Source organism: Stegostoma tigrinum, chromosome 14 (genome assembly GCF_030684315.1).
Source record: "Stegostoma tigrinum isolate sSteTig4 chromosome 14, sSteTig4.hap1, whole genome shotgun sequence".
NCBI lineage: Eukaryota > Metazoa > Chordata > Chondrichthyes > Orectolobiformes > Stegostomatidae > Stegostoma > Stegostoma tigrinum.
Genome location: NC_081367.1, coordinates 69,229,149 through 69,301,237, shown reverse-complemented (window position 1 = coordinate 69,301,237; position 72,089 = coordinate 69,229,149).

The window sequence follows — 72,089 nt, the reverse complement described above, 5'->3', positions numbered from 1 at the left end:
TTTAATAATATTGAAAGTCTGTCATGAATGGAGACTGATGGATGTAATAATTGAAACTTTGTCCTTTCATTCTTGTATGGGACCTGGAGCTGTGAGCAACCTAGTCGACTGCGTTGAAACTTCCTGTTGGCCTCTGGGTTATTGAGGTAGGCTGACCTAGCTTGAGTGTGGAAGAGTATAAGAGGACCCCTATTCCATGGTTTCTCCTCCCTGTTGGCTGTGTTAACTGCCAGTGAAGTGAAGAGTGATGCTCATGAAATTCCTCTCTGCTGCCTTGGTGAAATTTACAGAATGACTGAATTTGTACAGCGAGAACATGGAGCAGTGGTCGGAAGTGTAGCCTCAAGGTGTTCTCACTGTGGCCTCTCCTCAAGGAGGAGGCCCTTCAGTCCTTTATGCCTGTACCAGTCCTATCACCCAGTGCTGATGTCCTGCCTTTCCCCAGCTCCCTGCATACCATTTCCATCGAAATAATAATTTATTGCCCTCTTGAATACTTTAATTGAATTGCCGCATTTCCAGGCAGTGCGTTCCATATCCTAACTACTCTTTTCCTAACTTTCACTTTACCTTTGCTTTTATGGATATCATGTTAAAGCTATGCTCTAACATTCTTGCATTAGAAGGTGTAGAGCTGGATGAACACAGCAGGCCAAGCAGCATCATAGGAGCAGGAAGGCTGATGTTCTGGGCCTAGACGCTGGTTCAGAAAATTCTGAAGAAGTGTCTAGGTCCGAAACATTAGCCTTCCTGCTCTTTTGATGCTGCTTGGCCTGCTGTGTTCATCCAACTCTATATCTTGTTATCTCAGATTCTCCAGCATCTGCAGTTCCTTCTATCTCTCTAACGTTCTTGTTCCCTTTATGAACAGGAACAGCTTCTTCTTTTCTACTCGGTCCAGCCCGTTTTTGATTCTGAAATTGGAGGTATGAACATTTCTCTGATGACACTCACGCAACTTCTTTACTCAGGGCCTTGGACATATTCCCTTCCAACTCCTACCCTGGCTCCATGCTTGCTATTTTAAAATTTCAGTCATAGGGCCAGCATTCATTGGCTGTCCCGAGTTGCCCTTGAGAAGGTATTAGTGAGCTGCCTTCTTGAGCTATTGCGGCCTATTTGTGTACGTAGATGTATAATGCCACTTCCTTTATGGCAACAGTGTCTTTCCTGAGATAAGGAGACCAAAACCGCACAGGTACATCTGGGGGAATCTAACCAAGGTTCTATACTTGGGCATGATGTCTTCTCTACCCCTGTATTAAAATCCTCTTGCAATAAAGGCTGGTATTCCATTAGCCTTCCCAATAGCTTGCAGTATTGCATATTATCCTTCAGTGACTTACCAACAAGGATACCTGGGTCTCTTACTGTTTAAGAAATGCATTGCTCATGTGTTCCTCCTACCAATGTGGATAAGTTCAAAATGTCTACATGATATTCCATCTGCTATATTCATGCTTTTTCACTAAACCTGTCCGAATCCCCTTGAAGTCACCTTACACGTTCCTCACGACACAATTTCCCATTTAGCTTTGTATCATCCACAAATTTGGAAATATGATGTTTATCCTCCACTTTTGCCTAACTACTATCTAGTTCTGAAGAAGGGTCACTGGATGCAAAACATTAGATCATCAGGATTTCACTGAGGCTTACTGCTGCCTCACACTGCCAGGATCTTAGGTTCGATTACACACTGGGGTGGCTGTCTATATTGAGTTTGCGCATTCTCCCTGTGTCTGCGTGATTTTCCTTCGGGTGCTCTGGTTCCCTTCCACAGTCCAAAAATGTGCAGGTTAGGTGGATTTGCTACACTAAATTGCTCCAGTAGTGTTCAGGGGTGTGCAGACTAGATGTGTCAGCTGTGGCAAATGCAGGGTTAGACCTTAAATGTAAAGGGTTAGGTCAGGGTAGGATTCTCTTCAGATGGTCAGTGTGGACTCAATGGGCCAAATGACTTACTTCCATGCTGTAGGAATTCCATGATAAGAATTGCAATTAATTATGATTTCTATCGACAGATTAGGAAGTTAAGAAGTGGCCATGAAATGTCCACAGTAAGTACGGTTAAAGAGAATCCCAAGCCATTCTGTACAGACATTAAAAACAAGAGGATAACTCGGGAGAAGGTAGGACAATTCAAGGATAAAGGTGTGACCTTGTACGTGGAGGCAGGGGATGTGGGTGAGATCCTAAATTAGTATTTTTTATCAGTATTCACCCAGGAAAAGGATATGGAAGATAGTGAGACTTGTGTGGAGTATGCTAATACGCTAGGGCATTTTGAGGTCAAGAAAGAAGTGATGTTGGATCTCTGGGAAAGCATTAAGGTGGATACTTCCTCAGGGTCCAATGGTACCTACCCAGGTTGGTGAGGGAGGTAAGAGAGGAGATTGCTCGAGTCCTCTACAGTATCTTTGTGTCCTCATTCGCTACGAGAGAGATCTGGCAAGTAGCTAATGTTATTCCTCTGTTCAAGAAGAGAAGTAGGGATATTCCAGATAACCACTGTTCAAAATGTCCACATTATATTCCATCTGCTTTATTCATGCTTTTTCACTAAACCCGTCCAAATCCTCTTGAAATCATTTTACATATTCCTCACATCAATAATTGAAAAGCTGTTGGAGTGAATTCTTAGGAATTGGGTTTACACACATTTGGAAAAGCATGGCCTAATTACAGACAGTCAGCATGGCTTTGCACAGGGCAGGTTACGTTTTACTAACTTGACTGAATTTTATGCGGAGGTGACAAATGTGGTCAATGAGGGTAGCGTAGTGGTTGCTGTTTACATAGATTTTTGTAAGGCTTTCGCTATGTTCCTTCATGATGCATGAGATCCACAGTGAATTGGCCGCATTGAATCATCATGCCCATAGCAGGGCAGAGGGTAGTGGTGGAAGGTTGCTTCTCAGGCTGGAGGTCAATGACTTGTGGTGTTTCACTGGGATCTGTACTGGGACCTCAGCTGTTTGTGAATATATTTATAAATGAAAATATAGACAGGTCTGTTAGTAAGTTTGCAGATGATATGAAGATCTGTGGAGTTCTGGATAGCGTAGAAGGTTGTTAAAGGATCTAGGTCAGCTGTGAGATCTAGATCAATTGCAGTTTTGGACAGAGTAATGGCAGGTGGACTTTAATCTGGGTAAGTGTGAGGTGTTGCACTTTGGGAAATCAAGTGTTAAGGAAAAGCACACAGTTAATGGCAGGGCTCTGAACAGCACAGACGCACAAAAAGATCTTGGGGTTCAAGTCCATTGCTCCCTGAAAGTGGCCACACAAGTAGATAGGGTGGTAAAGAAGGTATATGGCATATTTTCCTTTATTGGTCGGGGAATTGAGTACAAGAGTAAGGATGTCATGTTGTGGTTTTAGAAAACTTTGATTAGCCTACACTTAGAATATTGTGCTCAATTCTGGTTGCCACACAACAGAAATGATGTGGATGTTTTGAAGAAGGTGCAGAAGAGGTCTACCATAATGCTGCCTGGATTAGAGGGTATGGGCTATAAGAAGAGGCTAGAAAAACTCAGGATGTTTCCTCCTGAGTGATGGAGGGTGAGGGGAGACTTGATAGATGTCAATAACATTGTGAAATTCATAGATAGGGTTGACGGTCAGAATCTTTTTCCCAGAGCTGAAATGGCCAGTACCAGGGGGGAGGCATTTAAGGTGAGGGAGGGAAGTTCAAAGGAGATGTGAGGGGTAAGTTTTTTAGGCAGAGAGCAGTAGGAGTCTGGAATTTGCCACCAGGGGATGGTGGTGGAGGCAAATACGATAGGGGTATTTAAGGGACTTTAAGATAAGCGCATGAATATACAAGCAAAAGATGGATATGGACCAAGGGCAGGACGAAGGGATTACTTTAATTTGGTGCTGTGTTTGGCATAACATTGTGGGCTGAAGGGCCTTTTCTATGCTGTACAGCTGTAGGTGTTATGCTGCCAGCCTTGAGTTTGTCCAGCAATTTCTGTTTTTTTGTTTCAAATTTCCGGTATCCACAGTCCTTTGTCTTATCTTTAATTACAACGTTGTATGTTGCAGTTTCTGGCCCAGAAAAATGATGCCAGCACTGCTATCGATTGTGCACAGTACTACACTAATCTGGTCGTTGACTTCCTTCTGGTCGAAACCTGCCATGACATGGTATTGGCTGAAACATCAGGAAGAGTTTGCTCAATACGCAGGCTGATCAAGCCCCTCTGCATTTTATAGAAAACCCAGTAAGGGTAAGATTCGTTTTCCTTCAGTGAGGTAATAGCTGCGACAAACTGTGACAATTCCTGTCCATCCCACCATTTCTGAACATAGAACATAGAACATAAAACATTACAGCACAGTACAGGCCCTTTGGCCCTCGATGTTGTGCCGACCTGTCATACCGATCTCAAGTCGATCCAACCTACACTATTCCATGTACGTCCATATGCTTATCCAATGACGACTTAAACGTACCTAAAGTTGGCGAATCTACTACCGTTGCAGGCAAAGCATTCCATTCCCTTACTATTCTCTGAGTAAAGAAACTACCTCTGACATCTGTCCTATATCTGTCACCCCTCAATTTAAAGCTATGCCCCCTCGTGCTTGCCGTCACCATCCTAGGACAAAGGCTCTCCCTATCCACCCTATCTAACACTCTGATTATTTTATATGTTTCAATTAAGTCACCTCTCAACCTTCTTCTCTCTAATGAAAACAGCCTCAAGTCCCTCAGCCTTTCCTCGTAAGACCTTCCCTCCATACCAGGCAACATCCTAGTAAATCTCCTCTACACCCTTTCCAAAGCTTCCACATCCTTCTTATAATGCGGTGACCAGAACTGTACGCAATACTCCAGGTGCGGCCGCACCAGAGTTTTGTACAGCTTCACCATAACCTCTTGGTTCCGGAACTCGATCCCTCTATTAATAAAAGCTAAAACACTGTATGCCTTCTTAACAGCCCTGTCAACCTGGGTGGTAACTTTCAAGGATCTGTGTACATGGACACCGAGATCTCTCTGCTCATCGACACTGCTAAGAATCTTACCATTAGCCCTGTACTTTGCCTTCCGGTTACTCCTACCAAAGTGCATCACCTCACACTTGTCCACATTCAACTCCATTTGCCACCTCTCAGCCCAGCTCTGCAGCTTATCTATGTCTCTCTGCAACCTACAGCATCCTTCGTCACTATCCACAACTCCTCCGACCTTAGTGTCGTCTGCAAATTTACTAACCCATCCTTCTATGCCCTCATCCAGGTCATTAATAAAAATGACAAACAGCAGTGGACCCAACACTGACCCTTGCAGTACACTACTAGTAACTGGTCTCCAGGATGAACATTTCCCATCAACTACCACCCTCTGTCTTCTTTCAGCAAGCCAATTTCTGATCCAAACTGCTATATCTCCCACAATTCCATTCCTCCGCATTTTGTACAATAGCCTACTGTGTGGAACCTTATCGAACGCCTTGCTGAAATCCATATACACCACATCAACCGGTTTACTCTCATCTACCTGTTTGGCCACCTTCTCAAAGAACTCAATAAGGTTCGTGAGGCACGACCTTCCCTTCACAAAACCGTGCTGACTATCCCTAATCAATTTATTCTTTTCTAGATGATTATAAATCCTATCCCTTATAACCTTTTCCAACTTGCATGGATGTCCTCTATTGCACGTTAATTCTTCTCTCCAATTTACAGAAACTTCTTCCTCATTGAGGTCATTTAATCCTTTCCTATTATTTAAAAAGCGATCCCGCATCAGCTTTTCTGTCATTCTGTGTGTTGTTTGTTAGCCCCTGTTACGACCAAATATTACTTTGAACATTTCTCCCACTTCTTGGGCCACTGGGCTGATCTCGCGGTTTCTTCCCATTGAACTGTACCATCACTGAGCTTCATTTCAGGCCCTTATCGCCACTGTTTGGTTCCATGAGTCTAGTCATCTTTGCTACAATGTTGTGAGATGAGCCCCATGCTCCTGAGTTAAAATTAACAGGCTTTAATGATGACAAGTCCACACAGAGGATGGTGAGACAAGACTTCTTGTCTGGAGCTAAAAGACCCAACTTCCATGTGTGCTAATGTCCGAATGGCACCATGCATGTTGCACATTTTCTTTAGTTGAATGAATTGTGAAGTTCTCTTTCTTTTATACTGAGTGCGTAACAGTGACTGGATGAGTGATTTTCCTTTCTGCTGGAATTATGCAGGTCTTCAAGATCATACCTTCACCACATTTTACTGCCCTGTAGTCTTCGATTTGTTTGAGCAGCATTCTTATCAAAACTGGAAATGACACAATGTACCGTAACGGGCTGGACAGTATAAATTCCAAGTGGAGTAGAACAACATCATTTCATTGGCGGCTCCACTGATGATGTTACCTAGCAGGGTGACGAAACGTCTGAACGAAAACAAGCCAGCTCAGCAAGCAAGTCAACAGTCTCACCCACTACCCGAGCTACAGATCTTTGCCAAAACTTTAAATATTCTTATCCCACCAGTTATTAAACATGCCAATGTTGGGATTTGGTGACCATCTCACATAGACTATCACAACCAGAATCTCAGGATTTTCCAAACCCACATCTCCCGACTCAGTAATTTCCATTATCTGTTTTTGGCTACAAAACTTTGCTTACAGGGCCACATGGTGCTGCCTTCCATCCTGGCAATACTTCTTACTCAGGCATTTATCTTTCATTGACTTTGGTTATCCGTGTGATAACAAACATCAGATTGTGCCCCTTATAATCTTCTTCTTTTGAAGGTCTCAGATTATTTTTGTATTTGCATATAACAACAACAAAAACAAAGTTGTTGGAAAAGCTCAGCAGGTCTGGCAGCATCTATGAAGAAAAAAATCAGAGTTAATTTTTTGGGTCCACTGACTCTTCCTCAGAACCTGACTCGAAACGTTAACTCTCATCTTTTCCTTCACAGATGCGACCAGACTTGCTGAGCTTTTCCAACAACTTTGTTCTTTGTTCCTGATTTACAGCATCCACAGTTCTTTCTGTTTTTGTTCTGTATTTACACAATTCATTATGGTTCAGATAAACCCCTGCACTTGAAAAAAATATGCTGACTTTTAAAGAGTGTGTACAATGTGATACATTAAGTTTAGTCACATAGAACATAGAACAGTACAGCACAGAACAGGCCCTTCAGCCCATGATGTTGTGCCGATCATTGATCCTCATTTATGCACCCTCAAATTTCTGTGACCATATGCATGTCCAGCAGTCTCTTAAATGACCCCAATGACCTTGCTTCCACAACTGCTGCTGGCAACGCATTCCATGCTTTCACAACTCTCTGTGTAAAGAGCTCGCCTCTGACATCCCCTCTATACTTTCCTCCAACCAGCTTAAAACTATGACCCCTCGTGTTAGCCATTTCTGCCCTGGGAAATAGTTTCTGGCTATCAACTCTATCTATGCCTCTTATTATCTAATCTTCCTTGATCCTGGTTGTCATTGAGTTGCCACACTGTACAAAGTCAAACCAACCTTCCAAAAAAATGATTTGGTTTAATTTATTATCGACACATGTATCTAAGTTCAGTGAAAAGTTTTGTTTTTCTTGTAGTACAGGCATGTCATAGTATATAAAGCATGTGGGGTAATTGGACAGAGTTAAGAATACAATGCTACAGCTGCAGAGAAGGTGCACACAGAGTGACGTCAACATTAGGAAGTAAGATTTGAGAGGTTGATTCAGAAGGCTGATAACAGAGGGCCTGTTACGAATAAAACCCGACTTCCACTGATTCCACCAGAACTTCTCGCTGCCTTTGAAAAGCAGCCAACATCATCAAAGACCACTCCCATCCCAGTTATCATTTTCTTTCAATCTCTTCTGTCAGGCAGGAGATACAAAAGCCTAAACATACATAACAACAGGTTCAAGAACAGCATCTTCCCTCCTATTATTAAACTGCTAAATGGCCCTCTCACATTTCAAATTTAATGTTGATCTTGTTTTCTGAGCCCCTTCATTGTGGCTGTAATTTTGTTTTCCTTACCCTAGGCTCTTTGTATGGTATGATCCGCCTGTTCTGCATGCAAAACAAAACTTTTCTAGTTCCACTAACCAGTGGTTGATGGAATGGCAATGGGGATTGGACCATTTTCTTGACTGAACAACGCAACCACCTTCAAGTTCCCCTCCAAGCCACTCGCCATCCTGGAGATATATCGCCACTCCTTCACTGTCGCTGGATCAACATCCTGGAATTTCCTCCACTAATGTGTGTCAGCCCACATGAGGTGGACTACAGTGGTTTAAGAAGGCAGCTCACCACCACCTTCTCAAGGACATTTCGGGACAAGCAATAAGCACTGGTCCAGTCTGCGATGCCCTCATCCCACAAATGAACAAAAAAAACACTTTGCCTTAAATCTTTTTTTAGATCTCTTAATTCGTATTTATCATCTTAACGTGTATAAAAAAACATAGATAATCAGTTCCAAACTTTAATCGCACGGATTGATTTAATTTTATTTCTGAAAAAAGACACATCTGGGAGGCTAATATGAAAACATAACAAAACAGGTAGAGCTGTTTAGCAGTCTCAAAGGGGAAGAATATTTCTAGGTCCATGCAACAAGCAGCTGCTACAGCAGGTCTGACTTCCTGCACAGAAGGTTATTCATCCTGTCAGTTTAGGCAAGCTGCTTTAGCAAAAATGAAACAGCAATGTAAACTGAAGTGCATCATGGCATTTGGTCCATACATTAAAAGAGCATGTTGCTCATTAGCAGAGGAGCGAGATGATACCAGTCAGATTTTGTTAATTATTTGAGAACGCAGCATACAAATGGGTTGTAGTTGGGTGGGATCTTTTTTCAGAATAAACATAGTCTTTTTTTCTCAAAACACTTTCACTTTGAGGTTGATTTTACTTCAAAAGTACAATACAAAGATAATTTAAAGACAAACTGAAGTTCCTTATTTTTAATTTTGCTTTTAATTACCGTAAGTATTTGGTCGAGAAAGACCCCTGATGATGTTGTTATTGAGTTCTTGTCCATATGCAAGGATTGATCCACTTCAATCTTCCAGCGGGGAGCAGTTTTCCAGTGTGGCTCAGCATGGTGCTGAATCAATAAGGTTAATAGATGTAGGGCCACACAGTCAGAGGTGATGTGGCTGGCATTTTCGGTGCCAATGAAGAAGATTTCTGATGACGAGATGTCACTTTCGTGCTTGCGATAATGTCAGCCTGATTACCTACAGCACAGAGCCAGTTAGTGCGTTAGCAGGGCTGTATATGGCCCATTAATCTGAATTATCGTTACAAGAGCAGTTTAAAAATTGGCTTTTCTTCTTCCTCCCACCCCAACCCCCAACAATCCCCTGAATTACTCAACTGTTCCTTTTATTTTGCCAGTGTCAAAAACTTGATGTTGATAGAAATTATAGCCAGCACTTTGTGCTGGTCACATCTCTGCCTTTACTTTTCTCTTTCTCTGGATAAATCACCTTTCTCTGCAAGTCTTCATCTGTCAGTTTGTGGTTTTGTTATTGGGGTACCAATTGCTGTAGCAAAGTCTATTCAACAAAGTGAATAGAAAAATTACGAAAATTGGAATGACTGAATGAAATGATTGTAAATTGTTCTTTTTCAATATTCTTCACCAGTGTTAGTGATCCCATTATCTGCAGTGTCACTGAACATTGCTGCCATATGCTGACCAGGTCATTATCTCCATGAGACAACTGCAACAAATTAGCCAAACAAATTGAGGGTGCATCCATGAGGATCAATGGTCGGCACAACATTGTGGGCTGAAGGGCCTGTTCTGTGCTGTACTGTTCTATGTTCTATGTTCTATGTTCTATTGCATTATAACATTTTCAAATGCGAAATACCTCAGCACAGCTACAACTGGAAGAACTTTCAATCCGAAGTTTAAGCTCCACAAGGATACGTCTGGATGTTACAGGTAGTTCCTCATTTCCCAGAGCATAGTGAGCCTCTGAAATAGATAACCAACTGGGCTGCTAGTTCTGGCCTCTCTGCAGGTCTTCAAAAGGAAACTGGGCTATTTTCTGACTGGGATCCTATGAAAGTCTTTGCGGATGGTACATCGCCCATGTGCTCTGCTGAACTATTGCAAAAGCTTAAAGATATTGAGCACCATGTTGTTAGAGTCATAGCCATAGAGCTGTACATCATGTAAACAGACCCTTCTGTCTAACTCGTCCATGCCAACGAGATATCCTATATCAATGTGGTCCAATTGCCAGCATTTGGCCCATATCCCTCTAAACACTTCCTATTCGGGCACTTATCCTTTTCAGTGTTGTAATTGTACCAGCCCCCACCACTTCCTCTGGCAGCTCAGTCCATACACATGCCTCTGTCACCATGAAAAGGTTCCCCCTTAGGTTCCTTTTAAATCTTTCCCCTCTCACCACAAGCTTATGCCCTCTAGTTTTGGACTCCCCTACCCTGGGGAAAAGAACTTGTTTATTAATCCAAACCATGCCCCTCATGATTTTATAGACCTCTATAAGTTCACCCCCCATCTTCTAACACTCCAGGGAAAATAGCCCCAGCGTAGTCAGACTGTCCCTATAGCTCAAACCATCCAACCCTAACAATGTCCTTGTAAATCTTTTCTGAACCCTTTCAAGTTTCACGACATCTTTCCCTAAGGAAAATAGAACATAGAACATAAGAACAGTACAGCACAGTACAGGCCCTTCGGCCCACAATGTTGTGTCGACCTATTACCCTACTCTAAGATCAAACTGCCTGGGAGACCAGAACTGAATGCAGTATTCTTCCTCAATTTTTTTTATTCTTTCCTGCGGGGGAGCTGTTACATCAAAATTTTATGACACAATAAGAAACAATTGTGTTCATGCTAGCCCAGAAAGAAGCCTTTATTTAAATTCATTCATGGGACATGGGCATCATTGGTCTAGCCAGCACTTATTGCCCATCCCAAATTGTACAGACTGCAGTTAAGGGTCAATCATGTTGCTGTGGGTCTGGAGTCACATGTGAGGCCTGACCAGATAAGGATGGCAGTTGATAATGGGAACTGCAGATGCTGGAGAATCCAAGATAATAAAATGTGAGGCTGGATGAACACAGCAGGCCCAGCAGCATTTCAGGTGCACAAAAGCTGACGTTTCAGGCCTAGACCCTTCATCAGAGGGCTTTCCTTCCGCAAAGGGTATTCATGAACCAGATGGGTTATTCCCTGACAATTGACTCACAGTCAACATTAGATTCTTAATTCCAGATTTTTATTGAATTCAGACTCCAACAATTGTCCTCTCTGATGAAGGGTCTAGGCCCGAAACGTCAGCTTTTGTGCTCCTGAGATGCTGCTTGGCCTGCTGTGTTCATCCAGCCTCACATTTTATTATCTTGGAATCTCCAGCATCTGCAGTTCCCATTATCTCCAACAATTGTTGTGGTGGGTTTGAACCTGGGTCCCCAGAACATATCTGAGTCTCTGGATTAAGAGTCCAGTGATAGTACAACTAGGCTATCACCTCTCCCAATCCCACTTTCCATATCTTGTAGCTCAAAAGGTGACAGCACTTTGATTGCATATACAATTTTTTATTTGAAATTCACTGAGGGGTCCTGCCTCTGCCACTCCTCATTCAGTGAGCTCCAGATTCCCACTACCTTCTGAATGAAAAGATTTACTCTCTAATTCCCCTTTAAATTGGTCTGATAATTATTTCAACTCCACACCCTGAAATATTGATGCCACTGCATGTGAAAATAGGGTCTTCATATTTTTGTCTAGTCCCTCATCATTTTATATACCACAGTTAAATCTTCCCTCAACCTCCTTTACTGAAAGTGCGCAGTTGATTGCAAAAATGGCGTGTAAAATATTTTGTGGGGTGAATTAAAATTGATTTCAAACCGTGTCTTCTTATTTAAGACGATCCTGAACTGAAAAAGAAACTGGAGGGTGGATATCATATTCACCCAGTGGATGTGTTCTCAGCAGGGGATGGGGGTGGGATAATGTGAAATACATTGAATGGTGTCATTTAGTGGAGTTTGACCCCCTCTCTGAAAGACTCAAAGAAGACGTCTCACTCCATAATCTGTTAAAAAGGAATGTGAAAAGTAGTGTAACCTGCCTTTCAGCAACTTGTAGTGGTTAAATAAATTAAATCCTTGACACTCATTTTACAATCAACAAGTAAGAATATTTTTATCTAGGTGTAGAGCTGGATGGACACAACAGGCCAGGCAGCATCAGAGGAGCAGGAAAGCAGACATTTTGGGTCTGGACTCTTCTTCAGAAATGGAGGAGGGGAAGGGGGGGTCTGAAATAAATAGAGAGGGGGGGAGGCGATGATAGAAGGTGGATAGAGGAGCAGATAGGTGGAGAGAAGTTGGACAAGTCAAGGAGGTAGGATGAAAGGTGAATATAGGGAGGGAGTTTGGATGGGGGTTGGTCAGTGAGTAGGCAAGGGCGGGTAGGTGGGAGGGAAAATGAACAGGTGAAGGAGGCAGGGATGAGATGGGCTGGTCTTGGGATGTGGTGGGGGCGGGGAGATTTTGAAGCTTGTGAAGTCCACATTGATACCCTTGAGCTGCAGGGTTCCCAAGCAGAATATGAGGCGCTGTTCCACCAGCCTTCGGGTGGCATCATTATGGCACTGCAGGAGGCCCAGGGTAGACATGTTGTTCAAAGAGTGGGAGAGGGAGTTGAAGTGGTTCGTGACTGGGAGACCACGCCCAGAGACCATAGAAAACCCACATTGCAGAAAAGGCCATTCATCCCAGCAAGTCTGCATCAACCCTCCAAAGAACTTCCCACACAAACTCAGACCCCCACCCTATCAAGGTAACCTCCCCAGTACAGCCAACCCACCTAACCTGCTCGTCTTTAGATTGTGGGAGGAAATCCATGCAGATATGGGGTGAATATCCAAATCCACACCGGCAGTTGCCCAAAGGTAGAATCAAACCAGGTCCCTGGCACTGTGAAAGCAACAGTGCTAACCACTGATCCACCGGGCCACCCATTCTAGATCCATAGGATGAAGTAGATAAGGTGGTTCTTCAAACATGCAGGATACATTCTGATATAAAACAAAAAACTGTGAATGCTGAAAAGCTGAAACAAGAACAGAAGTTGGTGGAGAAACTCAGCTGGTCTGGCAGCATCCACAGGCAGAAAGCAGCACCAATATTTCAAGTCCAGTGACCATTCTTCAGGAGTTCCTGCCTGATTCTGCCACCATAGCACATGTCACTCAGACTGTTACAAGATTCTGCCCTCTGAATTTTTGCTCTGGATTCAACTAGCTTCTGCTTCCCTCGCAACATAGCCCAGTACCCAGAATGCTCCAGTCTTGGGGCAGAGATTTATTGGAATGTCAATAGCTTACCTCTTTCTCTATTGGAAAAAAGAGTTCTGCGCTCTGTACTTATTTTACCTTGTTTTTAATGTTAGTGTATATCAGCTTTCCAATGTTTCTGCACATCTCAGCAGTTTGCTAAGATATTTTCCCTTTCATTTCCCTCTGATTATTTGAGAATACACAGTAAGCTCCCAGCAATATGGCTGGCCAACTTGTTTCCTTCTTAACTCAGTACACAAGGTTTCATTGATTATTCTTCTCATCCCTCCTCATAATGGTAATCATTCTTAATGAGGGATATCTTAACACTCCCCTTTTTAAAGGGCCCAGATCTTGTTGTTAAATCCTGTAACTAGGAATGTTGAACTGCCATTATTGCCCTTCTTTAAGCCGTATCACCGTAATAGCTTTGATACTTCTAAGCGGCTGCAAGAGGGAGTTGTTGTGTATTTAGATTTAGATGTATTTAATGTTGTCACTTGTACCTGAGTACAGTGAAAAGTGGGCAGTTTCGTCACATGTCATGCCATCTTGGCCTACAGAGTAAATCGCTCACAAAATTGTACATATTGTATAATAATGAATAAATAATATTAAGTTGATATTACTAACATCGAAAGAGCTTTAAAAGCTCATCTCTCTCTCACCGTAGACTTCACCTTCGCTGCTCCTCCAGTCACTGCCGCCCAGCAAAGTTCCCAGGATCCTAGCAATGTGCTCCTTTCCTGCCTCCACAGGTGCCATCATTTCCGTATCCACTTCCGTGTCCACTTCCTCTGAGCTGGAGACGGTCACACTGCCCTGGTCCGGCACCTCCCCCAACACAGGACATCAACCTGGCTCTGAGTCGACTCTGAGTTTTAATTTAAAATATAACTTAAAATCACAAACAAAAAAATGAGGAAGGGGCACTCTGGAATTGAGAAAGGCGTGAAGAGTCTGAACAGACTAAAGGTGGGGTTGGGATGCCGGGCAGTAATGAGAAAGGAAAGGGTGATGGTAGAAAAGGAGGGAAAAAAACAGAGGTTGCTGGAAAAGCTCAGCAATTCTGAGGAAGGGTCACCAGGCCTGAAACTTTAACTCTGCTTTTTCTTCACAGATCCTGCCAGACCTGCTAAGCTTTTCCAACAAATCCTGTTTCTGTTCCTGATTTACAGAGTCTGTAGTTCTCCTTTTGGTTTTTATTTAGGCGAAAGGGAGATATCGATTAATCATTTAGGGGGAGGCGATGGCCTTGTGGTATAACCGCTGGACTGTTAACCCAGAGTTCCAGGTAACATTCTCATGCCAAGCAGCATCTCAGGAGCATGAAAGCTGACGTTTCGGGCCTAGACCCTTCCTCTCCTCTCTGATGAAGGGTCTAGGCCCGAAATGTCAGCTTTTGTGCTCCTGAAATGCTGCTTGGCCTACTGTGTCAGCAGATGGTGGAGTTTGAATTCAATAAAATATTTAAAATTAAGATTCTATTGATGACCATAAATCCATTGTCAATTGTCAATGGTTCACTGATGTCCTTTAGGGAAGGAAACTGCCATCCTTACCTGGTCTGGCCTACATGTGACTCCAGACCCACAGCAATGTGGTTGCCTCTTAACTACCCTCTGGGTGATTAGGGATGGGCAATAAATGCTAGCTAGCCAGCGACGCCCTCATCCTGTGAATGAATAAAGAAATAAAAAAATGATGTTCTGGCCATCATGAGTGTGGGTAACAGCCCTTGTTCATCAATTGTGCGTCTTTATATCACTTCCAAAATTTTTTATCATTCAGTATTGTTTGGAGATGGCCAACCATTGTCTACTATCATACAAAAGCTACAGCCAATATGCCAGTCATTGGGACATAACTGTAAAGCATGGCATAGAATATTTTTGACACAAACTGAGTGCTATAAAGGGTGGACATTGCAGGGAGATTTGATCCACTCAGAAGCTGACATTTTAGGTGTCTCTGGGAGAACTTTCACAACATTGTTGGGCACATGGGCAGAGACAGGGCACAAAGTGTAGGGTATTGCAGAATGCTGTAGTGCAAAGCTCCTGCCTAAACTTAATCTCTGAAGTTGAAGTTATGTTCAGAGGGTTGGAATTTGGTGTTGTGTAACCTTCTGATGCAGAGGATCTCCATTGAAATAAAAATGGTGAGAAATCTGAGATGGAATGTCAACTCATTGTAAGTCATTGATAACAAAGTGTGGAGCTGGATGAACACAGCAGGCCAAGCAGCATCTCAGGGGCACAAAAGCTGACGTTTCCCGCCTAGACCCTTCATCAGAGAGCTCCTGTGTTGTGCTCCTGAGATGCTGCTTGGCGTACTGTGTTCACCCAGCTCCACACTTTGTTATCTTGGATTCTCCAGCATCTGCAGATTCCATTATCACTGTAAGTCATTTTACACAATCACACAATGTCAAAGAGCTACCACAATGAATAACATTATAGGTGCCACATTTTGCTCAGCAGAAGCACAACCAAGCTTCTACTTCCTCAGGAGGGTAAGAAAATCAGCATGTCCACAATGACTCTTACCAATTTTTATAGTTACACCAGAGAAAGCATTCAATCTGGATGTATCACAGCTTAGTATGGCAACTGCTTTGTCAAGGTCTGCAAGGAATGAGAGTCATGAACACAGAACAGCCCATCATGCAAACCAGCCTTCCATCTGTTGACTGTATCCATATTTCCTGTTGCCTCAGGAAAGCAATCAACATAATCAAGACACTACACATCCGGAATAATACTTTCTTCCACCCTCTTCCTTTGGGCAGAAGATAGAAAACTTTGAGTACACATATAAGAACAGTTTGTTCCTTGCTTTTGTCAGACTTTTGAACAACCTGTGAAATATTAATGTTGATCTCTCTCTCTGCACTTTTGAATGGTGCAATCTCCCTGTACAGAAGGCAAAAGAACACATCCCACTGTAGCTCAGTATATGTTGCATTGAAGTTGGGCAGAGTGCTTGTGGTTTGGAAAGCAGGAAGTTAGAACTTAGTGTTCGTAAAGTGCTAGGGGGAAAGCATTAAGTGGTCTCATTAAGAGATGAGATCAGAGATAATGGGAACTGCAGATGCTGGAGAATCCAAGATAACAAAGTGTGGAGCTGGATGAACACAGCAGGCCAAGCAGCATCTCAGGAGCATGAAAGCTGACGTTTCGGGCCTAGACCCTTCCTCTCCTCTCTGATGAAGGGTCTAGGCCCGAAATGTCAGCTTTTGTGCTCCTGAAATGCTGCTTGGCCTACTGTGTTAATCCAGCTTCACACTTTGTTCTCTTAAAAGATGTGTTTTTTTTTCTGCGCTTAGAAGTTTAAAATGAATATCTGTGAGCACAGAGAGCACCCAAATTAAAACATTTGTATCGAAAGGCCATGCAGCTCACAGGCCAAGCAGCTGTTTTCACCAAAACAACAGTCTTTGAATTTAGTCAATCAATTTGAACCAGGCCCAAGATACCCAAAAACAATAAAATTTAATTCTGATGGTTTTCCTAACATGGGACTAATCTTAGTGTAAGAAATATTGATATGTCATCAAGGGTATAAAAGAAAGGGGACAGTTGGACAAAGTCCCAGAGCTAACTGCCATCTGCCAGAGTTAACAGCCCTCAGCTCTCAAAAGAGAATTGCTGGTTGTCACAGCGTCCTCTATGTCTTAGATAAAGCACTGTCTAAATAACAGTAGAACCAAAGGCACAACTAGTTAATATTTCTGACAAAAGAATCAATGGAAAAGGTGCAGAACATTCCAGAAGATACGTTATATGGTTATAATTTTGAGAGGCTAAACTGTTTTTTATGTATAAGTGGGACTTGTATTTACTGGAACAATATATCATTAGAATCTTGCTTTATTTGGGAATAGTTAGTAGTTAGAAGGGATTTATTCATTAATAGTTTAGTTAATTTCTTCACTGTTAAAGTTAGATAAATAAATTATTATTTGTTGATTTTAAAGTGACTGTCAAGGACATTTTTCATTTAAGTTGCTGAAAAGCAGGTCACACTACTTTTCATATTGCTCTTACAGATTATGGCATGACGTGCTCCTGTGGAAGTGTTTCAATTCTAGTTCTGGGGGGGCTGAGCGTCGTCAGGTCAGCCTCTATTTTATAACAGATTGGGGGCTCATGTCCAGGATTTGGATAGATTTGATTAGATTTAAGGTACAAAAAGTCCCAACGGGTTTAAACAGACCTGGGGTCAAATGTCCTGGATCTTTAATTGAAACTTAGGTGAGAAGTGGAAAGTCAAATTAATTTTAGTTGCTTGTTGTGGTTAAGTCAAAAGTGGGGAAATAGTTCTTAACATTGGTAAAGAGGTTTTGGGTGTTGAAGATGCTTCCCAAACTTGCCAAGCAAGTTTATAAAGACAGAGAATTTTGACATTTGTAGAATTAGCAAACAAACTCGAACTAAACAACTGTATGCATCTTTACTAGGCCTTTGGCTCTGAATGGGTTTGCTCGTCTTCATGATTTCCTCACTAAGTCTACCTTCTATCTTCACCTCCATCGTGTTATGTTGACTTTCCTGTCTGACTGCCAACTTCTGAAGTTCAAACACTCCCCCTTTTTCCCCTTCATGATCAAGCTGCTTCATCGTGTTCAACTCGAACATTCCTTCCCCTTCTTTATCCTCTATCTCCGGTGGCCTCATTTGTGATTTAATTTTTTTCTAATTCCACTGCACTTGACTGTTTCACTGATATATCTAAATGCTTGGTTAACTTTGTTACAATTTTAGCTTTCTTCTTATCTGAACTGACCAGATACGATGTGGGTAATGTTAATTCAGACCAAATTGGGAGGCAGGGCTGGTAAGGTGTTTGTAGCGCTGTCAGAGGTGGTGTCAGGAGTCTCTGAAAACATGAAACAGACTATTTTGACTGCTATGAATTGGAACCAGAAGCATTTGGATAACAGTTCAGAAATATAAGAAAGGAACCAGGTTTGACTTATTTTGATTTTGAAAGAAATAAACAGAATAACTTTGATAGATGGATGAGAGCATTAAAGACAGAAAAGCAATATGAAGTTCTTAGAGGTATTATTCTGCTGGAGGAGCTTAAAAACTCACTTAAGAACTCATGTTGAGGAACAGAAAGTTAAAACAGTGAGAAGAGCAACAGAGGTGACAGATAAATAAGCATTAGTGCATAATTCAATATCTAGCTCCCGACAGCATTTTCATTCCATGAGGAATAGAAATTAGGTAAGACGGAGATGATCCAATGAAAAACAAAAAGTAGATCACACTGGGAATAGTTTACCACATTTGAAAAAAAGAAACCCAAGAGGGAGGAAGAGAGATGAAAGACCTCAGTTGTTTTTACTAACTTCCCTGCCCCTTGGATGTTGTCTGGCCTGCTGTGTTTTTCTAGCTCTACATTTATTGACTCGAGCTTCCAGCAGCTGCAGTCTCAAAGTCACAGTGCCGGTAGTGTAATAAAGGCACTGGGAAAAACGGATGTGGTAAGAGATGGATTAGTTGCGGTAGTGAGGAGAATACCAAGGGAAGTCAAGAAGCTGCAGGAGAGTGCGCAGCCCGGTCATGAGCTGATCGTAAAATAGCACCCGACTTTTTCAAAACGTTCACATGTATGGGTACGATTCACTCAGGTAGAACAAAGGGAGTTAGAACATAGAACATAGAACATAGAACAGTACAGCACAGAACAGGCCCTTCAGCCCACGATGTTGTGCCGACCATTGATCCTCATGTATGCACCCTCAAATTTCTGTGACCGTATGCATGTCCAGCAGTCTCTTAAATGACCCCAATGACCTTGCTTCCACAACTGCTGCTGGCAACGCATTCCATGCTCTCACAACTCTCTGTGTAAAGAACCCGCCTCTGACATCCCCTCTATACTTTCCTCCAACCAGCTTAAAACTATGACCCCTCGTGTTAGCCTTTTCTGCCCTGGGAAATAATCTCTGGCTATCAACTCTATCTATGCCTCTCATTATCCTGTATACCTCAATTAGGTCCCCTCTCCTCCTCCTTTTCTCCAATGAAAAGAGTCCGAGCTCAGTCAACCTCTCTTCGTAAGATAAGCCCTCCAGTCCAGGCAGCATCCTGGTAAACCTCCTCTGAACCCTCTCCAAAGCATCCACATCTTTCCTATAATACGGCGACCAGAACTGGACGCAGTATTCCAAGTGCGGTCTAACCAAAGTTTTACAGAGCTGCAACAAGATCTCACGACTCTTAAACTCAATCCCCCTGCTAATGAAAGCCAAAACGCCATATGCTTTCTTAACAACCCTGTCCACTTGGGTGGCCATTTTAAGGGATCTATGTATCTTCACACCAAGATCCCTCTGTTCCTCCACACTGCCAAGAATCCTATCCTTAATCCTGTACTCAGCTTTCAAATTCGACCTTCCAAAATGCATCACCTCGCATTTATCCAGGTTGAACTCCATCTGCCACCTCTCAGCCGATCTCTGCATTGTGTCAATGTCCCACTGCAGCCTACAACAGCCCTCTATACTGTCAACGACACCTCCAACCTTTGTGTCGTCTGCAAACTTGCTGACCCTTCCTTCAATCCCCTCATCCAAGTCATTAATAAAAATTACAAACAGTAGTGGCCCAAGGACAGAGCCCTGTGGAACACCACTCACCACTGACTTCCAGGCAGAATATTTTCCTTCTACTACTACTCGCTGCCTTCTGTTGGCCAGCCAATTCTGTATCCAGACAGCTAAGTTCCCCTGTATCCCATTCCTCCTGACCTTCTGAATGAGCCTACCATGGGGAACTTTATCAAATGCCTTACTGAAGTCCATATACACCACATCCACAGCTCGACCCTCATCAACTTTTCTAGTCACATCCTCAAAGAACTCGATAAGGTTTGTGAGGCATGACCTGCCCCTCACAAAGCCGTGTTGACTGCATTTGATCAAGCCATGCTCTTCCAAATGGTCATAAATCCTATCCCTCAGAATCCTTTCTAACACCTTGCAGATGACAGACGTGAGACTTACTGGTCTGTAATGGCCGGGAATTTCCCTTTTTCCTTTCTTGAAGAGAGGAATTACATTTGCCTCTCTCCAGTCCTCAGGTACGACTCCAGTGGATGCAAAGATCCTCGCAAGTGGCGAAGCAATTGCATTTCTCGCTTCCCAAAGCAGCCGAGGACAAATCTGGTCTGGGCCTGGCGACTTGTCAATCTTAATGTTTGACAAAATTTTCAGCACATCAGCTTCCTCTATCTCTATCCATTCCAGCATGCACACCTGCTCTTCAAAGGTTTCATTCACTACAAAGTTCGTTTCTTTCGTAAAGACAGAAGCAAAAAACTCATTTAGGGCTTCCCCTACCTCCTCAGACTCCACACACAAGTTCCCTATGCTATCCCTGATCGCCCCTACTCTTTCTTTGACCATTCTCTTATTCCTCACATAAGTGTAAAATGCCTTTGTGTTCTCCCTAATCCGTTCTGCCAAGCCTTTCTCGTGCCCCCTCCTGGCTCTCCTCAGACCATTTTTGAGCTCCTTCCTTGCCTGCGTGTAATCCTCTCTAGCTGAACTTGACCCTAGCTTCCTCCACCTTATGTAAGCTGCCTTCTTCCTTTTCACAAGAAGCTCCACCGCTCTCGTCATCCAAGGTTCCTTTATCTTACCCCTTCTTGCCTGTCTCAGAGGGACATATTTACTCATCACTCGCAACAACCTAAATTGATATTAGGAGTAGTAAAGAAATTAAAATATTGAGAGATAAGGGAGCTAGTCTGTCTCTAGGAGTAAGAGATGTAAATATTTGCACTCCTTCTGAAATATTGTCCACAAGAGTTGTAACCTGTGGAACAAATGGAGAGGCAAGTACTGTTCCCCTGTGTAAGATAAGGCTAGAAAGTCCAATCAAGACTGGGGAAGTGATACTGAGATACGTGGCAGACAGTAGGAAAGCCACAGGCAGTATCAAGCCCACTGTCTCTGATGCCAATTCCTCCATTTGAAGAGCCCTTTAGGTGGGTTATAATTGATTTTGTAGGCCCCCCTCCCCAAAACCAAAAGTGGGAACCGGTATTTGCTGAACATAATGGATGTTTCTACCAGATTTCTAGAAGCAATTACACTGTGGAATGTCATGGCAAAAAAAGGTTGTGGAGGAGTTGCTAGCTTTCTTTACCCATTATGGACTACCCAGGGAGTTACAAGCGGGTCAAGGGCTCAATGATACTGGCAAATTATTTAAGGAGGTCATGGAAAGTTTAGGCATCAAACATTTTAAATAAAGCGCGTACTATCCTGAATCCCAGGGAGCATTGGAAAGGTGGCATCAGACCTTAAAGACAATGTTAAGGGTTATTGCCAGGATTACCCAAATGATTGGGATAAAGGTATCTCAATTATATTATTTGTTATGAGAGATGTTCCAAATGAATTGACTCAGTTTATTTCATTCGAATTGATATTAGGATATGAAGCAAGGGAGTTTTTAAAATTAATGAAGGAAAACTTGATAGGTCCAAAATCAGAGATCATGCGGTGTAGAGCTGGATGAGCACAGCAGGCCAAGCAGCACCATAGGAGCAGGAAGGCTGATGTTTTGGGGAAGGGTCCAGGCCCAAAACATCAGCTTTCCTGCTCCTATGACGCTGCTTGGCCTGCTATGTTGATCCAGCTCTACACCTTGTTATCTCAGATTCTCCAGAATCAGCACTTCCTATTATCTCAGATATCATACAGCATTGTATTATGTATTTGAGGTGTGAGAAAGATTGAAAAGTAGGCAAATTAGCTGTACGACATTTGAAGGTGACAGTGTATCTAATGAAGAAAGAAAGAGATAAGACATATAAAGTTTGCACATTTGCCCGTGGGAATATAATATTGGTGCTGTTACAAGTGGTAGGAGATCCCTTCAAAGCAAGGTTTAGTGGTCCCCACCAGAGTGAGAAGTCAGGTGAATTATCTGCTGAAGATGCCAGATTAGAAAAAAAATATCGAATATGTCATGTGAACATACTGAAAATTTATAATGACAGGGAAAGGGAACCAGAGGAACAGATATTAGCTACTGTCACTCAGAGTAAGGAATCAAATCCAGATGATTTGGATTTTGAAGTGCCTCAGAATAAGGAAGTCTTTAAGGACAAACTGACCAAGGAACACAGAATTGAACTGAAAAACTTGTTACAATGCTTTCAGAACCTATGTAGAAATATAATGGGGAGGACTAATGCCATAGTACATGAGGTTGACATAGGGAATGCTGTTCCAATAAAACAACACTCTTACAGGCTAAATCCTCTCAAATCAATGCAGGCTCAGAAGGAAATGGAAGAAATGCTCCAAGTAGATATCATAGAGACAAGTCAAAATGAGTGGAATATGCGGATTGTGTCGGGAACCTGACAGTGCTCAATGTTTCTGTATAGATGGTTGGAACATCAATGCCGTGATCAAATCTGACTCATACCCAATGCTAAAGCTGGACGATTGTGTGGAAAAAAATAGGACAAGACGCTTACAACACAAAGTTGGACTTACACCATGGTTACTGGTAAGTATTTTTGTCGGGGAGAGCAAAAGAAGTTCCTTCTTTTGTAACCCCAAATGGACTATGTCAATTTAAAGTAATACCCTTTGGAATGAAAAGTGCACCAGCCATTTTTCAAAGGTTTAAGAACAGAGTCATGGCAGGATTGACTAGTCGTGCCATTTACATAGATGACTTAGTGATCTTTAGCCATTTGTGGTAAGATCACATGGACTATTTGACAGAGTTCTTTGAGAGACTACAGAATGCAAAGTTGATCATAAACTTGGCAAAAACAGAATTCACAAAGGTGGAAGTGACTTTCCTAGGGCACAACATCAGATATGGATGGATGACGCCAAGGAACAGGAAGATCAAGGCCATTGAGAAATGTTGAAGACCATCCTTGAAGAAGAAAATGCCACAATTTTTAGGATAGAACGAATTCTACAGGAAATTTGTATCAAACGTTAATAGCACAGTGGCACCGTTGACAGATTTGTTAAAAATAAACACAAAACTTTGTCGGACAGAAACATGTCAGGAGGCATTTAAGAAGTTAAAATCACTGTTAACAACTGCACCAGTTTTAGCCACACTAAGTTTCTTTAACACCTTCAAACTTGCCTTCAACACGAGCGATGTAGGGGTTGGAGCTGTGTTGCTACAGGAAGATGGCTGTGGAATAGAAAGGCCACATGGTCATTTAAAAAAATACAGAATACCCAACAGAAATAATATTCAACCACTGAAAAAGAGTTTTTGAGTTTGGCAATGGCCTTACGACATTTTAATGTTTATGTTGCAAACAATGCATCAGCGAAGTTGTGTATAACAATGATAATTCTTTGACATTTTTGGACAGATTGCACGATAAGAATACTAGATTATTTCATTGGAGTCTTATGTTAAAAGCAATTAATTAACAGATTGTACATATTGCAGGTCATGAAAATATTATCATGGATATTTTATGGTAAGTTTAAAAGAAAAATGTTTAAAAGAACAATGTTAAAAGAAAGAGACAGAAATGGTATTTTTTATGTAAATAGAACTAGTATAAAATGTGTAACTATAGATTAATGAGCTATTGATCCAGTAATGTAATGGAGTTAAGATTTTACGAAAAAAAAGAAATCACCATTTCATAATGATGCTTTCTTTCTTCTTCAGGGTGGAAGTTTAGTGTACTTATGATTTGGGAGGCAGGTAAAGGGAATTTGGTGCTTGTAAAATGTCAGGGAGGAAAGCATTGAGTTTTCCCTTGAGAAGATCAGGTGTTTTGTCTGTGCTTAGAGATTTAAAATGAATCTCTGTGAGCAGCAGCTTGAAGCCTTGCAAGCACACAGACAGCACCTGTATTGAAACCTTTGTATCAACAAGCTGTACAGTTAGCAGGTCAAGCAGCAGTTTTTTTCATGTCGAGTTTTTGAATTTAGCCAATCAATTTGAAACTTAGATACCAAAAACCCATGAAATTTAAATCTGATGGTTTTGGCAACATGGGACCAATCCTATTGTAAGGAATATTGTGATGTCTTCAAGGGTATAAAAGGAAGGGGGCAGTTGCACAAAGCCCCAGAGCTAACTGCCATCTGCCAGAGCCAACAGGCCTCAGCTCTCAAAAAAAGAATTGCAGACTCTCATAGCCACCTCTATATCTTAGACAAAGCACCATCTAAATAATCATGTTGTCAAAGGCACAACTAATTAATATTCCTGACAGAAGAATCAACAGAGAAGGCACAGAACATTCTGGAAGATATGTAACCTGGCTGTAATTTTGAGAGACTAAACTCTTAAGTTTTTTTTTATTTTATGTAAGTGGGAATTGTATTTATTGGTACAGCATGCCCTTAGAATCCTGCTTTATTTGGGAAGAGTTAGATGTTAGAAGGGATTTATTTGGTTTGTCACCAGTTTAGTTAATTTGTTCGCTGTTAGGTCTAGATAAAGATATTGTTACTTATTGATTTTAAAATGACTGACAGGGATTTATGTTATTTAATCACTACATGTTGCTGAAAGAAAAGTTACACCGGTTGTCAAACTCATTTTACAGATTATAGGGTGAGGAGCTCCTCTTTGTGTGTTACTGTTTTAGTTCTCAGGTTGGCGGAGTCAACCTCCATTTTATAACAAAAGTGATAGTAATAAATCAAATCAAAATGGGACCCACCGTTGTGTGTCCTCATGTGGTCAAAATTCGTTGGAAACTATTGATTAAGTTCATCAGCAAGAACAGATGAAATAAATTTCTTTCGCGTTAAATAACTTCTGAGGAGCGATTCACTCATTTCAAATTCCCATTCAAGAAATTGCTAAAAGGATTCAAAACAGAGGCATGCTTGAAGTGAACCTTGTTGAAATGGAAACAACTCCATGCTTTGAGTTGAGCTCCACATTGGGCTCACAGTGTGACTAAGCTCTGCGCTGGGACCACAACTCACAGAGGGAGTAAACTCCACATTGGGACCACAACTCACAGAGGGACCAAACTCCACGCTGGGACTATAACTTGCAGTGGGGCAAAACTCCTTGCTGCGACCACAACTCACAGTGGGGCTCAGCTCCACACTGGGCCTAGTAGTCCACACTGGGATGACTAGCCCGTGCTAAGTGCATACCTCCACAGTGGGATCATATTTCCACACTGATCTGATTCACACTGGGCGTTAGAGCTGATGAACTCACACTGAAATGTTTTTGTTTGGTTCACGGAAGACAGAATTTCCAATTTGGAACATAACTCTTTTCTCAGATTTCTTTTGGGGAATGTCAATGTGTTTATATTAGAATTAGGCTCAGCCCAGGTCTGATCCATGATTCCACTGATACTCAGATCTCTGGTCCTTTCAAGAGGACTCTCTTTGAGCATGTGGAATTGGCATATATAGTCTTTGGTATCAAGAGTTTAATTTTTAACCTTCAGACTGTACACACTTCAAAGCTGGAGTGGAGCCTATTATAGTTAATCACTTTGACTTCCTTGACTCGACATAAATTTGTTGCATGTTCCAATAGCTGATGTATATTACCTAAAATGAGAAATATAAATGCTACACTCTGGAAGATCACAAATGTATCATAGAACCAAAGAATGATTATAAAACAGAGGGAAGCCATTTGGCCCATCATACCTACACTCACCTTCTGCAGGAGCAATTGACCTGGAGCCGTACCCTCACTTTATCCTCATAGACCTGTATATTTTCCATTTCAGATAGCACATGCCAACAATTTGAGCCTCATAAATGAAAATCTACATTTACATTGCACTTTTCATGTTATCAGGACATCTCAAAATGTCTCAAAACCTTTGTCAGGCCATCATTCTCAGCAATTAACTTACCTTCTGACCTCCCAAAACCTGTCTATCATCTACACAAGTTAGTAAAATGATGGCTTACATCCCACTTGACTGGACACATGCAGCTCCAGTGACATGTAAGAAACTTGACACTATCTAGAACAAAGCAGTTTACTTGAAAGACATCATATCTACCACCTTAAATATTCACACTACTGGACCATAATGCCAGCAGTATGTACTAGCCCCACGATGCACTGTAACAATTCACCAAGCCTCCTACAACAGGACTTTCTCAACTCAGTACCCTAACCATCTAGACGATCAAGAGCAAAAGATACATGGGATCACTACCACCTCCAGGTTTCCACTTAAAGCCACACACCAGCCTGACTTGGAACTATGGTGATATTACATCACTGTTGCTGGCCAAATTCCAGAGTCCCCTACTTCCCCAGTCTCTGAAACCCTTGAAGTAAAAAGTTTAAGGAGTGATTTAATCAAAGTCTTCAATTTTGGGTAGACAGTGATAAACTTTTTTCTTCCGGTTATGAAATCTAGGTCCACGGTGGTCTAGCCCAAACAAGTCTAGACAATGGCAGAGGAAATTAGATTTCTATGTTTGCCAACGAGAGGAGGATAGCAAGGATTGGAAGCAGTGTGGATGTGAGCACAGAATTAGAACTGGCAATAAATCAAAAATGGATTTCAATGTCGGCACGAAGTCTACTTTGGGCCTAAAACAAGATAGATTAGATTCCCCACAGGGTGGAAACTGGCCCTTTGGCCCAACAAGTCCACACTGCCCCTTGGAGCATCCTACCCAGACCCCTTCCCCTATAATCCACACACCCCTGAACAATAAGGGTAATTTAGCATGGCTGATCCACCTAACCCGCACATCTTTGGACTGTGGGAGGAAACACACGCAGACATGCGGAGAACGTGCAAACTCCACACAGACAGTTCCCTGAGGCTGGAATCAAACCTGGGTCCCTGGCACTGTGAGGTTGCAGTGCTAACCACGGAGCCACCATGCTGCCCTAAAGAATATGGAAGAATTATATACTCTCTGAGTGGTCGTAAAAAGTTTGAAAGGAATATTGGTGGTTCAAAAAAAACTTGGGTGGCAGGAAAGTGAAGGATGGATGAGTGCAGGAAAGGGTGCGGAGATCCAAATAAATAGCTCCTTAAAATGTACTTGATTGTAAAGAATAATCAGCAAAGCTGAAGGAAAGTTTCATGACTAATGGATGACAGCACAGAGGTAGAAGTCAGTCTTCATCTCTGCGAAACTCTGGTTCGACCACATTTGGAGACTGTTTTTTTTAATTTGTTCAAGGATGTCAACTGCATTAGCTAGGTCAATGTTTCTTGCCCATCTCCAATTTCTGGGGGACAGTTTAGAGTTAAGCCTGGGGCCTGAAGTCATATGTAGGTCACATCTTTAAGGTGGAACATTGGAAAACTAGATGTGTTTTTGTGGCAACAGCAATGGTTACATACACAAACAAAAACAAAAACAGAAGAAAAACAGAATCTGAGGAAGGGTCACTGGACATAAAGCGTTAACTTTGATATTTCCACCACAGATTCTGCCAGGTCTGCTCCAGCATCTGCAGTTCTTTTATGTAGTAGTGGTTACAGGATCAGCAGTGGGTGAGTTTTGTTTGAATATTTATCACCAGTTGCCAAAGTGGGATGTGAATTCAGGCCTTGAAGCATAAACATTGCTTTTGGAATTGCTAGCTTGGCGATATTACCACTACACCAAGAGCAACCCTGCTCTGTGGAGCCCTTGCCAAGGAGTTTAAAGAATAATTTAATCAAAGTTTTCAAGATAGCTCCTCACTCTTGATCCTATTTCTGTTGGTTGATAAGCCGAAGACTGAAGTGCCTCAGTGTATTAGAGTCGGATTTTTCTGGAGTGAGACTTGCACAAAGGGCAGCAAGAGTTTGAAACTGCCATTTGCAAATGGCTATTGATGTCAGAACAATTCTTAATTTTAAATCCGTGATTGAATTGTTCTTGTTGACCAAATCTATGAACAAATATGGGGCAAATTTGGGGAATAGATCATAGATCAACTTTGGTTTCATTGAATGGTTGGAGAGATATGATGGATTAAATCACTGGTTCTTACTTTCCAATCATCTGCAAGCCAATCATATCTGAGTGAAATTGACACTTTCTTGACAAATTAGAGGCAGTTTTGTGCTGCACCTTTCAATACGTGACTAAAAGTTGTTGACAGTGAGTTACAAAGGACACTTAAAGCCAGCAGGCTGGGCTGCATTTGAAGTCAAAACACAATGTCAATACTTAAACCTCCAGCCAATGCCTTTTTCTAAGAAAGCCAAGAACATCCATCTTATTTTACTTGATTATGAGAGAGTTTCAAATTTAAACCATTTTACTGATTTGCTTTGGTGGATTTCTGGTTGCAATAGTCCTGTCAGGCTCAGAGGAACTTTGTACAGGAACAAAACAGTTTCTTACATTGATATTGGAAATTACCTTTTCCAGACGACACAGCAATGAGTCATACCAGAGGATGGATACACTGAGTGACTTAATATTCTTGAAGATACCTGTGCTTGAACTCTTAATCAAAAGGACAGACAGACAGTGTTGAAGTGTATCCAAAAATGAGCCGACATGTTGGAAAAACCGAAGCCTGAGAGAGACAATGCATTCATTTTTTCTCATTCTGTGCCATGGAGTGGCAAGCAAAATTTTTATCTGGCAGTTCATTAGATTATATCCTTACAGTCTTACCATGCCATTCTGTTGTATGTAATTCAAGAGTGGCCATAGAGTCAAAAATAGGCTACTCTTCTCCTCAAACATTTCCTCCAATTGAATTGATCATGGGTGATCTTTCTCACAAACCTATTGATCCATCGTTTCTCCAGATCTTCTTGTGGTACAATGATAATATCCCTCCTTCAGAGCCACAAAATCCAGGTTGAAAACCCCATCTTCTCCTCAGCTGGATAGTTATATCACTGAACAAAAATGAAAGCTGCTGGAATAGCTCAGCAGATCTGGCAGTACCTGTGGAGAGAAATCAGAGTTTACATTTTGGATCAAGTGACCCTTCCTCAGAACTGAAGGTGACCAGAACTGAAATGTTAGCTCTGATTTTTTTCCTTCACAGATGCTGCCAGATCTGCTGAGCTTTTCCGGCAATTTCTGCTTTTGTTTCTGGTTTACAACATCTGTTATTCTTTCATTTTTTAAATTTAATATCTCTGAGCAACTTGTTTAGAAAATGTCTCCATCACTTATCCATATCACTTAATAGAGCATAGAACATAGAACATTACAGCGCAGTACAGGCCCTTCGGCCCTCAATGTTGCACCGACCTGTGAAACCAACCTGAAGCCCATCTAACCTACACTATTCCATTATCAGCCATATGTTTATACAATGTCCATTTAAATGCCGTTAAACTGGCGAGTTCCTGCCCCACCGAACTCATCTCCACCTATCTGGACTCCATTTTCTCCCCTTTGGTCCAGGATCTCCCTACATACGTCCGTGACACCACCCACGCCCTCCACCTCCTCCTGAACTTCCAATTTCCTGGTCCCCAACACCTCATTTTCACCATGGACGTCCAGTCCCTACACACCTGCATTCCCCATGCAGATGGCCTCAAGGCTCTCCGCTTCTTCCTGTCCCACAGGCCCAATTTCTCTACCACACATAACCTTTTTATTAGAAAGAAGGAAAAAATTCAGGATTCCCTTTTGTGACAGATTGTTCCAGATTTCATTTAGGAGGAGTTCCAGAATTCATTTTCAGGGAGACATCTTCAGATTTAATTTTGACAGAATTTCAGATTGAATTTTGCAGAAAATGTTTTCGAGACAGATCTAAATTTCATTCTAAGGGAGAAATGTTTTGGAAAGAGCTCCAGATTTGGAGTCAGCAAGTCACGCAGCATAGATACAGGCCCTTCGGCGCACCAGATCAATGCCAACCAACCAAACACCAAGCTACACTAATCCACTTACCTTCATTTTGTCCATAGTCTTCCATGCTCCAGCATTTCAGGAGCTTATCCGGATGCTTCCTAAATGTTGTGAGAGTATCTACCTTCACCACCCTCTCAGACAGCACATTCAATATTTCTACCAATTTCTGGGTGAAAAAAATTTTGTTTTTCTCAGATCTCCTCTAAACTACTTCCTCCTCACCTTAAACTGTCTTCTGGTGCTAGATACATCTGCCATGGGAAAGCGATTCTCACAAACTGCTCTGTCTATTCCTCACATTATTTGGTATAGCTCAGTCTTCTTTTGCTCCAAGGAAAATAAGCCCAGGCTATCCAGCCTCTCTTCGTAACTGAGACTTTTCATCCCAGGAAACATCTTGGTGAATCACCTCTGCACCCTCTCACTTCCTCGATCTTGATGCATAGGTTCCCCCTTTGATCTCTAACATGTCTCACTCTTTCCCTGTAATCCTGTTACTTTTCACAGACTTACTAAAAGCTTTGCATTTTCCTTGACCCCATCTGCCAAAGATATTTCAAGCAACCTCTTTGCCCTCCTAATTTTGTTTTTAACCCTACACTCTTTGTAGTTTGAAAGGACCTCTCCTGTTTTAAATACATTGTACCTTACATATATTTCCTTTTTTTTCTTATCAAACTCACAATATTCCTTGACATCCAGGATTCCCTTAACTAACTGCCCTTATCCTTCATGCTTAGACAAAAACAAAGATATCTGTAGAGTATTTGAGAAGTAAATTGGTCCAGAGTTCCAGAATTTACTTTCTGTGAAAATGCTTCAGGCTTAGTTTGAAGGGTGAAACATTTTGGGCAGAGATTCAGATTTAATTGAAAGAATGTTCTCGATGCAATTTTGGACCCAGTTCACTGGATCAAAATCAAAATTGACCTTTCCCAAACAGCATAACCAAATTCAACTGCATCAGGTCAAGAAGGCGGCTCATCACTATCTTGTCAAGGACAATGAGGGATGGGCAAGAAATGCTGGCCAGCCAGCAGTATTCACATCTCATTAATGAATATTGAATAAAACCCTCTCATTTTGTGAAGATAGAGACAAAATATCCATTTAACACTTTATACATTTTCTGTATCAATAGACAATAGACAATAGGTGCTGGAGTAGGCCATTAGGCCCTGCGAGCCAGCACCACAGTATCCTTTATACATATTCTGTATCCATACACTTCCTGGTATCCATTTCTGAAAGACTTAATCAATTCCTTCGTCACCCTCTTACAGTTAATCAACTGATAACACATCTTTGAAATTTCCTTGATTTTAACAGGGACATTTTTTGTATCCTTTCTTTGCTCCCCTATATCTTATTTACTTCACCCCTGTACTTTCTATACTCTTCTACAATTCCTGAGGTGTTACTTTTTTTGAGGTTGTCACAAGCTGTATGGTTTTGCTTTAATTTACTCCATATGCTTCAGGATAACCAGTGATGTCTAAATTCCGCAATAGTACCTTTCATCTTTTTAGAAACATGTCCACAGGATGTCTATAGAAGCTTGCTTTTGAGTGTCTCCCACTGATTTGTTACTGGATGTCCTTAAAGTAGATACAACAAGCCCACTTTTGCCAGAACATCGCTCAGCGTTGTAAAGTTTGCTTTTACCCAATGTAAACGTTTTAGTTCTGCCCTATCTTTGTCCCTTTCCGTAATGCTAAATCAATTTATGTTACGGCCACCTTCTCCACAAATGTCCTCCATTGCTACTTTATCCACCTGCCAAGCTTCATTTCCTAATATGAAATCTGAATTGTACCCTCTGATTGAGTTTATAATATCCTGGATGAAAACATTCTCTTGAAGCCAGTACAGCGTCATAGATTTATAGAGGTTTGCAGCATAGAAACAGGCCCTTCAGTTTAACTTGTCTATGCTGACCAGTTTTCACTATTAATCTCGTCCCATTTGCCTGTGTTTGGCCCATATTCTTCCATAGCTATCCTGTCCTGTACTTGTCTAAATGTTTCTTAAAAGACAAAATTGCACTCACCTCCACCACTATCTCTTCACGTTCCAGACACACTGCCCTCTGTGTGTAAAAATTGTCATTCTGCACCCTTTTCTATCTCACTCCTCTCACATTAAATCTCCAGTCTCTAGATTTAGACTCTCCTACCATGGGAAAAAGCTGCTGGCTATCTACCTTATTTAAGGCTCTCATGATTTCATAGGCCTCTATAAGGTCACCCCACAGTCTCCTACTCTCCAGGCAAAAAGGGTCGAGCCTATCTAGCCTCTCCTTTTAACTCAAACCTTCCAGTTGAGTTAACATCCTAGTAAAACTTTTCTGCACTCTTTCCAGCTTAATAATATATTTTTCTACACTAGGGTGATCAGACATGATAAATGCCTTTCATAAATAAAATAAAGAACAGTGGATGTTGGAGATATGAAACAAAAACAGAAATTGCCATCATTCTCACCGGTATCTACAATCAGACAAGATTAGTAAGTGAGATAGACCCAATGGGACTCCTGCAGGGTCTGCCTAATTCCCTTAGCCTGCCAAGTAATCATCTGTTGCATTGTTGCCTCTAACCTGAAGTGTGACTACCTTCCTAAGCATGCTATCTACGTAGCCCTCTGTCTGAGGGATCACAATGCCACTCAAATGCGTGCAGTTGGTGACGCATCCCATAGATAAATTCAGCTGGGTTACATGGCGTGCCCATGGTTTCACATATTCTACAAGATATGGACTCTACTTGGCCAATCTGACCTGCCATCCCACCACTTAAAGTCTAGTTATTATAGTCAGAGCAGTGGAAAATCTTGTCAGTACTCACCAAACAAGTTTTTTTCACTCTACTAGGGTAAGAGTCACCTATAGGAGACAGCTCCCAGCACAGGCTCCCCTCCTTTACCACTCACCTCTCATGATAGTTGTAAGGTCTTACATATTCCCTCTCTCTAAATGATGTTGACTGCTTGTCTTGGCATCCACACTTCATCCATTCCTTTCGGAGAGACTGATTATCTATCACCTTACCTACTCCACTTTTAAAGGCAAGCATGAGTATTGTTGGTGATAATAGAAAGTTTTGAAGTTTTCTGCTCATCAAGACTGCTAGATAGGAAATTGAACATATACCTATTAAATGTCAGTATTTGACACAGCTAAATGCGGAAAAAAATCTCCTTAAAATCTTCTTAAAATAGCTCTATATCAACCTGTGTCACAAAGCCTACTTTATCTCTATGACCGTTTCCATTTCTCATATCAGGTGTCCTGTGGTGCGTCTAAATGAAATGCCTTATTTTGAGCTGCTGAATCCCCAATAGCAATTGCATTGACGGCACCAAAGCCTCTTGTCATATGAGCTCCTGTTCATGAGTTAAAATCAAATTGTATACCCACTATGCTTGATTTTGTTGTGTATTATGAACTGTTTTGCTGATGGCCAGTTTGCTTGATTTTTCAGTTATATCCTCAAAAGCTTCAAAGGATTTCACAGGAGATAATTTTCACGGTAGGTCAAAGCTACGTCTATAGTGGGTGAGCTATTCTTAGCTGACACATTCGTATGGAAGGAAAAGAATGGCTTGTGTTTCCACTTCTGATAAATACAGAGCTATCTATGCTTATGAGAGATCAGATATTTTCTAATCAACCTGTTCAGAGATGTTATCACACACCTCTGGAACACATTCTAAACCCATAACAGCCTCCAACTAGGAGGGTAAGGTCAGCAGATACATGAGAGCACCGCCGCTTGCAAGTTTCCATTCAAGGATGTTAAGTTGGAGACGGGTTAGAAAAGATTCACAAGGGTGATGCCAAGAAAGGGATTATATAAATAGGCTGGAGAGGCTGGGACAATTTTCACTGATTGCAGGAGTTTGAGGGGTGACCTTATCGAGGTTTATCAAATCAAGAGGGGTACAGATAAGGTGTACGACAGGTTTGAAGACAAGGGGCTTTTTTTTAAAGTGAGAGGAGAAAGATTTTTTAAAAAAGGACACGAAGGGGTTGTAATGCACATCACAGGCAAACTGCTTTCCCACTGATTAGGGTTTCAGAGTGATTGCTTCTTTGAACAAGGCTCTGGATGATATTGGGTGTAGAGCTGGATGAACACAGCAGGCCAGGCAGCATCAGAGGAGCAGGAAAGCTGACGTTTCAGGTCTGGACAAATCTTGCTTTGTTGTCTCAGACTCCAGCATCGGCAGGTCCTACTGTCTCTGGAAGGTACTGGTTTTCCTAGAACTTGCGCCCAACAAGGCTCAACATGCTCTGTGGAAGGGGAGGAATGAGAAAGAAAATCGAAGAAAACCAAGTTTCCATCATACATGCCGCTATAAGATTCCTGTTACATTTAGTCCACAAGATATCAGGTTAGATATAAAATGAAGCTGCAGCATTGGAGATGTTGTCTTTCAGATAAGTTATAAAGCTGCTGTCCAGTTTGCCTGGTTGGGTGAACACAAATGAACTCATGTCACTGTTTTATAGAATGGCAAGGGTGTTATTCCTGGCGTCTTGGCCGATATTTATCCCTCAATCAAAATCACAAAACATAGACTTGATTTGTTACAACATTGCAATCCAGCAAAGTGTATGGTGCACACATTGACTGTTGCATGTCCTGCATCGCCATAGTGACTAAACTTTGTTGGCTATAAATCACTTTCAGGCCTTCATTGGTTGCAAGAGTCTTATATAAATACAAGCTTTTTCTTTCCTTTTGTTCACAGTGTTCTGAATAATTGGCAGGCTGATTTTCTGGGTAGAGCCTGGTACACGCAGAGGTTCATAGGGCACAGAGAGCAATGGTAGGTGTCAGCATTGATGGTGGAAGGAAAGGGGAGACCAAGAACAAAGATATTGCAGCTACAGGGACTGGGGATTGAGGAAATGGCATGGGAGAGGTTGAGAATATGACATGAGAGAGGGGATCAACAGAGGATATGGCAGAAAAAGTACATGGGAAGTGTCGGGGTAAATGGGAGAGGGAAGAACATATGGCTGAGTAGTGGAGACACCACAGGGAAGTGGAAATGCTTGAGAAGCAATGGAGTGAGTGCGGTAGGTCATGGAATGGGGATTTGGGTGGCATGAGAGGGAAGGACGGGTGTTAGGGAAGTCAGAAGGGGACAGGTTGAGGTGATAAGAAATGCATAAAGAAAATGGAGCAGCACAGTGGCACAGTTGTTAGCAATGCTGCCCCACTGTTCCTGGGGCTTAGGTTCAATTCCACCTTCGGAGGAATGTCTGTGTGGAGTTTGCATGTTCTCCCCATGTCAGCATATGTTTTCTCCAGGTGCTTCAGTTTCCTCCCACAATCCAAAAGTGTGCAGGTTAGATGAATTGGCCTTGCTAAGTTGCACATTGTGTTCAGGGATGTGTACCTTAGTGGGTTTATAATGGGATACTTCAAGGGTCAGTGCAGACTTGTTGGGCCAAAGGGCTTGCTTCCACACTGTAGGAATTCTATGGTTGGTTGCAATTCTTCAGGTCAATGCTTGAACTTTTGGCTTTCAAGAGTTGAACAATCATTGCCTTAACATCATAAAATAACAAAGCAGATCATTATGCAGATATCAACTCTTGAAAAAACTATCAAATTTCTTCTAATTTGGTCAGAAGAGTAATAAGGCAACTTATTATCTCAATGGAAAGAAATTTCAGTGTTTCAGTGCAGAGGGAGCTGGGTGTACTTGTGCATGAATTGCAGAAAACTAGTATGCGAGTACAGCAGGTAATAAGAAAAGCAAATGGAATTTCTGCTTTTATAATTAAAGGGACAGAATATAAAAGTAGGGAAGTGTTGCTAACACCACAAGGCATCAGTGAGACTGCACCTGGAGTGTTATGAACTGCTTTGGTCCCTTTTCCAGAGGAAGGATGTATTTGCACTGGAGGGAGCTCAGAGGAGGTTCACTAGAGATGGGGAACTGACTTACAAAGAGAAGTTGAACAGTTTAGGCCTTCAATCTCTAGAAGAATCAGAGGCGATCAGTTTATAAGCTACTAAAGGGGATTGGCAAAGTAGACATAGAGAGGACGTTTCCTCATTTCGGGCAATGTAAAATGATAGTTTGTAGTTTTACAATGATATGGATTTGAAACAGAAATGAGGAGGAATTACTTCTCTCAAAAGGTTATGAATAGAGTTTGGGTTTGGAACATAGAAGAGTACAGAATGGGGACAGGCCCTTCAGCCCACGATGTTGTGCCGAACAAGACATCAAATTAAACTAACCCCTGCTGCCTGCCTTGGTCCATATGTCTCTATTCCTTGCATATTCATGTGCATATTTAAAGGTGCCTTAAACTCCTTTAACATATCTGCCTACACCACCATTCCTGGTTGTGCATTCCAGACTCCTACCACTCTCTGTGTAAAAAGCTTGTCCCTCACACCTCCTTTGAACTTTTTCCTTCTTACCTTAAATGCATACCCTCTAGTATTGGACATTTCAACTCGGACAAAGATTCTGACCCTCAACCCTATCTATCTATTTCATAACTTTATAAACTTCTATCAAGTCTCTCCTTAGCCTCTACTATTTCAGAGAAAGGAACCTGAGTTTTTCTGGCCTCTCCTTATAGCTCATACCTTCCAATCCAAGCAGCATTCCGGTAAAACATTTCTGCACACTCTCCTAAACCTCCACATCCTTCCCGTTTGACCAGAATTGAATGCAATACCCTCAAGAGTGGCGTCACCAGAGTCTTAAAAAGATAAATCTGTGGCATTCACTCATCCAGAGTGCAGGGAGCAGCCAGGAAACATAGAACATAGAACATAGAATATAGGACATAGAACAGTACAGCACAGTACAGGCCCTTCGGCCCACAATGCTGTGCTGAACTTTTACCCTAAACCTAAGGTCTATCTAACCTCCACCCCTACCTTATGCGATCATCCATATGCCTAGCTAATAGCCGCTCAAATGCCCCTAGTGAGGCTGACTCCACTGTCCTGTCCGGCAATGCATTCCACGCCCCTACCACCCCCTGAGTAAAGAACCTACCTCTGACACCTCCCCTATATCTACCTCCACTCACTTTAAAACTATGCCCCCTCGTAATAGTTACCTCCGCCCTAGGAAAAAGCCTCTGGCTGCCCACTCTATCTGTACCTCTGATCATTTTGTGCACCTCTATCAAGTCATCTCTCTTCCTTCTTTGTTCTAAAGTGAAAAGCCTTAGCTCTCTCAACCTTTTCTTCAAAGACAACATCCTGGTAAATCTCCTCTGCACCTTTTCCAATGCCTCCACACCTTTCCTGTAAAGAGGCGGCCAGAACTAGACACAATACTCCAGATGTGGCTGAATCATGCTTTTGTATAGCTGGAGCGTAACTTCATGGCTTTTGAACTCAATCCCTCTATTAATGAAAGCTAACACACCACACGCCTTCTTAACAACTCTATCCACCTGACTGGCAGCTTTCAGCGAACTGTGAACATGAACCCCAAGATCCCTCTGCTCCCCCACACTGCCAAGAATCTTTCTGTCAACCCTGTATTCTGCTTTCATGTTTTTCATTTCAAAATGGATCACCTCACACTTTTCAGGGTTAAACTCCATCTGCCTTTCTCAGCCGAGCTCTGCAATCTACCAATGTCCCTTCGTAACCTAGAACAGCCCTCCGCACTGTCCAGAACGCGACTCACCTTTGTATCGTCTGAAAACGTACCAGCCCACCCTTCCATCCCTTCATCCAAATCATTTACAAAAATCACAAATAGAAGAGGACACAGAACAGATCCTTGTGGTACACCACTCGTAACTCAAAATGGAGTTGAGGCCAAGATAACCTCATCCATGATGTTATGGGATGATGGAGCAGGATCAAGCAACTGAATGGCCCATTTCTCCTCCTTGTTCTTATGTATATGAACAGCTGGCTGGGTACCTGTAGTAAACTTGCCTTCTATGGTAGAAGATTGCAAAACTGAGCATCTTGGGACTGAATTTATAAATACACCTTCCAAGAATGGAGGTTTAGGTCCAATATGGTTATAAAATCCGAAGCAAAAGACAGAACTTACTGGAGAAACTCAATGAGTCTGGCATCATCAGTTGAGAGAAAGCAGAGTCAATGTCATGAGTCCAGTGATCTTTCTTCAGGGTTCTGAATTCTTGTTTTTCTTTATGACCTCCACCATTCTTTGGTATTTCATTCGTTGTAAAAGCGTGTGAGGTTCACTCACAATTTAATGACACAAAATTAGGGGAAACAAGTCTGGAACCAAGGAATCTGCAATTTCCAGGCCATTTCTCTAATCCAAGCTATAACTTCACTGTCACACTAAGAGAATAAACAAAAATAGAAGGTGCTGGAGAATCTCAAATGATCTGGCAATGTCCCTGGATAGGAAACCAGAGTTAGTATTTCAAGTCCGCTGGTGCTCCGTCTGAACTCTCACCTCTATCAGAGATCATTTTTTCAACTTTTCACACTTTTTCAATTTGTTAATTCAGGTGAACATTAAAGCTTTCCTGTTTTTGGAGGAAACAGAAATGTTCTTTCTTTACCTTGGTTTATTGCTATTGTTAAATGGGAAAAGGGGCAGAAAACATTTACAAGGACATTAATGGGACCAGGCAGAAGCGATTTACCAGGATGTTGAGCCCTAGGGAGAGGCTGAGGCTATTTTCCCTGGAGTACCGAAGGCTGAGGGGTGACCTTATAGAGGTTAACAAAATCATTTCAGGCATAGATGAGGGGAGTAGTCAAGGTCTTTTTCCCAGGGTGAGGGAGTCCAAAATTAGAGGGCAAAGGCTTAGGTGAGAGTGGAAAGATTTGGAAGGGAGCTGAGGGGCAACTTTTCACTTAGACGTCGGTGCATATGTGGATTGAGCTGCCAGAGGATGTAGTGGAGGCTGGTACAATTATAACATTTAAAAGGTATTTGGACAGGGATATGAATAGGAGGAGTTTAGAGGGATATGGAGCAAATGCAGCAAATAGGATCAGTTCAGTCCAAGAAATGTGGTCCTCGTGGATGAGTTGAACCAAAGGGTCTGTTTTGGAGCTATATACCCCTATGACTCCACAACAATGGAAATACAAACTGGCTAATCAATCAACTGAAAAAGAAAATTAACTGGTGACGTGTTTCATTAATAAATGTGGCATTTTCCAGCATGTAAAATGAAGGCCACATTTCTTTCTAATATGGCAATCATTACACTTTTAAGTAAATAAATACTGGGAATTTTCACGCAATGTAATACAAAGCTGAACTCATGTAGGTCTTTTGTCAATAACAGACAACAGTAAGAGATCTGGAGGAATGATGCTAAGTAAATTCTGTGCGTTTTGACAACAAACAAAAGTTTTCTGTATTTTTCAACAGAGTTGGAGGTGAAAATGCATAATTCAACAGTACTAGGGGAAGGTTCTGATCTGCTGTTTGTTTCACATTCTGCGTAATAAAGGACAGTTTACACAATGCAGAAAGTTTGTACTTCTACCTCAATCTGGGTTACAGTGGGTCATTAATAATAATGAATATGCTACCAAAACATATTTTTTTCAAGAAAACAGCAGCTGGTTAACAGTGATATGTTAATTCAATGCTTTCTTGGCAATTCCGGTAGTCACACTTCTCTACACCTGGATAATCTCCATAAAGGTAAAACTCTGAGGAGATCATATCTGTTCCTCCATCCTTGAAATACAGAGGGTAATTGCATATGGTGAGGAGGGGAAATTGTGAAGAACAACTGTTCCTTCTATTTCCCCCAAAGCCACTTTTAACCTACATCAGTGGAAGCATTTCTTGAAAGAGCTTTCGTGCTTTGGAAATGAAAATTTTTTCCAACAGCTGATGGAATGCCGAGTAAACTTTATATGGAAATGAGAATCATTTCTTTTTTTATTGTTGCGTTTAGGGCCCCCTCCTGCTACCTGGGGATAGGTTAAGCTGGCTCTGAAAGACCCGTACTACTCTGGGATGTGTTTGTAATTTATGGAAGACACCCCAATCAAAGCTCCGATATCCTCCTTTTTAGCTGCCTCCAAAATATTGCTAAAATATCAACACCCAATTCTACAGGAATTCCTTTCAGAGCTTTGCTTTGCCCCACTTTGATGATTTTCTCCAAACTAAAGGTTTTGAACTGATGCAACTGTCAGATTAAAGTTTGATTGCTCAATCCATTTGTGTGAAATTCTTTTGACCACCATCTCAACACTGATGTTAATCTATTCATTCCAGAAGTTAATCTGTGAACAAAAGAACTGCCTACTGAATATCTAGCTAGAATATTACCTAGAATACACCTCCTCCCACCCACCCTCCTGCAAAAATTCCATCCCCTATTCCCAATTCCTCCGCCTCCGCCGCATCTGCTCCCACAATAAGACATTCCACTCCCGCACATCCCAGATGTCCAAGTTCTTTAAGGACCGCAACTTTCCCCCCACAGTGATCGAGAACGCCCTTGACCGCGTCTCCCGTATTTCCCGCAACACATCCCTCACACCCCGCCCCCGCCACAACCGCCCTAAGAGGATCCCCCTCGTTCTCACACACCACCCTACCAACCTCCGGATACAACGCATCATCCTCCGACACTTCCGCCATTTACAATCCGACCCCACCACCCAAGACATTTTTCCATCCCCACCCTTGTCTGCTTTCTGGAGAGACCACTCTCTCCGTGACTCCCTTGTTCGCTCCACACTGCCCTCCAACCCCACCACACCCGGCACCTTCCCCTGCAACCGCAGGAAATGCTACACTTGTCCCCACACCTCCTCCCTCACCCCTATCCCAGGCCCCAAGATGACTTTCCACATTAAGCAGAGGTTCACCTGCACATCTGCCAATGTGGTATACTGCATCCACTGTACCCGGTGCGGCTTCCTCTACATTGGGGAAACCAAGCGGAGGCTTGGGGACCGCTTTGCAGAACACCTCCGCTCAGTTCGCAACAAACAACTGCACCTCCCAGTCGCAAACCATTTCCACTCCCCCTCCCATTCTTTAGATGACATGTCCATCATGGGCCTCCTGCACTGCCACAATGATGCCACCCGAAGGTTGCAGGAACAGCAACTCATATTCCACCTGGGAACCCTGCAGCCATATGGTATCAATGTGGACTTCACCAGTTTCAAAATCACCCCTTCCCCTACTGCATCCCTAAACCAGCCCAGTTCGTCCCCTCCCCCCACTGCACCACACAACCAGCCCAGCTCTTCCCCCCCACCCACTGCATCCCAAAACCAGTCCAACCTGTCTCTGCCTCCCTAACTGGTTCTTCCTCTCACCCATCCCTTCCTCCCACCCCAAGCCGCACCCCCACCTCCTACCTACTAACCTCATCCCACCTCCTTGACCTGTCCGTCTTCCCTGGACTGACCTATCCCCTCCCTACCTCCCCACCTATACTCTTTCCACCTATCTTCTTTACTCTCCATCTTCGGTCCGCCTCCCCCTCTCTCCCTATTTATTCCAGTTCCCTCTCCCCATCCCCCTCTCTGATGAAGGGTCTAGGCCCGAAACGTCAGCTTTTGTGCTCCTGAGATGCTGCTTGGCCTGCTGTGTTCATCCAGCCTCACATTTTATTATCTTGCCTACTGAATATAGCAATTATATGAGCTTTACAATTGCAACATGCCACCTTAAAACCCAAGTTGTCTGCTGACTGAATGGCAGTTCTCTATCATTTTATTCACCAGATTGACACACCAAGGCTGTCCAGCACAAACTCACATCTGTAAAACTATAACATTGTAGAAGCAGAAGAAGGACATTCAGCCCATTCAGTCTGTGCCATCATTCAAAGGGGCCATCTGATCTGCGAATTCTCAACTCCCCCTCCCTGCCTTTTCCCCATAAACCTCACCCTTGAATATACTTACCGATCCATCCTCATCAGCCCTCTGTGGTAAAAAATTTCCCAGATTCACTATTCTCTGAGAGAAGAAATTCCCCCCATCTCTATCTTAAATGTGCAATACCCTATTCGCAGATCATACCCTCCGGTTCTGGGCTCTTTCACAAGAGTAAAGTACCTTTCCATATCTACCATGTTAAGTCCTCAAAGAATCTTCTCTGATTCAATAAGGCCACCTCCCATTTTTCTAAATTTTAATGAGTACAGGCCTAATCTACTCATTCTGTAATGTTAAGACAGTCACTCCAGACCTGGTATAAGCCTAGTGAACCTTTTCTGGGCTACCTCTAATGCCAGTATGTCATTCTTTAGGTAAGGAATACAAAGCTGTTCAGGTTTCTAGCTATGCTCTGGCTAGAGCCTTGTATAACTTTAGCAAAATCCCCTATTTTTATATACTATTCTCTTTGAAAAAAAAGGTCAATGCTCCATTTGCTTTCCCCATTGCCCACTGAACTTGAATGCAAACTAGTGGTTCATGTACAAGGATTCCTAAATTACACTGATCTATAGCTTTCCACAGTCTTTCTCCATTTCATCAATATTCAGTTCCTCAGTTCTTCCTGCCCAAATTGCACAATCTCACTATTGTCCTACATTATAAGCTATGATGATTTGAACACCTCCTAAATCAACAACCAAACTATAGATTTTTACACTACAGAAAGGGCCCATTTGACCCATTGTGTCTGTGCCAGCTTCCAAAGGAATAGCAAAGCTAGCCCCCTTCAACAGATTATCTCCATAGCCCTCTAAATTCATTACTTTCAGATCTATATCCAGCCCTCTTTTGAAACCTCCTATGATTCTGCCTCCTTCAGCCTTCCAGGTAATACATTCCAAATCCTAACAACTCTGTGAGTAAAGAATTTTCTTCTCATCTCACTGCTAGCTCTTTTGCTGACAATTTTGACGCACCAACTAGTGGAAACAGAATATCCTTCTTCATCCTATAAAAATTGTTCATAACTGTGAACATCTCAATAAGATTTTAATCTTCTTTATTCCAAGGAGAATAAGTCCAAACTTGCTAATCTTTCCTTGTATCTAAAACGCCTCATTCCTGGTATTATTCTAGTAAATCTCCTTTGCACTCTCTCCAGAGGTTTACCATCCTTCCTGACAGAAGGTACCCAGACTGAAAACAATACTCCAAATCTGGTCTGATGAAAGGTCACAGACTTGGAATGTTAACTGTTTCACCCAACACAGATCTGCTGAGTATTTCCAGCAATTTCTGTTTTAATTTTAGGCTTCTGACATTTGCAGCAATTTGTTTTTCGAAGAATGGCGCTTGTCACTTCTGTCTCTATTTCTGAGTACTAAGGGTTCAAGTTCACCCTGAGGGATCAGAGGAAAAAAAACCTCAGCTGATCCCACAGTGGTGATGGCCTAGTGGTATTATTGCTGGGCTGTTAATCCAGAGGCCCAGATAATACTGTGGGGACCTGTGTTTGAATCCCACCACAGCAGATGGTGGAATTTAAATCTCTGGAATTAACAATCTCATGATGACAGTGAATCCATTGTCAATTGTTGGAAAAACCCATCTGGTTCACTAATGTCCTTTATGGATGGAAACTGTCATCCTTGCCTGATCTGGCCTACTTGTGACTCCAGATCCACAGCAATGTGGTTGACTCTTAACCCTCTCTGGGCAATTAGGGATGGGCAATAAATGCTGCCTAGCTAGTGATACCCTCATCCCATGAATGAATAAAGAAAAAAATGCAGCATTGAGAGAATGCTGTATTGGCGAACCTGCTGTCATTCAGATGAGTTGTTAAGCAGAGGCTCAGTCAGCTCAATTGCATAAATGTAAGAAGTTTGATGGCTCCATTTTGAAGAAGAGATGGGATTACTTGCCAATGTGATCATACGCCCAATACCAATAAATCAAATGCATGATTAGCTCATTTAGCAGTTTACCCTTAATAAAACAATGCTCTCTGCAAAATTAGCAGTTGCTTTTCTTACTTTATTGTCATATCTGCACTTAATATACTTGATTGATTATAAAAACCATTTGAGACATCCCAGGGTTATGAAGGATGCTTTACAAATGAAAATTAGTTCTTCTTTGACAAGATAAAATATTTTTTGTAACACACAGAGAATTGGGAATGACAATGAAACATAAAGAAGTCTGAACCCTTCAAACAATGTATCTTCACCTCCTTCCGAAATGGGAGACCTCTTACTTTTAAACTATGACCCATGGTATTCACAAATAGAGGCAGAAGTGACAGGAGGAAAATACCTTCCCCATCCACTCAGCCAAGTTCCCTCAGGATCTTATATCTTTTCATGAATTCACCTATGACTCTTCTATGATTATCTCAGGAAGGATATTACTGTCATAGGCAGACTGCAACAAAGATCTACCTGTTCCTGGGATAGTGGGACTGTTTTATAAAGAGAGTTTGGGCAAACTGAGTTTGCATTTTCTAAGGTTACAAAAAATGAGTGGTGATCACACTGGGACCTTCAAAATATTTGAAGGTTTGATGTAGGGGAGATGGCTGTCCTGTTTTGGAAGCCTAGAGCCAGGCAGATAAATTTTTAAAAAGACCATAAAACCATAAGACCATAAGTCATAGGAGTGGAAGTAAGGCCATTCAGCCCATCAAGTCCACTCCGCCATTTAAATCATGGCTGATGGGCATTTCAACTCCACTTCCCTGCACTCTCCCCGTAGCCCTTGATTCCTTCTGAGATCAAGAGTTTCTCGATCTCTGCCTTGAAGGCATTCAACGTCCCGGCCTCCACTGCATTCTGTGGCAATGAATTCCACAAGCCCACCACCCTCTGGCTGAAGAAATGTCGTCTCATTTCAGTTTTAAATTTCCCCCCTCTAATTTTAAGGCTGTGCCCATGAGTCCTAGTCTCCCCGCCTAATGGAAACAACTTCCTAGTGTCCGCTCCTTCTAAGCCATACAGTATTTTGTAAGTTTCTATTAGATCTCCCCTCAACCTTCTAAACTCTAATGAGCACAATCCCAGGATCCTTAGCCCTTCATCATACGTTAAACCTACCATTCCAGGGATCATCCGTGTGAATCTCCGCTGGACACGCTCCTGGGCTAGTATGTCCTTCCTGAGGTGTGGGGCCCAAAATCGGACACAGAGGGGGGATGCCATTTAGGATGCAGATAAGGGTAAAATATTTTTACTCAAATCTTTGTGTATGTTTGAAATCTGTGCATGCTCAGTCTTTCGGGTGATTGAAATAAAGATTAATAGATTTCTGATTATCAGTCACATAATGGGTTATGTGGGTAAAATGCACTGTAGCGTTCGATCAGCCATGATGGTATTGAATGACAAAGCAGGCTTGATGGACTGAATGGCCTACCCTGTTCCTATCTTCCGACCTTCTGGTGCATTTGGTGCAAGAAAGGCAATATATTCTGCACATAAACAAGCATCAACAGTGTGGTAAAAGGTCTGATATTGCCTTGAACTCCTCATGATCTAGATAACATATTGCAGGCTGGGATTGTCATGAAAATCTGGGCTCTGCAATCACACGTTTGCAGTGCTGAAAGGGATGCTGGGTGTTGAGCAAGCATTTTCACTCCTTTGTTCAAACATTTTGAGACCTTTTAACATGGCAGCCAATGAAGTGAGGTGCATAAATGAAGTTTGCCTGGGTCAAAAAGAAAAGGGTCACAGCATGTTCCAGGTGAGAAAAATAACAATTCAGTTGCACTTTGTACAATTTGATCTGTGTATATCTTAATCGCACTAATTATCTCTCAATAGGAGTGATAATTACTTCTTGTGCTGTTAAATGTAACCAGGGCTCAGTTGCTGGCTTGTTGTGTAATAGAAAAGCTCAGTACAGACCCAGAAATGAATCAGGATGTTTTGTAATGTGTACAGCTCCATATTACACTGCAGACTTCAAACATTATAGCATTAAAGGATCAACAAGGTTATCCATGTATAATTTAGACTCCATGTCTGTCTTACCTATGAATTAGTTGGCAACTTTCTTATCTTGGAGCCCATAGGTTGCTGGTTTGTGTCCTGCAGCAAGAACATGAACATAGAAATCTAGGCTGACATGTCAGTACTGAGGGAAGAGTACATTGGGAAATGTTCTGTTTTTCAGAAGAGATACTAAACTGCAGTCTGGTCTGTTCTCCCATATCATTATTAAAGCTGTATATTGGCTATGAACACTGGAAGTATCACAATCTCTTAAATAATATCTATCCCTCAATAAAAATCACCCAAAATAGATGTTCACTAAGGTAGATTGATATTTTTAAGATTTAGATTTATTGCCACATGTGTATAAAAATGCAGTGAAAACTTTTTTTCGTATGTTGTATGCAAATTGTTACCTTGTTCTGGTGCCATCTTGAAGCGCTAAAGGTAATGCAAGATTTACTGCAATGGTGCTCATCTTTCTCTCTTCTTGTTCTTTCTCCATTGTTCCACCAGTTATCATTTACATAAAGTCGTTTGTGGGAGATTGCTGTGCACAAAATGCCGATTTCATTTTCTCTAATCTAAGAGAGATTACATTTCAGAAACCACCATGGGCGCTTTGGGAAGCCCTGAAGTTGTGTAGAGGTGATGTAAAGCTAACCTCTTTTGCTACCTTCAGAAGTAGGGATTATACTGAAGAGGTTGAACAGGTGGCACAGCTGTGCCTGGCTCTCACCTCGGTCAGTACGTTGTGGGTTCAAGTCACATTCCAGCAAACTTAGTGCAAATTGTTGGTTAAGTTGCAAGTGTTGTGCTGAGCAGGAGGTGTGCACATGCCCTCTCAGGTTGATGTAAAAGAACATGGGATCCCTACAGCGTGGAAAAAGGTCATTCGTCCCAGTGAGTTCACGCCATCCATTTGAAGAGCATCCCACCCAGACCCATCACCCTACCTTATCCCCAGTATCCTGCATTTCTCATGGCTGACCCATCTAGCCTGCACAGCCTTGGCCACTATGGGAAATTTAGCATGGCCAATTCACCGAACCTTTTGTTTTATTCATTCACAGAATGTGGAACATCTCTGGCTAAATGAGCATTTATTGCCCTTACTGAATTTCCCAGAGAGGAGTTAAGGGTAAACCACATTGCTGTGGGTCTGGAGTCACGCATAGGCCAGACCAGGTAAGGATGTCAGATTTCCTTCCTTAAAGAACAGTAAGAACCCGATGAATATTTTTTCTGACAATTGATAATGGCTTCATGGTTCTCATTAGATCCTTAATTCCACATTCTTTTTATTATTTAATTCAAATTCCACCATGTGTCATGGTGGCACTTGAACCCAGCCTCCTAGAACATCAGCAGTCTAGTTATAATGCCACTCGGCCATTGGCGGAGGAGATCTTTGGACTGTGGGAGGAAACCAGAGGAAACCCACACATACACACACAGGGAAAATGTGTGAACTCTACGCAGACATTTGCCTGAGACTGCCTCTATGAGGCAGCAATGCTAACCACTGAGCTACTGTGGCCCCGAAATCTCCGATGCTATTTTAGCAAAGCTGAGAAGTTGACTTTGGTTTCTTGGATAACACTTGCCTCTCAATCAATATTGCAAACATCAGAAAATCTGATCGTTATCACTTTGTGGAATTTTACTATGCATAAATTGGCTGCCACATCTCCTGTATGACAACAGTGATAACCCTTTTAAATGATTTATATGTTTGCCAAGAGCTTTGGAGATGCTTAAAGATTGTGAAAGATTCTATGTGCAGGTCTTTTTCTTTATACACATGGTGTGGAGCACTAATCTTTAGATCCAGTCTCACAGCAATTGGGAGATATTTATACAGAAAAAAAACAAGGTGGCACTGCAAATGCAGTAAATCACCTGCCAATTTATAAGTACTTGAATTACAAGATTGAATCAAAGATTTGTTATGAAGTGATGAGCTTATGATTTTATGCTGCTTGGGTTAGGCATTTAACTGAGACAGTTAAAATGTAGCTGTGTGGCATAAAAACGATTTCCCTGGTGTTTCAGCTATATAATTACTGCAAATGCTGTCTTAAGTAAATGATGGCAGAGTGCAATAATCCTGTTGACTATTGTCCTCTAATACCACAGAACAAAGGCATTTGCTCATTAGTGCTCCCACGGTGATGACTATAAGTATACCATTAACTTTTTCAAGCCATACATTCTATTCCCTGGTTAGTGGAATGAAAATGAAGAGAACTATACCTTGGTAGAGTGTGTGTGTAAGGTTTTGTATTGATTTGGTTAGCACATTTATAAATAAATACAGATTTCATTTATTCTCCCTTTGTAGTATTCTGAAACTCAAATTATTCCTCTGACAGAGATTGGACACAGATAATTTATCACCACGTCTTAGTTGTTAAATCATTTTGAACAGTCACCAACAACCCTCTTATTCCATCCCACACTTCATACCCGTGCGACTGATTGTACTACACAGTGGCGACTGTTGTCAGATTTTCCCTCCTCACTTGCAGAAAAAAAACACACCTGTCCTCTACTTTCCACCTTCTTCCCCAGTTTGCCTAAAATAAAACAAATCTTGTTGTCCTCTCACTGCATGATCAAACGACAATAAGCTGTTAAACCTCACCAAGGGAGTGCAGTGAAAATTAAACTCTGCTATTCCTGCAGTCGCCACAAAAGTCAAAAATAATTATGTTAATTTTCCTACGTTTTAGACCTAGTACCACAGAAAGCACGGACCATGCTGCAGGTTAGCTGGGTTGGCCAGGCTAAATTGTCTGTTGTGTCCAAGGGCACGCAGGCTCAGTGGATTAGCCAAGGTAAATGCAGGGTTACAGATATAGGGTAAGAGATTGGGCCTGGGTGGGATTTATTTTTGGAAGGTTGCTGCAGACTCAATAAGCCAAATGGTCTTTTTGGATTCTATAGGAATTCTACGATTCTATGTTACTGTACTTAACAAGAATTATTGTTTATTACAAATAGTTTCTAACTACAGATAATCAATTAAGAACTTTCAACATGTAATTTGATTCACTAAAACTCTGACTCTCTTATAGAATTCTCCTTTACACACACATTGTGTCAGGGAAAAAAATAAATGTGTGTTTTAAGCAGAGGGAACTGCTAGGAAGTTCAATGTTCTTTGTACACAGAACTTGTTGAGATGATCTCAACATCGCTTCTCAATCTTCCTTCTGTAGATACTTCACCCATTTGCAGAAAGTGCAGGGTGGCTGATTCATATTTATAAAAGTCTTTGGCTAATCAATTAAAAGTCACAACTTTAACAACTGGAAAATGGAAACAAATAAGTTATCTTCAGGCTTGAGATGTTTTCTTCTGCAGAGCACAATCAGTTCCTTCTCTACCAGAGACCCAACGTTTTCTAACAAAATATTCTCATTCTAAACGAGTTGGCTATCTGGAAGCCATTCATACATCTGTTGGCAGGCAGAAAGCCTTTGTCCTCAATAACCAGCTATTAGTTCACAAGCCAATCAGCTATTTATTATCAGCCAAAGCTGCATACATGCAGTCCCATGGGCTTCAGCTCATCTGCAGCCTAAGCTTCTACTATTGCTTGAACAAGCAGCTTTGCAAACAGTACTTACAGTGGGTGTACAATGAACTATTTGCTCTTTCAAAGCTGCAGCGTTCCTTTAACAATCCTTGGCTTTAAAACAGCTCTTTCTCCATTTCAATTCACAATCAAACACATGGAAAAATATAGAAAAGATGAATTCTTTATAACAGCACCAACAAGACGTGCTAGCAAACCATAGATGCTAACAAATTCTCGTGGTCACTTGAAAAATAGAACAAAATGAAATGATGGAAACTGTTTTGTTAATTTGAAAAGGATAAGAAAAGTATCTCAAAATCAGAAAAGAAAGCACTTATTCCTCTACTTGGAAGAAGGAGGAAGATGGGAAGGTAGAACTGTCTACTTTGGAGTATAATGTAATAAATTATAGAGTTTTAATAAACTTGTAGAACTAGCAAAATAGTAGGCAAATGAAACTCAACTCAGATGAATGCGCGTTGGACATTTGGAAAAGGAACTGAGGGTGCCACATACAAATAGGAATGTACAAGTTCAGTGGGCGTAGATTAACAATACAAACACTACAATCATTAAAAATGGCACTTAACAAGACACTAAAAATCAAACCACGCACTAGGCTTTGCTGCAAAATGGATCAAATTAATGTTATGATAAATCTATATCACAGCTTGATTACTGGGAATAGTTTTAGGGATTTTATCGGGAAAGATATACCAACATTGGAGGTAGAACAGAAATGGTTCATTTGGCTGATCCCACGTATGGGGGGCTATCTCATAAGAAGTTGAGTAGGTTGGGCCTGTGCTCATTGAAATTTAGAAGAATGAGAAGTGACCTTATTGAAATGTACAGGATTATTAGAGGACTTGGCAGCATAGAAGCTGATAAGTTGTTTCCCTTGCAGAAGTCGATAGGACCAGATGGCATTATCTCAGAATAAGTGGTCACCCATTTAAGGCAAAAATGAGGTGGAATTTCTTCTCTCAAAGGTCGTCAATTTGTGGAATTCTTTATCCCATTGGAGTGTGAAAGCTGTACTGATAGAAAATCAAAGCTTATAGAGAAAAGACAGGAATGTGGAGTTGACAATTATTATATTAACCATGAACTCAGTGAATGAAATAGATGACTTGATGGGCTGAATGGCCTATTTTTACTCCTGTGTCTTATTGGCTTTCATTCTAATCTCGGTTAATCCATATTTACGTTACGGCATGTAGCTCTAGCTCTCGATTTATAAAATGTCTCTCCCGGCTGAGGAGAAGGTGCAGAGAAGATTTACAAGGATGATAACAGACCCAGAGAGGATGTGTTTATTTTTCCCTGAAAAGAGAAGATTAAGGTTTGACCTCATAGAGTTCTTTAAAGTGATGAAAGGTTTGATTGAGTGGAAATGGATCGAATGATTCCTTTTATATTGAAGATATAGCTACAGGCAATCCCAAAGAAGGTGGTAACAAGGAAAACCAACAGGGAATTCAAAAGAAATGTCTTTATCCAAAGAATGGTCAGATTGTGGCCTGTTACAATGCATTATGTCTTATGTTGTCCTTTATGACTATGGCTAGTGACAGTATGATGATTTATATGTTGGCTCAAATTCTACAACATTAAGGGCATCTTTACATCTGGCAACACTCAATCCTTGGTGCCTTAATAACTTTATATTTTCACAAGTGCAGATGACACTGAAATTGGAGATGCAGTGGACAGTGAAGAAGGTTCACTCAAAGTACAATGGGATCTTGATCAGATGGGTCAATGGGTTGAAGAATGGTAGATGGATTTTAATTGAGGTAAATGTGATTTTCGTAGGTCAAATCAGGGCAGGACTAATACACATAATGGTGAAGTCATGGGGAGTTTTGCAAAGCAAAGAGACCTTGTGGTGTAGGTTCATAGTTCATCGAAAGTTGAGTTGCAAGTAGACAGGGTGGGAAGAGAAGGTGTTTGGTACACTTGCTTTTATTGGTCAGTGCATTGACTATAAGATTGGGAGGTCATGTTGCAGCTGCCCAGGGCAATGGTTCGGCCACTTTTAGTATACTGCATCCAGTTCTTGTCTCTCTACTGTAGGAAAGGTGTTGTGAAACTTGAAAGGGTTCAGAAAAGATTTACAGGGCTGTTACCAGGGTTGGAAGGATTGAGCTATGGGAGGAGGTTAAATAGGCTGGAGCTACGTTCCCCTGAACATTGAAAGCTGCGGGGTGACCTTGTAGAACTTGATAAAATCCTGAGGGGCATGGTTAGTGTGAATAGGCAAGATCTTTTCCGTAGGGCAGTGGAGTTCAAAACTAGAGGGCGTAGGTTTAAGGAGAGACGGGAAAGTTTTAAAAGGGATCTGAGGCACAACATTTTCATGTAGAGGGTGGTGTGTGTATGGAATGAGCTGTCAGGGGAAGTAGTAGTGATGGAGACTGGTACAATTACAACATTTAAAAGGCATCTGGATGGATATATGAATAGGAAACGTTTAGATGGATATGGGCTAAATGCTGGCAAATGGAACTAGATTAACTTAGGCTATCTGGTTGGCATGGACGAGTTGGGCTGTAGGGTGTTTCTATGCTCTACATCTCCATGATCCTAGGTAAATTTGTTTGTCAGTTTGGTGAGATGAAGGATGTGTTAGTTTACTGAGGATATTTACTTCCTGTTTCGGATGTCCTTCTTCTCTCATCTAAGACACAATAACTTTGCCTTGTATTAAGGACTTTCTTTTGAATACTCCTATGAACGGCATCATATATCTTGATGATGGCGTGGAAATTAACTTTGAAATTATTAGCAGGTAAATTCTTGACAAATTTGCATAACATTTTTCATCTGCTACTATAGATGAGTTGTCCTTTTGAAGTAAATTTTGTTTAATCTTTAGCAAACTTCCAAGCAACTTATTTTTGGTACAGGATAAATGATGAATAAGTTGTAAGCATTAATATATTTTAGTGTATTACTTGAGTTCAGAGCTATTCAATCTTCTGGAAGGTTTAAATATTTCAGTCAGTCACAATTTCTAAAGCCTTTCTGTTCAATTTGGAAATTGGACGTGAGCTCATCCCAGTTTGAACTGTTAAAAACCAAAAGATCTGCAGATGCTGTAAATCAAAAGCAAAAACAGAAATTGCTGGAAAAGTTCAGCATGTGGACAGCATTTGTGGAGAGAAAACAGAGTTAACATTTCATATCAAGTGACTCTTCCTCAAAACTTTTAGTCATGCCATCAGAATAGTGCTGTTGCCTTACATTCAGGCACACAAGCTCTTCTGTTGTCCCCAAAGCTGTACTGTACTCAATCATTATCCAGTTATTCATATCCAAAACTCTTCTGCTCCTACTTAAAACACAACCGCTTCCTTCCAAAATGCTACTCTTTCCACCCGAAACTCTATAATATCATTCCAAACCAACAGCAGTTCAGCTCGTGTCACTCAAAACTTTGCTGCTCCCAACTAAAACTCTTCTGCTTCAATTGAACCCTACTGTCTCCAACCAAAACCCCACAGGCCCCAACCCAAATACTGTGCAGCCCACCCAAAACTCAATTGATGCTCCATAAAATCCAATTTGTATTGGGCCTGGAAGTGTTCATTTCCAAATGGATGGAAATTTTACTGAGTATCTATCACAGAATCTTTCATGTTTTTCACAGTATTTTTATATTCATTTGAAATGCTATAATTTGCCAGTGACTGTAAAGATCTTTAAATTCAAACACATAGCCCCTTAGGAAACCTATTCTTTCCTCTGAATTTTAAAACTAGACCAGCCGTACTGCATTTAATTATAGAGCTTTGGCTGATTCAACAACCTTTAATTTTTATGTCATCTCAGAGCGGAGTTTAATGAGTTCAGGAGACGCAGTCACATATTCAAGATTTTACATGAGAAATACAAGGGTTACAAAGGCTATCTAGAGGCTGCAACCTCACCAGCCAATAATAACACATTGAATGAGCTCATGGAAATGCACAAACATTTCACATTGTTTAAAACTGACACCAGCTCTGGTACTTTTCGGAATTAATAAATAGAAAAAAAAATTATATAACAAAACCATTTAGCCTGTTTGTCATGACAAGGCAGGTAGGCACCCATTGAGGAACAGTAACTTGAATTGGAATAGTTGCAAAAGATATTCTGACCATATGCTGTAAGTGATATATTAAATATGGACACAGACAATTATACAGAGCAAAATCAATGGAATCGAATGTTATATCTGCTACAAAAATGAGAAGGAACATACCAAATAAAAGAATAAAGTCGATCCCTTCATTCTCCTTAATTGCTGATAATTGTACAATGTTCAACTCAATTCGCAACTTCTCAGATACTGAAGCAGCCTGTGTTCAAATGCAACAAGATCTGGACAACATCCAGGCTTGGGCTAACAAGTGGCAAGTAACAATCACATCACACAAATGCCAAACTGTGACCATCACTAATAAGAGCCAATCTAACCAGCATCCCTTGACAATGTCACTATCACTGAATTTCCCACTGTCAATATCAAGGGATTACCATTGACCAGAAATGCAACTGGACTCACAGTATAAAGACTGTAGCTATAGGAGAAGGTCAGAGTCTAGGGAAACTACAGAGTGTAATTCACCTGCTGACTCTCCAGAGACTGCCCACAATCCACAAGGCACAAATCAGGAATGTGATAGAACTATTCCCATTTGTCTGGAAGGGTGCAGCTCCAATAATCCTGAAGAAGCTTGACACAATCCAGGACAAAGCAGCCTGATTGATTATTTCTGATCCGTAAACCAGTGCTGCTCAGTCACAGCAGTGTGTACCATCTACAAGATGCACTACAGAAATTCACCAAAGAGTAAGTAAGGTTGATCTCTCTCTGCACCTTCTCTGTAGCTGTTACACTATGTTCTGCGTTCTGTTTGATTACCCTGATACATTTGTGCATGGTGTGATCTACCTGGATAGCACATAAAGCAATAATTTTCATTGTATCTCAATCAATCTTCCAAAACCACAATCACATCCATCTAGAAGGACAAGAACAGATACATAGGAACATGACACCCACAAGTTCCCTCCAAGCCACTCGCCATCCTGACTTGGAAATATATCACTATTCCTTCACTATTGTTGAGTCAAAATCTTGGAATTTCCTCCCTAATGGCATTGTGGGTCAATCCGCAGCACATGGCCTTGCCAAAATTCAAGAAGGCAGCTCACCACTGCCTTTTCAAGGACAACTTGGGGCGGGCAATAAATGTTGGCCCAGCCAGAAACACTCACGTCCGAAGACAGAATAAATAAAAGTTATTGTCAGTCAGCTCACTTCTTACAAATCAGAGAATAACACAATAGAAAATTAGAAGGATGCCATTTGGGCCATCGAGACTACACTAAATAACTTCTTTAGTCTCACTCTCCCCCTCTTCCCTCATTGACCTGTATTTTTCCCATCTTCAAATGTTTATCCAAATGTAAAGTAAGTAAGGTTGATCTCTCTCTGCACCTTCTCTGTAGCTGTTACACTATGTTCTGCGTTCTGTTTGATTACCCTGATACATTCGTGCATGGTGTGATCTACCTGGATAGCACATAAAGCAATAATTTTCATTGTATCTCAATCCATGTGACAATAATAAATCAAATCCGAACATTTCTGAAGAAGAGTCTAGACCCGAAACATCAGCTTTCCTGCTCCTCTGACGCTGCTTGGCCTGCTGTATTCACCCAGCTCTACACCTTGTTATCTAACAAAACATATGCTACTTTCTCATTAGAGAGAGCGAGAGACAGGGATGACTAGTAGTGGTGTAACTGTGAACCGTGCAAAGGGAAAGGTTGAGAAGAAGACTCTTTTACAGTCACATCAGCTGATGTGGGAATCCAACCCACACTGTGGCTATCATTTTACATTTCAAGTCAGCATCAAGCTTGCACAGCTAAAGCCTCGATTGCAAAACAAGAAAGTCTTGTATCTATTACCAAACATCCCAAAGACCTTCGCCAGAGGCTTAGAAGATGAAGAAGAAGTCACTGAACCATAAAGGGAGATATGAAAGTTGCTATCGCCCCAGAGATACCGAGGCTACTCACTCATTACAATTGGCAACTGGTGGTGAGTTTAACCAGAAGGTCAATACAGCCCCCACACGAGGAATGAGAAGGACGGGCCTTTATGATGATTTTAGCACATATGGAAATTGAAATCCCAATGTTTCGTCTTCTATATTGTAAACCAGCGATCCAACCAAATGAGCTAACCACCCCCCCCCCACTAAACTAAAGAGATACTTTGGATGGCTACCTAAAACTTGGCACGGAAATAATTTTAAGTAGTGTCTGTGAAGAGGAAACAGAGAAAGAACTACTTAAGGAAAGAATTCCTCATCTTGGAGTCCAGGAGACTGAAATAAACTAAGCTGGAAAAAAACAAAGATCACAACTAAAGGAGGATAGCAGTCTCACTTGTATAAGTCATTAAATACACACCAAACATGTGCCAACACCAATATTTTTCCTTCCTGTGGTAAATCATTTGGTGTGAAATCCCACTGGCCAGAATAATTCCCAACTACTATCTGGATAAAAACAGAAAATCCCTCAGAAATTCAGCAGGCCCGGCAGCACCAGTTGAAAGAGAGGAACAGTGATGTTTTAAGTCCAACATGACTTTACTTCATAGTAGGAGCAAATTATTGCAGATGCTGGAACCTATGCTGAAACCCAAAAAAATTGCTACCGATCACAACAGGTCAGGCAGCATTCACAGGGAGAGAGCAAGTTAACGTTCATGAGGGCTCTGATGAAGATTCATCTAGATTCTCCATGGATGCTGCCTAGCCCACTGTGATTTCCAGCACTTTTTGTTCTCACTAATTTACTTCAGTTTTGAAGAAGAATCATATTGCACTCAAAATGTTAACTCTCCTTCTCCCTCCACAGATGCTGTCAGACCTGTTGAATTTCTCCAACGTTTTTGCTTTTGTTTCAAGTTTCCACATCTGTTATGTTTTACTTTTATTCTTGTTTAAATATCATGGAAAATCTGATGGTTTGATTATAATACAGACCACACAATTTTCATTGTCATGAAAATCGGTCGACGTTGGCAGCTTCGAATCTGGTGGAGAGACATTTCTTCAAGTTACTAACCAAGTAATGACACTGAAAACAACCTCTAGCTTCTTATTGCATTGATAGAATCCCTACATTGTGGAAAAAGGCCCTTCGGCCTAACAAGTCCACACTGAACCCTCACAGCATCCCACCCAGACCCATCCCCTCACAACGCACCTAATCTACACAACCCTGAACACTATGGGCAATTTTAAGCGTAGCCCATTTGCCGAGCTTGCACATCTTCGGGCTGTGGGAGGAAACCGGACCACCCAGAGAAAATGCATGCAGACATAGGGTGAGCATGCAAACTCCACACAGACAGTCACCTGAGAGTGGAATCAAACCCGGGTCCCTAGCGCTGAGAGGCAATAGTGCTAACCACTGAGCCACTGTCCCACCAATGGTGTGTGTTACGTGCAAGATTCTTAAGGGACTTGACAGGTTAGATGAAGAATGGTTGTTTGTTCTTGTGGGAGAGTCCAGAACAGAAGGCAACATCTTAGAGTACGGGGCTGCACATTAAAGACAGAGATGAGGAGGAATTGCTTCTCTCAGAGTGTTGTGAATCTGTGGAATTCTTAACCACAGAGGGCTGCTGAGGCTGGGTCATTACATATATATTCAAGACTGAGGTAGGTTTTTAATCACTAAAGGAATCAATAGTTATGGGAAAAGGCAGGAGAGTGGAACTGAGGATTCTCAAATCAGCTATGATCTCTTTGAATGGTGGAGCAATATGCTGGACTGAATGGCCTACTCCTGGTCCTCTGTGTTATATCTTACAACCTATCCATAGTTTCTAATATTCACATGTGAATTATCTCAAGCTGATATTCAGCGATGAAGTATGTTTTCAGGATCAAGCCACTAGCTCCAAAGACCCTGTGTTATCTTTCAAATCATCGAGTTATGTTCCCTGTTGTGTGCACTAAATTCTCCTCACTGGATTTTACAATATCTCAATTATAAATTCTCATTGTCACTTCCAAATCATTTCACAGTTTTGCCCCTCACTGTTTCCAAATTTTCCTGAGCTATGTAGGCCTTCAGGAGGTTGGTTTCGATTCTGTCATTTTTCAGATCTCCAATTTTAATCACTTCAGGATTGTGGTTACTATCGGGAGCGAGGATGGGTGGAGCTTTCTTTCATTTGCTTTAGCCATTATCTCTGTAATTCCTTCCCTAGACTTCTCAAACTCCCCTCCCTTTATTAGAATATTCATTTAAGTCTACATTTCTGACCCAACTTACGTTCATCTCTATTAACATTTACCCACGTTGATCGTTGCCAAATTGTAATTGTTAATGCTCTTTTGAAACATGTAGAACACTTTGCTATGTTAACAGTGATAAGGCATTCCACTCCCGCACATCCCAGATGTTCAAGTTCTTCAAGGACTGCAACTTTCCCCCCACAGTGGTCGAGAACGCCCTTGACCGCGTCTCCCGCATTTCCTGCAACACATCCCTCACACCCCGCCCCCGCCACAACCGCCCAAAGAGGATCCCCCTCGTTCTCACACACCACTCCACCAACCTCCGGATACAACACATCATCGTCCGACACTTCCGCCATCTACAATCCGACCCCACCACCCAAGACATTTTTCCATCCCCACCCTTGTCTGCTTTCTGGAGAGACCACTCTCTCCGTGACTCCCTTGTTCGCGCCACACTGCCCTCCAAACCCACCACACCCGGCACCTTCCCCTGCAACCGCAGGAAATGCTACACTTGCCCCCACACCTCCTCCCTCACCCCTATCCCAGGCCCCAAGATGACTTTCCACATTAAGCAGAGGTTCACCTGCACATCTGCCAATGTGGTATACTGCATCCACTGTACCCGGTGTGGCCTCCTCTACATTGGGGAAACCAAGCGGAGGCTTGGGGACCGCTTTGCAGAACACCTCCGCTCAGTTCGCAACAAACAACTGCACCTCCCAGTCGCAAACCATTTCCACTCCCCCTCCCATTCTTTAGATGACATGTCCATCATGGGCCTCCTGCAGTGCCACAATGATGCCACCCGAAGGTTGCAGGAACAGCAACTCATATTCCACTTGGGAACCCTGCAGCCCAATGGTATCAATGTGGACTTCACCAGCTTCAAAATCTCCCCTTCCCCCACCGCATCCCAAAACCAGCCCAGTTCATCCCCTCCCCCGACTGCACCACACAACCAGCCCAGCTCTTCCTCTCCACCCACTGCATCCCAAAACCAGTCCAGTCTGTCTCTGCTTCCCTAACCTGTTCTTCCTCTCACCCATCCCTTCCTCCCACCCCAAGCCGCACCTCCATCTCCTACCTACTAACCTCATCCCACCTCCTTGACCTGTCCGTCTTCCCTGGACTGACCTATCCGCTCCCTACCTCCCCACCTATACTCTCCTCTCCACCTATCTTGTTTTCTCTCCATCTTCGGTCCGCCTCCCCCTCTCTCCCTATTTATTCCAGAACCCTCACCCCATCCCCCTCTCTGATGAAGGGTCTAGGCCCGAAACGTCAGCTTTTTGCTCCTAAGATGCTGCTTGGCCTGCTGTGTTCATCCAGCCTCACATTTTATTATCATAGATAATTGTAAGTTGTGTTTAGAATTTTTAAGGTTATTATAAATGAGATACACATTTATGTGCCATCCAGTTTGAGGCTAGAAGTTCTTCCTAAGTATTTGCCTTCAAGATATCCTGGGACTCAATAGCATGTCATGATGTTTAGACACCAAACTACATTCAAGAAGGGGCAATATCACTGAATCCAAACCCTGGAGCTGCTTATCTAACAGTGCTGTGGGAATACCCATCACTGTGCAGTCTCCAGATGATCAAGAAAGCTCATCATCACCACATAGAAACATAGGAGCAGCACAACCATCCTGTCCTTAAGCTTTGTGCCTCAACTAAGCAGTCTAGTCCCCCTTCATCCCCTTTGAATGGGCAACAAAACCTAGTCTTGCTAACAGTGTCCACCTGCTAAAAATATGTGTTCAAACGTCTATCTGTATGACAGTATCACTTGAGTACAATGGGTCAAGAAACTGGTACTAAGACAATTCTGTTCCTCTGCAATTAACATTCTTTTGTCTGAACATGTGATATTGCACAAAACAGGGTCAATCGGAGTTATTGGAGCTGAAGAGGAGGTGGGGAATTTGACAGCAGATCTCAAGAAGCATAGAATCATAGAATCCATACAGTGGTATGTCATCTGCGTGAACGATGTGAGACTCCCCAAGTAGGTACTCTGCTCCCAGCTTTGAGAAGGCATGTTAATCCCAGGTGGGCAGAGGAAGTGCTTCAGTGATCCCCTCAAGGCCTCACTGGGGAAGCTTGGCATTCCCACAGGCACCTGGGAATCATTGGCCTATGACTGTCCAAACTGGAGGAGGAGCATCCAGGAAGTCACTGAGCACTCTGTCATCAAAAAGAAATGGAAGTCAGGTGAAAGCGGTGCAAGGAGCATGCTGCCACACCAATTCCCCATCCACCCTTTTCCCTGATCACCACCTACCCCGAGTGCTGTAGAGCCTGTGATAGCCATATTGGTCTGTACGGCCACCGAAGGACTCAACCTGAGAGTTGAATAGAATCATCCTCACCTTCGAGGGAAAGCTGATGATGATGGTGATGGTGATGGTGATGATGATGATGATAATGATGATGATGATGATGACGATGACTTCAGTGTGAAAGCAGGCCATTCGGCCTATTGACTCCGCACTGAACCTATGAAGAACGTCTCACCCGAATCCTTCCCATCCCTGTAACTCAGCATTTCCTGTGGCCAATCCACTTAACCTCCACATCTTTGGACTGTGGGAGGAAACTGGAGCACAACGAGGAAACCCACGCCGACATAAGGAGAATTGCAAGCTCTGTGCCAATTATACCTTACTGATTTTTTTTTGTAAGAGACTCGTGAATATTCAGCTCATCCCTTGCAACTGGCTCTCCAGATACAAAACTGTTTTCAATCTTAGGTGTGGTGTTGGCTGTTTGTGGAACTAAACCAGGCAGAAGAGGAACACATGTTAACTCTTTAAGAGCCTCAACAAGACCTGGGCCTCGACTTAGCAACGCCTGAATCTCTTCACTCTATACTCGAAAGATCTCTACTGCTTGGAGAAACAGCCTCACTGAAATAATGTCCTCTCTCTGCAATCAATGAAAGAAATGTTGATTTCTACGTTTCTCCATTCAGAATCAAAATCAATAGTCTACCATTTAAGTGTTAATAAGGAACTAATTTTGATGAAAGTGAAATCTGATGTTCTTTCTTGCACTAATGTGAGATAAATATCATCACTTAAGCATTGAGCTTTTCAGCTCATTGGTTCTTCCACGCACCCACAGAAATTGTTAGAGCACTTGCTAACCAGGTGTGGAGGGTTAGAGTGCTGTGTGATCAAAAGAGAAGAATTTTTTAAAACTGTTAAAGAAAACAAGGGCACAGAGAGTCATTGTGGCTTCCAAGTCTTTTCTATAAATCATGAGATTAAGTGGTATTCCTCAGTGAATTACCTTTCAGTTGAACGATGGAAGGTATTCTTCGCTGCAGCAGTTGACCTTGGTGGATCCTCAGGGTTTCATCAATCAGCTGTTGACATGACATAAGTAACTGCACAAAAATCAGGAACTTCCACTTGGGTCTTGCAATAGGGAATAAACCTTTTCCTTTTTCTGCTGTATGTGACTGTTAACTAAGAATCCTTTTGGAAAGACAGCTAGAGTAAAAGAGTTTGAAACCATGCTTCAGCTTTTCAAAGCCCAGGTTTGGCCACACCAGGTATGTCACAAGCCTTCCAGGGCAATATATCGCAGCAATGCTCGCAGAAAGTGCAATGCACATTTATCAAAATGAAACCTGGACTCCAAGGATTAAATTACTAAGGTATATTAGTCTGACATGACACTTTGCGAGGTTTCTTGATAACAGCATTTTAACAAATGCACTAATGTGGTTCGAGAAGCCAACTCACCACCACCTTCTCAGGGACAACTAGTGATAGCAACAACTATTGGCCCTGCCAATGATGTCCACATCCTGGGAATGTATGAAAGAAGAAATAGAAGATCGTTGTATTCCCTGAAATTTCAAAGACAAGGAACGATTAGCTAAAGCGTTCCAGACAATAAGGTAAACAGCTGAGGTTGGATGAACAGAAACTATTTTCATACTCCAGCATCTGCAGTTCCCATTATTTCTGATTCTCCAGCATCAGCAGTTCCCATTATTTCTGAAGCTTTTGTGCTCCTGAGATGCTGCTCGGCCTGCTGTGTTCATCCAGCTTCACACTTTATTATCTTGGATTCTCCAGCATCTGCAGTTCCTATTATTTCTGAGCTCTCGAGAATGAGAGACGATGTTGCGAGCAAATGGGCATGAACAGGTGAAGAAGGTAAGTGTTTTCATTGTACAATTAATGGGGCATGGGCTTCACTAGCTGACCCAGCATTTATTGCCCATGCCTGACTGCCCTTAGGAATACGGTGGTGAGCTGCCATTTTGAAACGATGCAGACTATTGCTGTAGGTAGACCCACAATACCATTAGGGAGGCTTAGAGAGGAACTTACAGGTTGCGGTGTTTCCATTGAACCTTCGTTTGCTCCTTAACTGGTGTAACTGTAATCACAAGCTTGTATATCGATAGTTACCACAGTTAAGAAAGCATACAGAATGCTTGTGTTTATCAGGCATGGCAGACCTTCAGGTTGAAGCTGTACAGGTTTGGCTGCAGCTAGAATACTGTGTAGAGCTCTGCGTACCACATTATGGGATGAATATGATTGCACTAGAGTGCATACAAAAGAGATTGATGAGGGTGTTGTCCGGGATGGAGTCTTTCAGTTATGCAGAAGTTGGATAAGCTTGGGTTGTTTTCTCTGGGGTAAAGAAGGATGAGGGCAGAGCCTGATCAATTATGAGGGTCGGGGTGAAAAGAAGACGGCTGTTCCCCTTAGTTGAAGAGCTGACAAAACAAAAGAGGTGACAATTTAAAAATGGAAGACAGAACTTGGAGGGGATTTTCAGATAAACATTTTTCCACAGAGGTTCTGGAGTGTACTGCCTGGAAAGGAAGTTGAGTTGGGAAACTTCACAATCTTCAAAAAGTACTTGAAGTGCCACATCATTGAAGGCTATGGACCTCATGCAGGAAAGTGGGACTGGTGGTATATTTTCAGCAATACACTCGAAGGACGGAATGACCTCTTCTCTAACGTACGATACTATGATACCCTGTAGAGCAATATTCAGTACTAATGTATGATAAGTAGTGTCAATTTGGAAACTAAACCTGCAGATAGTCTTAAATTTACTTCTGCCTCAATCAGTCTGTTTCTCACCCAAGCACCTAGAGCAATATCAATCTTACTATTAGAGTAGCAACAACATGTCTAGCTATTCAGGTAGACCAGAAACAGTAAAACAGACAGCTGTCGACAGGAAGAATATTGATATGTTTCTGGTTGAACAGAAATGTGACTTTGTCAATTTGGAGTGACTTTGTAACACTTAGTCAGAACCTGATTTTTCTATGATTACCATAATTAAAAAGGCATACGCTATAGTTATCTCTATCAGATGCTACTAAGTTGAGTCTATCAGTCACTTTCAGAGTTTTGACCTGAATTTTTGACTCAAATTTCAATGTATGCAGTTTCACTTTCTACATGAATTCTTTGGCCACTCCTTTCACCCAGCATTAGACCAAATGACTCAGGCTCTGAGTGTCTTCATTACCTGACAGGCTGAAGCCACAACTCTGCACCCCACAGAGATATTCATGTTAGAATGAAACATGATTTAACGTCGATCTGGTGTTGGGACTAACTTTTCCCTGGGGGCCACAATGGCCTATAATTTCAGCACCAAAAATGGAAAAGAACTTTGCAACAAAGCCTGTATGGTTGAGTTAACTCTTCCCGAGGTGGATAAAGTGTCCTTTGCACTTTTAAAAGTTTGCGTTTTCTTCTAATTCAAGGAGAATTTGAAGATGCCTTTGAGCACACCAGCAAATCCCCTTGAGTTAATCAGAATTAAAAGAGTTAATTCAAAGAAAGTCATTCAAACAAAGTATAAAACTTGTGGAGTTGTGGTAGCGTCCCTACCTCTCCGGTGAGAGGCCAGGTTTTAAGTCTGACTTCACTTCTCATTGCCATGGAAAGGCAGCCAACACCATCCCACCCCAGTAATACTCTCTTCCAAACTCTTCCATCAGGCAGAAGATAGAAATACTTCAACATGCGTCCCAACAAATTCGTGAACAGCTTCTTCCCTGCTACTATAAAAAGTGAAAGAACTGCAGATGCTGCAAATCAAGAGTCAAAACAAAGTTGCTGGAAAAGCTCAGCAGGTCTGACAGCATCTGTGAAGGAAAACAACAGGCTTGACAGTTCGGGTCCAGTGGCCCTTTCAAAACTGGGGGTTCTGGGAAAGATCACTGGACCCGAAATGTTAACTCTATTAATGCTACCAAACCTGCTCAGCTTTTCCAACAACTTTGCTTTTGTTCTTCCTTGATGTTATTAAGCTTCTGAGTTGGCCCTTCAAATTTCAAATTTAATGCTTATCTTGCTTTTTGTATACCTTCGTTGCAGCCGTAACTTTGTATTCCTCACTCCGTTCAATCACCCAGTGATCTTTACGTATTTTGTACGTTGTGATCTGCCTGTGCTGCACACAAAACAAAATATTTGACTCTACACAGCCACATGCGACAATAATGCATGTAAAGTACGTAAAAACATCTCTGAACAGGCTGATTAGAAAATATCAAATTTATTCGATTGGTGGAACCTGTCCCAAATTTTTTGATGTGCATCACTTCTATCATCATGATTTATGGAATTATAACAACAGAAAAAGCTTGCATGAACAGGTTGGCCATTTTTAATCAACCTGCTCAAACACTCAAAAGCTTCGCAGTTGCAGTATAAGATGTAACCTTTTGCAGCAGAACAAAGACAGACATCAAGATAAATGGAGCGACATCCATAAAATTGCCAATTACAACTAGCATAAGGGCTTTCTCTCACTTTGCAAGTGAGTCTCAGTGCTGAAAAAAGTGGCCAGTCTTGAGAGAAAACTGACTGTTAAACAAATCTTTTAAAAGTGTAGAAATCTGCCGTACAATTATCTCTAGTAGAACCATCAGTCAGGAAATAATTCCTTCGAAATTCCTTTGCAAGCAAGCAGAATGATGCAAAGGGTGAGGAGGGGTGGAACTGAAATCAAAACACAGTTCGCTAATGAAGGAAGATTAGTCTCCAGAGACATTTTGAGGCCCCATGTGAACTGTAAATTCTAGATGACGAACTGTAATGTCCAGGCCATTATCTATTGGGCTGTATTTTCTGGTTGTGGTTGTCAGTCCCAGTCAGTAGACATTATATTGTTTAATCGTCTGAGTCTGACTCCTTTCAGAACAGGAGAGATTGGCCTATTTAAAGCACACTAGCTCATTTTCTAACTTTTGTTTTCTCAGCCCCAAACTGCAAGACTTTTATGTTAGTGAGATTTTTCAAGCTTGATTATTCATATTTTATACCGTCATGGTAAGAATGACAAGGGTGAAAGGGAGAGTGGAGCAAGGAGTGATTATTGATTGTATGGCAGTTTCTCAGAGTTTATAGGGTAAGTTGGAAGAAAGGAGAGGATACGATTTTAGAAGACCCTGCAAGATGACCCCTCGAGCTAGCCACCTGAGTGATAATGATGAGGAGGCAGCGCCAACAGTGCATGATCTCTGTTGCGTAGGACATTTCTCCTACTCATAGCCTTTGCCCAGCTCTAGTCTTATGAGATGAGGAAAGCTGCAGAAATTCTAAGAGGTGTCATGGGGAGAGAGGCTGACAGAGTGCATTCTCCTCCTTTTTAATCTTCACTGTATCTGAGTACAGAACATTCCTGCAATACAGCACATCGGAAAAACTACATACAGATTTGTGTTGCAAGCTCAATGTTTGACAGAAAATGGAAAAAATGCTCTCATAATCAAGTAGTCATACCATCATTCCATACGTTGCCTAGGAATCTGCTAATATTCCTCCCTGTCGAGTTTGGACTGTCAAGGTTGATCTGATGTGAAGGTGCTGTTGTTGGACTGGGGTGGACAAGGTTTGAAGTCCCACGACACCAGGTTATAGTCCAACAGGTTTATTTGAAATCACAAGCTTTGGAGTGTTGCTGCTTTGTCAGGCCAAGCGAAGAGAAGCAATCAGGCATCAGAGAGATCAAAAGACCATACAAATGGCATGAGTGAAATGTCAACGGGCCAAATAGTAGGTCTCTAAAGGCTATCAGGAGCGTCAGACAATGAGAGTAAAGTATCAACAGCTCAAAACAGGTGAAGGGATGACCTATAATCCAATTAAATGATGCCAAGAGTTAACAATAAGAAAATAAAAATAAGGTGGTGCTGGAGACAAGCCAAGTAACTGGAATAACATAAAAGGTTTAAGATGCATGTCAAGAGTCTAACTAAAGTATTAAGTAATCCAAAACTGTACAAATGAATGAGGATAGAGAGATCATAACAATTTATCAAGTAGATAGTGTCAAAATAGGACAGTAAGGAAGATTTTACTGATACAGCACAATATGGTGGGGTCACACGTAGCACAGCATGAATCCAAGATCACTTTTGAGTCTGTCTTCATGGGTATCTTTGTTATCAGTTTCTGCTCAGCGATTCTGTGTTGTTGTGTATCTCAAAGGCTGCATTGGAGGACACTTTCCCAAGGATTGGAATTTGAATGTCCTTGACCAGTGAAGTGTTCCCTGACTGGGAGGGGACATTCCTGTCTGGCAATTGTTGTGCGATGTTCATTCATCCATTGGTGTAGTGTCTGCATTGTCTCCCCAATATACCATGCCTCATGGTATTTTTGCCTCCAGCTTTTCAGAAAGACAAGATTGGCCTAGTCACATGAATATCTGCTGTGTACATGGTGGGTGGTGTTCCCACGTGTGATGGTAGTGTCCATCTCGATGATCTGACATGTCTTGCAGAGGTTACAATGTCAGGGTTGTGTAGTGTTGTGGTCGATGTTGTCCTGAAGGTTGGGTAGTTTGCTGTGAATGTTGGTCTTTTTAAGGTTTGGTGGCTGTTTGAAGGCGAGAAGTGGAGCTGTAGGGATGATTTGGCGAGATGTTTGTCATCATCAACTACATGTTGAAGGAAGGCTATGAAGATTATGGCGCAGTTTCTCTGCTCCAGGGAAGTGCAGGATGGTGAAGGGTATCCCCATACCCTGTGTCTGTCTTCTGAGGAGGTCGTTTCAGTTTTTTGTCGTGGCACATCGGAACTGGAAATTGATGAGTTGAGCATTGTATCTTGCTCTTATGAGGACGTCTTTCAGAAGCTTTAGGTATCCGTCGCATTCCTCCTCATCTGAACAGATCCTGCGTATGGGCAGGGCTTGTCTATCAGCAATGGCTTCTTTAACATGTTTACGGAGGAAGCTAGAGAAGTGCAGCATCGTGTTGTTATTGGTGGGCTTGCAGTAGAGTGAGGTATTGAGGTCTGTGTCCTTGATGGAGATGCTTGTGTCCAAGACTGAGACTGATTCTGAAGAATATTATAGAATCATAGAATCCCTACTGTGTGGAATCAGGCCATTCAGCCCAACAAGTCCACACTGCCCCTCCGAAGAGCATCCCACCCAGACCCATTCCCCTATCACTGCATTTCCCTTTGGAACCTACCTAATCTAAACATCCCTGGGCACAATGGGCAATTTAGCAAAGCCAATCCAGCTATCGTGCACATCTTTGATCTGGGGAGGACGCTGGAGCACCTGGAGGAAATCCATGCAGGCACAGGGAGAATGTGCAAACTCCACACAGACAGTTGTCTGAGGGTGGAATTGAACCTGGGCCCCGGCACTATCAGGCAGCTGTGCTAACCACTGAGACACTGTGCCACCCCACGTAGTCCATCATAAGTCTGACTATGGGATGAAACTTGTTGATATTGGGTGTTCATTTCAGTGATTCCTCACCATGAGTCCAAATGAAGAAAATGTTGTTGATGCATCTGGTGTCTAGCATTGTTTAGAGGACCTGTGTAGCAAAGAAGTCTTGCTTGAACTTGTGCATGAAGATGCTGGCATATTGGGATGCAAATTTGGTCCCTATGGCTGTTCCGTGTGTCTGGACGAAGAACTCCTTGTCAAAAGTGTTGATGTTGTAGTCGAGGATGAAACAGATAAGTTATGGGATGGGGTCTGGAAATTGGAAGCTGTTGGTATTAAGGACTGAGACTGTTGCAGTGATATTGTTGGAGATGATGGTGCAGAGTGCCGAAATGTTCATTGTGACAAGGAATGTTCTTGTTTTGACTGGTCCGTGGGTGCTGAGTTCCTTTGCTGGGGCTTCTGTGTACAATGGATTTCAAGGTGCCCTCAATATAGCCAGAGAGGTTCTCACACAGGGTTCCATTGCCTGATATGACGGGATTCCCAGGTGTGTTGGCTTTGTGCATCTTTGGAAAACAGTAGAAGTATTTTATTGAGAAGTACATGGGTTAAAAGTGCATAGGGTACTCTGGAAGTCTGGATCAAAGGTATTGATCAGCCCATCGAGTTGACAGGTGTGTTCTTTGTTTGGATCGGCAAGTAATTGGCTGTAGAATTCCCGGTTGCTCAGTTGTCGGTACACTTAGACTCATAGAGACTCACAGCATGGAAATAGACACTTCTGTCCAACTCATCCATGCCTACCAGATGTCTTATATTAGTCTAAGCAGCATCAGATGAGCAGAAAAGTTGATATTTCAGGTTGGGACCCTTCTTCACAACCTGAAACATCAAATTTCCTGTTCCTCTGATGGTGGCTGGCCTGCTGTGTTCCTCCAGCTGCACATTGTGTTATCCTGACTCCAGCATCAGCAGTTCTTACTACCTCTTAAATTAGTTCAGTCCCATTTTTCTGCATTTGGCCCATTTCCCTCTAAACCCTTCCTATTCACATGCCCATCCAGATGCCTTGTAAATGTTATAATTGTACCAGCTTCCACTACTTCCTCTGGGAGCTCATTCCAAGCACACACCAACCTCTGCAATGAACATGTTGGTCCTCAGATCCCTTTTTTAAATCTTTCCCCTCTCACTTTAAACCTATGCCCTCTAGTTTTGGGAGTTCATCCCCACCGCAGGGAAAAGACCTTGTCTATTCACCCTATTCATGCCCCTCATGATTTTTTAAACCTCTATAAGATCAGCCCTCAACTTCCAAAGCTCCAGGGAAAATAACCTTAGTTTATTCAGATTCTCCCTTTTGTTCAAACATACCAACCCTGGCAACATCCTTGTAAATCTTTTTTGAACCCTTGCAAGGTCCACAACATATTTCCTACAGAAGGGAGAACAGAACTGCATGTAACACTCCAGCAGGGGCTAAACCAATGGCCTGTACAGCTGAAACATGATGTCCCAACTTCTGTATTGAATGCACTGACCAATAAAGGCAAACTTACCAAAAGTCTTCTTCATTATCATATCTACCTGTGGCACTTCTTTGCAGTAGTCCATTCTATTTGTCGCTACCTCAATTAATCGAATTACTGGTCATCCTTTCACCTGCTTTTCAGCTGTTGACACTTTACTCACACCATCTGACACTCTTGATGACCTGCAGTGACCTATTATTCGGACTGTCGACCTTCCACCCGCACCATTTGTATGGTCTTTTGACCTTTCTGCTTATAAATTCTGTGCCTGAGTACTTCTTCTTCATGTCACCTGACAAAGGGACAGCTCATCAAAAGCTTGTGATTTCAACTAAATCTGTTGGACTATAACCTGGTGTCATGTGAGTTCTGAAGCTCGATCGGGATAAATAATAACCGCACAAATTTTGAAAGCTGACATTTTAATAACGCGTCAAGGATCAAATTCTGCTTGCTGCTAATAACTGATCAAAGAATCTCGACAGTGTGGATGCACGCCATTCAGCCCACCGAGTTCATACCTACCCTTCAAAGAGCAATGCACCCAGATCCACCCCATCCCTGTAACTCTGCATTTCCCATGCTTAATCCACGTAACCTGCTCATTTCTGGACACTATCGGCAATTTAGCATGGTTAATCCACCTAATGCAACACAGTGTGGAACCTGACTGCAGGTCAGGCAGCATCACAGGAACAGAAGAACCAATTTTTTGGGTTGGGATCCTTCATCAAAACTGTGGAACGGGAAGGGAGCTGGGAAATAAGTGGAGAGAGGAGGGGTGGGGATAGGGAAAGGTAGGTGGGATGGTGACAGATGATTGCAGGTAGGGGGTAGTAGGGATTGATCAGTGAGAAGAGTGGGGTAGTTGGGTGGGGAAATAGATGGACAAGTAGTGTCAGGTCAAGGAATAGGGGATGAGAGGGAGGGTTGGGCATGGGATGAGGTCAGGTATGGAGAGATTTTGAAACTGGTGAATCCCATGTTTAGGCCATCGGGCTGTAGGCTCCCAAGGCAAAATATTAGGTGTTGCTCCTCCAGTTTTGCGTGACATCATTGTGTCTCTGGAGGAGGACCAGGATGGATATGTCATCAAGAGAGCGGGAGGGGGATTTAAAATGTTTAGCGACCGGAAAGTGTTATTGAGTGTAGAGTACAGAGTGCAGATGCTCCACAAATCTGTCACTGAGTCGACACTTGGTCTCACTAAAGTGGTGAAGGCCACATTGGGAGCAACTGTTACAGTCAACCAGGTTGGAGAATGTACAGGTGAATGCTGTCAGATATGGAATGTTTGTCTTGGGTCTTGGATGAAAGTGAAGGGGGAGGTTTAGGGGCAGGTGTCACATCTCCTGCAATTGCAGGGAAAGGTGCCGGGTGTGGTGGGGTCAGTAGAGAATGTGGAGCAGATGAGGGTGTCATGGAATGAAAGGTCCCTGCAAAAAGCAGATGGGGGTGGAGAGGGAAATATGACCTAGATAAAATAAACTTCTAACAGAATTCAAAGCTTAAATGCTGGCAGAGTGTTTCTTAGAACCAGAGAGCCCAGAACCAGGAGCCACAGCCTAAGTATATGGGGTTGGCCATTTAGGACTGAGATGAAGAGAAATTTCTTCACCGAAGGAATGGGCAGCCAGTAGAATTCTCTACCACAGAAAGTGGCTGAGGCCAAGACATTAAATGCTTTCATGAAGGTGTAGACATAGTTCTGAAGGCTAAAATGCTCAAAGGGGATATAGTGAGAACAGTGTACAGAGTAGAATGATCAACCATGATAATTTTGAATGACAGAACTAGTTCAAGGGGCTGAATGGCCTACTCCTGCTCCGATCTTCTCCATGTTTGTAAACTCCAAGCTTTTTAAACGTGAAAGAGAAACAAGCTGTATCCATCAAGGTAACAAAAAAGCATGCTTCTGATTTTTTTTAATACATGAAGGGTATGAGGAAATCGCTGACTAGGCATAATATATTGCCCAGAGAGCAGTTCAAAGTCAACCACATTGTTGTGTGTATGGAGTCACTGGAGTCACATGTAGGCCAGGCCTGATAAAGATAACAGGTCCTTTCTCTAAAGGACATTAGTGAACCAGACGAGCCCCAACAATTGGCAATGGATTCACAGTCATCATTAGATTATTAATTCCAGATATTTTATTGAATTTCATAATCTGCCTTGCTAGGATTCGAGTTTTGGTTCCCAGAACATTATCTGGGTCTCTGGGATAACAGTTTAGTGATAATATCACAAGGCCATCACCTCCGCTTATATGTTAATTTATAGGCTATTTTCTATGACCTAAAAAAAATTCACCAAATGTTCCTGAAATTTCAAAAGACTCTGCAGTTTTGAAGTTTTCTGAGCTGTATTAGAAGCTGAGCCTATCATGACATTGTAAGTAAGTTCTAAAAGCCCCCCAAAAATTTTTTTTCACGGAGAGGTTGTGTTTACGTTTTGAATGGCATTTGAAAAAGGCAATTAAAGGATTAATTATATTTCCTGCGATATAACAGACCAACCACTCGAGGGGGATTCAAGGCCTTTGAATGGGTTTCATGAAAGACGGCTTTTTTTCTGCATCACCTCTTTATGAGTGGCAGTTCTCTTAGGTTGTTCAATATTCACTCTATCTATATTTCCATAGTGCCACTGATGTCTGTCCAAAATTGATACTGACTGAGTAGCAGTAGAGAAGGTGGTATGGAAATAAGAGGTGGCACAGAGGTAGATGGAGAGTGGGACATATGAGGGATGTAGGTTGGAGGACTTAAAAGCCTTTTATAAAATGCAAGTCTCCAGGAATCAAGTCACTCCTTCCAACGAAGCTTGTGCCCACATTACTGTCTTTGAGCTGCCTCCAAAGATAATTGGTCTGCTTTGGTCACACTCCTAAAAATCCTCTCCCCAGTAATCTCCCACTCCAGATGG